Source organism: Anomaloglossus baeobatrachus, unplaced genomic scaffold (genome assembly GCF_048569485.1).
Source record: "Anomaloglossus baeobatrachus isolate aAnoBae1 unplaced genomic scaffold, aAnoBae1.hap1 Scaffold_3622, whole genome shotgun sequence".
Taxonomy (NCBI): domain Eukaryota; kingdom Metazoa; phylum Chordata; class Amphibia; order Anura; family Aromobatidae; genus Anomaloglossus; species Anomaloglossus baeobatrachus.
In genome coordinates, this window is record NW_027442976.1 from 5,203 (window position 1) to 66,861 (window position 61,659).

Sequence of the window (61,659 nt, forward strand, 5' to 3'; positions counted from 1 at the left end):
TATAGTAATATGGCCGCTCTTCTCCTCAGTGTGATATAGTAATATATATATAGTAATATGGCCGCTTTTCTCCTCAGTGTGATATAGTAATATATATATAGTAATATGGCCGCTCTTCTCCTCAGTGTGATATAGTAATATATATATAGTAATATGGCCGCTCTTCTCCTCAGTGTGATATAGTAATATATATATAGTAATATGGCCGCTCTTCTCCTCAGTGTGATATAGTAATATATATATAGTAATATGGCCGCTCTTCTCCTCAGTGTGATATAGTAATATATATATAGTAATATGGCCGCTCTTCTCCTCAGTGTGATATAGTAATATATATATAGTAATATGGCCGCTCTTCTCCTCAGTGTGATATAGTAATATATATATAGTAATATGGCCGCTCTTCTCCTCAGTGTGATATAGTAATATATATATAGTAATATGGCCGCTCTTCTCCTCAGTGTGATATAGTAATATATATATAGTAATATGGACGCTCTTCTCCTCAGTGTGATATAGTAATATATATATAGTAATATGGCCGCTCTTCTCCTCAGTGTGATATAGTAATATATATATAGTAATATGGCCGCTCTTCTCCTCAGTGTGATATAGTAATATATATAGTAATATGGCCGCTCTTCTCCTCAGTGTGATATAGTAATATATATATAGTAATATGGCCGCTCTTCTCCTCAGTGTGATATAGTAATATATATATAGTAATATGGCCGCTCTTCTCCTCAGTGTGATATAGTAATATATATATAGTAATATGGCCGCTCTTCTCCTCAGTGTGATATAGTAATATATATAGTAATATGGCCGCTCTTCTCCTCAGTGTGATATAGTAATATATATATAGTAATATGGCCGCTTTTCTCCTCAGTGTGATATAGTAATATATATATAGTAATATGGCCGCTCTTCTCCTCAGTGTGATATAGTAATATATATATAGTAATATGGCCGCTCTTCTCCTCAGTGTGATATAGTAATATATATAGTAATATGGCCGCTCTTCTCCTCAGTGTGATATAGTAATATATATATAGTAATATGGCCGCTCTTCTCCTCAGTGTGATATAGTAATATATATATAGTAATATGGCCACTCTTCTCCTCAGTGTGATATAGTAATATATATATAGTAATATGGCCGCTCTTCTCCTCAGTGTGATATAGTAATATATATATAGTAATATGGCCGCTCTTCTCCTCAGTGTGATATAGTAATATATATAGTAATATGGCCGCTTTTCTCCTCAGTGTGATATAGTAATATATATATAGTAATATGGCCGCTCTTCTCCTCAGTGTGATATAGTAATATATATATAGTAATATGGCCGCTCTTCTCCTCAGTGTGATATAGTAATATATATAGTAATATGGCCGCTCTTCTCCTCAGTGTGATATAGTAATATATATATAGTAATATGGCCACTCTTCTCCTCAGTGTGATATAGTAATATATATAGTAATATGGCCGCTCTTCTCCTCAGTGTGATATAGTAATATATATATAGTAATATGGCCGCTCTTCTCCTCAGTGTGATATAGTAATATATATATAGTAATATGGCCGCTCTTCTCCTCAGTGTGATATAGTAATATATATATATAGTAATATGGCCGCTCTTCTCCTCAGTGTGATATAGTAATATATATATAGTAATATGGCCGCTCTTCTCCTCAGTGTGATATAGTAATATATATATATAGTAATATGGCCACTCTTCTCCTCAGTGTGATATAGTAATATATATATAGTAATATGGCCGCTCTTCTCCTCAGTGTGATATAGTAATATATATATATAGTAATATGGCCGCTCTTCTCCTCAGTGTGGTATAGCAATATATATAGTAATATGGCCGCTCTTCTCCTCAGTGTGATATAGTAATATATATATAGTAATATGGCCGCTCTTCTCCTCAGTGTGATATAGTAATATATATATATAGTAATATGGCCACTCTTCTCCTCAGTGTGATATAGTAATATATATATAGTAATATGGCCGCTCTTCTCCTCAGTGTGATATAGTAATATATATATAGTAATATGGCCGCTCTTCTCCTCAGTGTGATATAGTAATATATATATATAGTAATATGGCCGCTTTTCTCCTCAGTGTGATATAGTAATATATATATAGTAATATGGCCGCTCTCCTCCTCAGTGTGATATAGTAATATATATAGTAATATGGCCACTCTTCTCCTCAGTGTGATATAGTAATATATATAGTAATATGGCCACTCTTCTCCTCAGTGTGATATAGTAATATATATATATAGTAATATGGCCGCTCTTCTCCTCAGTGTGATATAGTAATATATATATAGTAATATGGCCGCTCTTCTCCTCAGTGTGATATAGTAATATATATATATAGTAATATGGCCGCTTTTCTCCTCAGTGTGATATAGTAATATATATATAGTAATATGGCCGCTCTTCTCCTCAGTGTGATATAGTAATATATATATATAGTAATATGGCCGCTCTTCTCCTCAGCGTGATATAGTAATATATATATAGTAATATGGCCGCTCTTCTCCTCAGTGTGATATAGTAATATATATATATAGTAATATGGCCGCTCTTCTCCTCAGTGTGATATAGTAATATATATATAGTAATATGGCCGCTCTTCTCCTCAGTGTGATATAGTAATATATATATAGTATAATGGCCGCTCTTCTCCTCAGTGTGATATGGTAATATATATATAGTAATATGGCCGCTCTTCTCCTCAGTGTGATATAGTAATATATATATAGTAATATGGCCGCTCTTCTCCTCAGTGTGATATAGTAATATATATATAGTAATATGGCCGCTCTTCTCCTCAGTGTGATATAGTAATATATATAGTAACATGGCCGCTCTTCTCCTCAGTGTGATATAGTAATATATATATAGTAATATGGCCGCTCTTCTCCTCAGCGTGATATAGTAATATATATATAGTAATATGGCCGCTCTTCTCCTCAGTGTGATATAGTAATATATATATAGTAATATGGCCGCTCTTCTCCTCAGTGTGATATAGTAATATATATATAGTAATATGGCCGCTCTTCTCCTCAGTGTGATATAGTAATATATATATAGTAATATGGCTGCTCTTCTCCTCAGTGTGATATAGCGATTATATAGGCAGTGTCTCTGAGCAATGAACACTATGTCCGCCTGCGTATTTGTCACATACACCTCGCTGACTGTCATGGCTGCATCAGACGCTGTTCACATTGCAGTTTCTGACTCTCCGCTCGATGGCTTCTCTGGTGTTTCTGATCTCAGGCGCACTCGGGCATTGACCAGCTATTTGCTCCGTCATAGACCGGTTGATCTCTAGCACTTGTTAGGCTTCTGGGATCACATGTTGTAAGGAAGCTCTTCTCATACTTTGGTTGGAGGAGGCCTTCCACCCATGCCGACTATAGCTTCTGCTGGCTTGGTGTGCGAGTTGTGGCGTCTCAAGTTGCTGGAGAGAGTAGCCTGTGCTTGGAGATGTTGTGGAGTTACCAGTTGCCTTGTTGTTTCCTCCCTGCTCTTATTTTCAGCCTAATCTCATGTGGCCACGCTGCAGGGCGATTTTTTTCGCGTTTTTCTTGCAGATTTTAATATAGAAAGGAAAATGGATCCCAGCAAAGTCTCTGAGAATCCTGAAGTGCAGTGCACACGTTGTAGATTTTTTCCTTGCAAGTTTTGGTGGAGAAATAAAACTGCAGCAAATAAGTCGCATGTAAACTGTCTGCGTTTTCCCAGCATTTTCCCTAGCTCAATGCAGAAAAAAAAAAAGCTGCAAAACCGCACGTTTTTTTTGTGGTATTTTTTCCTGCCAAGACATGCAGTTTTTGTTGCAGACAATCTGCACCTTTATCTGCAACGTGGAAACATACCCTTATATCTCTGTGTGAGCGTGCCGTGAGGCAGAGTTTTCATTTCCCACGTCTGCCTATTTCTGTGGGTTAAATCACACGCCTGGTCAGGAAGGAGACTCAGCCATCCCCACCATTAAGGGTATCTCTGAGAATAGGGATAGCACAGGGCCCCCTAGTCACTATTCCCATAGTCCCTCGTGAATATTTTGCCGAGTTGTGGTCAGATTCAGCCTCCTCACCTCGGCCGTGTCTCTGAGCACTGGACACCTTGTATTTCAGTGTCTTGCTCAGTGGTGGTCGGGCTCAGCCTCCTCACCTCGGCCTGGTCTCTGAGCACTGGACACCTTGTATTTCAGTGTCTTGCTCAGTGGTGGTCAGATTCAGCCTCCTCACCTCGGCCTGGTCTCTGAGCAGTGGACACCTTGTATTTCGGTGTCTTGCTCAGTGGTGGTCGGGTTCAGCCTGCTCACCTCGGCCTGGTCTCTGAGCACTGGACACCTTGTATTTCGGTGTCTTGCTCAGTGGTGGTCGGCCTCAGCCTGCTCACCTCGGCCGTGTCTCTGAACACTGGACACCTTGTATTTCAGTGTCTTGCTCAGTGGTGGTCGGGCTCAGCCTGCTCACCTCGGCCTGGTCTCTGAGCACTGGACACCTTGTATTTCGGTGTCTTGCTCAGTGGTGGTCGGGCTCAGCCTGCTCACCTCGGCCTGGTCTCTGAACACTGGACACCTTGTATTTCAGTGTCTTGCTCAGTGGTGGTCAGGTTCAGCCTCTTCCCCTTGGCCGTGTCTCTGAGCACTGGACACCTTGTATTTCGGTGTCTTGCTCAGTGGTGGTCGGGCTCAGCCTGCTCACCTCGGCCGTGTCTCTGAACACTGGACACCTTGTATTTCAGTGTCTTGCTCAGTGGTGGTCGGGCTCAGCCTCCTCACCTCGGCCTGGTCTCTGAGCACTGGACACCTTGTATTTCGGAGTCTTGCTCAGTGGTGGTCGGGTTCAGCCTCTTCCCTTTGGCCGTGTCTCTGAGCACTGGACACCTTGTATTTCAGTGTCTTGCTCAGTGGTGGTCGGGCTCAGCCTCCTCACCTCGGCCTGGTCTCTGAGCACTGGACACCTTGTATTTCGGTGTCTTGCTCAGTGGTGGTCGGGCTCAGCCTCTTCCCTTTGGCCGTGTCTCTGAGCACTGGACACCTTGTATTTCGGTGTCTTGCTCAGTGGTGGTCGGGCTCAGCCTGCTCACCTCGGCCTGGTCTCTGAGCACTGGACACCTTGTATTTCAGTGTCTTGCTCAGTGGTGGTCGGGCTCAGCCTGCTCACCTCGGCCTGGTCTCTGAGCACTGGACACCTTGTATTTCAGTGTCTTGCTCAGTGGTGGTCGGGCTCAGCCTGCTCACCTCGGCCTGGTCTCTGAACACTGGACACCTTGTATTTCGGTGTCTTGCTCAGTGGTGGTCGGGCTCAGCCTGCTCACCTCGGCCTGGTCTCTGAGCACTGGACACCTTGTATTTCGGTGTCTTGCTCAGTGGTGGTCGGGCTCAGCCTGCTCACCTCGGCCTGGTCTCTGAACACTGGACACCTTGTATTTCAGTGTCTTGCTCAGTGGTGGTCGGGCTCAGCCTGCTCACCTCGGCCTGGTCTCTGAACACTGGACACCTTGTATTTCAGTGTCTTGCTCAGTGGTGGTCGGGCTCAGCCTCCTCACCTCGGCCTGGTCTCTGAGCACTGGACACCTTGTATTTCGGAGTCTTGCTCAGTGGTGGTCGGGTTCAGCCTCTTCCCTTTGGCCGTGTCTCTGAGCACTGGACACCTTGTATTTCAGTGTCTTGCTCAGTGGTGGTCGGGCTCAGCCTCCTCACCTCGGCCTGGTCTCTGAGCACTGGACACCTTGTATTTCGGTGTCTTGCTCAGTGGTGGTCGGCCTCAGCCTCTTCCCTTTGGTCGTGTCTCTGAGCACTGGACACCTTGTATTTCGGTGTCTTGCTCAGTGGTGGTCGGGCTCAGCCTGCTCACCTCGGCCTGGTCTCTGAGCACTGGACACCTTGTATTTCGGTGTCTTGCTCAGTGGTGGTCGGCCTCAGCCTCTTCCCTTTGGTCGTGTCTCTGAGCACTGGACACCTTGTATTTCGGTGTCTTGCTCAGTGGTGGTCGGGCTCAGCCTGCTCACCTCGGCCTGGTCTCTGAGCACTGGACACCTTGTATTCGGTGTCTTGCTCAGTGGTGGTCGGGCTCAGCCTGCTCACCTCGGCCTGGTCTCTGAACACTGGACACCTTGTATTTCAGTGTCTTGCTCAGTGGTGGTCGGGCTCAGCCTCCTCTGAGCTGCGTCTGTAGATGGTGAAGTCTTACTTCTCAGACTCGGGATCTCTCTTTTTGGCCAGTGACTGTGGAAAGCAGCGCCTAATAATTGTGCAGAGACTCCACTTCCCATTCTTTGGGTACGGTGGTACACGGCATTAGATATACATGATATTAGACACTAGGGGGCACGTACCTGCTTGACTTCAGCCTGTAGGTGGCGCAGTTGCAGACACTGCTCCAGACGCTTGTGGGTCTGGTCCGCGTTCAGGTCAAGCTCGTGCTGCTTTTCGTGGAGGAACTCCAGCAGCTCCTGCACCTGCGTGGCCAGGTCCGTGTCCTTTTCACAGATCAGCTCAATACCTGGAGGAGGGGGAAGGGCGGCACATGAAATCCTTCGCTGATCATGCGCATACGGAGCACACTCACCAATAAGTACATGATCACGTGGCCTCCTCAGCCACGTCCCAGCACCCTGAGGCCTCCTTTACAGTCGCCTGCCACCTCACCTATCTGACACGACCACAGGCTTCTTTTCCCAATATCTAAGCACCTCCAGCCAATCACTAAGAAGAAAAGCCTCCCTCCGCCAGGCCACGTGTCCTGTCTAGCCCCTGTGGCACCTACCACCCATCTGTCTGCGGACCTCCATGTCTTGGCATTGTGCGGTGCACCCTGGAGCCCTTACCGGACGCCTGCACCTCCATGATGTACTGGTGCAGGTCCTGCCCCTGCTGGATCACCTCGAAGGTCATGTTGTTCATGGCTAATTTCCGCTCCTTGTGCCGCTGCAGCCGCTGCTCCGCGAGGGTCAGGTCCTCCGTATTGAAGTCATTCATCTGACGGAGAAGATCCTCGTTCCAGGCGTCCAGTTCAGCCGTCACCTAAAGTAGCACATATAGAAAATATATATTATCTGCGCACAGACATGGCGGCCGTCACCTAAAGTAGCACACATATATTATATATATTCTATTATCTGCGCACAGACATGGCGGCCGTCACCTAAAGTAGCACATATATTATATATATTATATTATCTGCGCACAGACATGGTGGCCGTCACCTAAAGTAGCACATATATATTCTATTATCTGCGCACAGACATGGCGGCCATCACCTAAAGTAGCACATATATATTCTATTATCTGCGCACAGACATGGCGGCCATCACCTAAAGTAGCACATATATTATATATATATTATATTATCTGCGCACAGATATGGCGGCCGTCACCTAAAGTAGCACACATATATTATATATATATTATCTGCGCACAGACATGGCGACCGTCACCTAAAGTAGCACATATATTATATATATATATTATATTATCTGCGCACAGACATGGCGGCCGTCACCTAAAGTAGCACATATATTATATATATATTATATTATCTGCGCACAGACATGGCGGCCGTCACCTAAAGTAGCACATATATTATATATATATTATATTATCTGCGCACAGACATGGCGGCCGTCACCTAAAGTAGCACATATATTATATATATATTATATTATCTGCGCACAGACATGGCGGCCATCACCTAAAGTAGCACATATATTATATATATATTATATTATCTGCGCACAGACATGGCGGCCATCACCTAAAGTAGCACATATATTATATATATATTATATTATCTGCGCACAGACATGGCGGCCGTCACCTAAAGTAGCACATATATTATATATATATTATATTATCTGCGCACAGACATGGCGGCCATCACCTAAAGTAGCACATATATTATATATATATTATATTATCTGCGCACAGACATGGCGGCCATCACCTAAAGTAGCACATATATTATATATATATTATATTATCTGCGCACAGACATGGCGGCCGTCACCTAAAGTAGCACATATATTATATATATATTATATTATCTGCGCACAGACATGGCGGCCGTCACCTAAAGTAGCACATATATTATATATATATTATATTATCTGCGCACAGACATGGCGGCCGTCACCTAAAGTAGCACATATATTATATATATATTATATTATCTGCGCACAGACATGGCGGCCGTCACCTAAAGTAGCACATATATTATATATATTATATTATCTGCGCACAGACATGGCGGCCGTCACCTAAAGTAGCACATATATTATATATATATTATATTATCTGCGCACAGACATGGCGGCCGTCACCTAAAGTAGCACATATATTATATATATTATATTATCTGCGCACAGACATGGCGGCCGTCACCTAAAGTAGCACATATATTATATATATTATATTATCTGCGCACAGACATGGCGGCCGTCACCTAAAGTAGCACATATATTATATATATTATATTATCTGCGCACAGACATGGCGGCCGTCACCTAAAGTAGCACATATATTATATATATATTATCTGCGCACAGACATGGCGGCCGTCACCTAAAGTAGCACATATATAAAATATATATTATCTGCGCACAGACATGGCGGCCGTCACCTAAAGTAGCACATATATAAAATATATATTATCTGCGCACAGACATGGCGGCAGTCACCTAAAGTAGCACATATATTATATATATATTATATTATCTGCGCACAGACATGGCGGCCGTCACCTAAAGTAGCACATATATTATATATATATTATCTGCGCACAGACATGGCGGCCGTCACCTAAAGTAGCACATATATAAAATATATATTATCTGCGCACAGACATGGCAGCCGTCACCTAAAGTAGCACATATATTATATATATATTATATTATCTGCGCACAGACATGGCGGCCGTCACCTAAAGTAGCACATATATTATATATATATTATCTGCGCACAGACATGGCGGCCGTCACCCTAAAGTAGCACATATATAAAAATATATATTATCTGCGCACAGACATGGCAGCCGTCACCTAAAGTAGCACATATATAAAATATATATTATCTGCGCACAGACATGGCGGCCGTCACCTAAAGTAGCACATATATAAAATATATATTATCTGTGCACAGACATGGCGGCCGTCACCTAAAGTAGCACATATATTATATATATATTTTATCTGTGCACAGACATGGCGGCCGTCACCTAAAGTAGCACATATATAAATATATATTATCTGCGCACAGACATGGCAGCCGTCACCTAAAGTAGCACATATATTAAATATATATTATATTATCTGCGCACAGACATGGCGGCCGTCACCTAAAGTAGCACATATATTATATATATATTATATTATCTGCGCACAGACCATGGCGGCCGTCACTGCCTCACCTCGATCGTGTACTGCTCGAAGATGCGCAGCTGCAGGAAGATGTCCAGCTTTATCTTCCGCTCATGAAACAATTCTTCCATCTGAACCTGAGCCTCATCCAGCTGCTGCAGAACCGACTCAATGTGACTGATGGAGCTGTTGTGCGGAGTTTTTATTGCTGGAGACCGCAGAGTCCCCTGTTGAGCATAGAACAAACTCAGCCCTGCACTGCGCTTCCCGCCAAACAGGACGCCCCCCCGACTCCGGCCCGCCAGACAGGGCGCCCCCAGCCCCCGGCCCGCCAGACAGGACGACGCCCCCCGGCCCGCCAGACAGGACGACGCCCCCGGCCCGCCAGACAGGACGACGCCCCCGGCCCGCCAGACAGGACGACGCCCCCGGCCCGCCAGACAGGACGACGCCCCCAGCTACGGCCCGCCAGACAGGACGCGCCCGGCGCTGGCCTGCCAGAAAGGACGCACCTGGCTACCCACTGGACATCTCTTCTCACACCAGACCCCGGACTCTCCACTCTCTGGTGCTCACCTGAGTTGCTGGATGAGATCCTCTCCCTCCTTGATGACATTCAGGGTCCCGTCCAGCGTCGCCGTCTGCTGCTGCTGGAACTGCTTGATGAGCTCCTGCACAGCGTCTACAGAGTCCGCACAGACGTCCTCCAGCAGCTCCTTCTGCAGGTCTTCCATCCAGGTCCAGAGCTGAGAAGGGTAAAAAGAGACCACAGGGGGCATTAGAGACATCCGCGAGAGACTGCGGGCGGAGGAGAGACGAGACCCGAGAGACTGCGGGCGGAGGAGAGACGAGACCCGAGAGACTGCGGGCGGAGGAGAGACGAGACCCGAGAGACTGCGGGCGGAGGAGAGACGAGACCCGAGAGACTGCGGGCGGAGGAGAGACGAGACCCGAGAGACTGCGGGCGGAGGAGAGACGAGACCCGAGAGACTGCGGGCGGAGGAGAGACGAGACCCGAGAGACTGCGGGCGGAGGAGAGACGAGACCCGAGAGACTGCGGGCGGAGGAGAGACGAGACCCGAGAGACTGCGGGCGGAGGAGAGACGAGACCCGAGAGACTGCGGGCGGAGGAGAGACGAGACCCGAGAGACTGCGGGCGGAGGAGAGACGAGACCCGAGAGACTGCGGGCGGAGGAGAGACGAGACCCGAGAGACTGCGGGCGGAGGAGAGACGAGACCCGAGAGACTGCGGGCGGAGGAGAGACGAGACCCGAGAGACTGCGGGCGGAGGAGAGACGAGACCCGAGAGACTGCGGGCGGAGGAGAGACGAGACCCGAGAGACTGCGGGCGGAGGAGAGACGAGACCCGAGAGACTGCGGGCGGAGGAGAGACGAGACCCGAGAGACTGCGGGCGGAGGAGAGACGAGACCCGAGAGACTGCGGGCGGAGGAGAGACGAGACCCGAGAGACTGCGGGCGGAGGAGAGACGAGACCCGAGAGACTGCGGGCGGAGGAGAGACGAGACCCGAGAGACTGCGGGCGGAGGAGAGACGAGACCCGAGAGACTGCGGGCGGAGGAGAGACGAGACCCGAGAGACTGCGGGCGGAGGAGAGACGAGACCCGAGAGACTGCGGGCGGAGGAGAGACGAGACCCGAGAGACGGCGGGCGGAGGAGAGACGAGACCCGAGAGACGGCGGGCGGAGGAGAGACGAGACCCGAGAGACGGCGGGCGGAGGAGAGACGAGACCCGAGAGACGGCGGGCGGAGGAGAGACGAGACCCGAGAGACGGCGGGCGGAGGAGAGACGAGACCCGAGAGACGGCGGGCGGAGGAGAGACGAGACCCGAGAGACGGCGGGCGGAGGAGAGACGAGACCCGAGAGACGGCGGGCGGAGGAGAGACGAGACCCGAGAGACGGCGGGCGGAGGAGAGACGAGACCCGAGAGACTGCGGGCGGAGGAGAGACGAGACCCGAGAAACTGCATGCGGAGGAGAGAAGAGACCCGAGAGACTGCGGGCGGAGGAGAGACGAGACCCGAGAGACTGCGGGCGGAGGAGAGACGAGACCCGAGAGACGGCGGGCGGAGGAGAGACGAGACCCGAGAGACGGCGGGCGGAGGAGAGACGAGACCCGAGAGACGAGACCCGAGAGACGGCTGGCGGAGGAGAGAAGAGACCCGAGAGACTGCATGCGGAGGACAGACGAGACCCGAGAGACTGCGGGCGGAGGAGAGACGGGACCCGAGAGACTGCGGGCGGAGGAGAGACGGGACCCGAGAGACGGCGGGCGGAGGAGAGACGAGACCCGAGAGACGGCGGGCGGAGGAGAGACGAGACCCGAGAGACGGCAGGCGGAGGAGAGACGAGACCCGAGAGACTGCGGGCGGAGGAGAGACGAGACCCGAGAGACTGCGGGCGGAGGAGAGACGGGACCCGAGAGACTGCGGGCGGAGGAGAGACGGGACCCGAGAGACGGCGGGCGGAGGAGAGACGAGACCCGAGAGACGGCGGGCGGAGGAGAGACGAGACCCGAGAGACGGCGGGCGGAGGAGAGACGAGACCCGAGAGACTGCGGGCGGAGGAGAGACGAGACCCGAGAGACTGCGGGCGGAGGAGAGACGAGACCCGAGAGACTGCGGGCGGAGGGGAGACGAGACCCGAGAGACTGCGGGCGGAGGGGAGACGAGACCCGAGAGACTGCGGGCGGAGGAGAGACGAGACCCGAGAGACTGCGGGCGGAGGAGAGACGAGACCCGAGAGACTGCGGGCGGAGGAGAGACGAGACCCGAGAGACGGCGGGCGGAGGAGAGACGAGACCCGAGAGACGGCGGGCGGAGGAGAGACGAGACCCGAGAGACGGCGGGCGGAGGAGAGACGAGACCCGAGAGACGGCGGGCGGAGGAGAGACGAGACCCGAGAGACGGCGGGCGGAGGAGAGACGAGACCCGAGAGACGGCGGGCGGAGGAGAGACGAGACCCGAGAGACTGCGGGCGGAGGAGAGACGAGACCCGAGAGACTGCGGGCGGAGGAGAGACGAGACCCGAGAGACTGCGGGCGGAGGAGAGAAGAGACCCGAGAGACTGCGGGCGGAGGAGAGACGAGACCCGAGAGACTGCATGCGGAGGAGAGACGAGACCCGAGAGACTGCATGCGGAGGAGAGACGAGACCCGAGAGACTGCGGGCGGAGGAGGAGAGACGAGACCCGAGAGACTGCGGGCGGAGGAGGAGAGACGAGACCCGAGAGACTGCGGGCGGAGGAGGAGAGACGAGACCCGAGAGACTGCGGGCGGAGGAGGAGAGACGAGACCCGAGAGACTGCGGGCGGAGGAGGAGAGACGAGACCCGAGAGACTGCGGGCGGAGGAGAGACGAGACCCGAGAGACGGCGGGCGGAGGAGAGACGAGACCCGAGAGACGGAGGGCGGAGGAGGAGAGACGAGACCCGAGAGACGGCGGCCGGAGGAGAGAAGAGACCCGAGAGACGGCGGGCGGAGGAGAGACCCGAGAGACGGCGGGCGGAGGAGAGACCCGAGAGACGGCGGGCGGAGGAGAGACGAGACCCGAGAGACGGCGGGCGGAGGAGAGACCCGAGAGACGGCGGGCGGAGGAGAGACCCGAGAGACGGCGGGCGGAGGAGAGACGAGACCCGAGAGACTGCATGCGGATGAGAGACGAGACCCGAGAGACTGCATGCGGAGGAGAGACGAGACCCGAGAGACGGCGGGCGGAGGAGAGACGAGACCCGAGAGACGGCGGGCGGAGGAGAGAAGAGACCCGAGAGACGGCGGGCGGAGGAGAGAAGAGACCCGAGAGACGGCGGGCGGAGGAGAGACGAGACCCGAGAGACGAGACCCGAGAGACGGCGGGCGGAGGAGAGAAGAGACCCGAGAGACTGCATGCGGAGGACAGACGAGACCCGAGAGACTGCGGGCGGAGGAGAGACGGGACCCGAGAGACTGCGGGCGGAGGAGAGACGGGACCCGAGAGACGGCGGGCGGAGGAGAGACGGGACCCGAGAGACGGCGGGCGGAGGAGAGACGAGACCCGAGAGACGGCGGGCGGAGGAGAGACGAGACCCGAGAGACGGCGGGCGGAGGAGAGACGAGACCCGAGAGACGGCAGGCGGAGGAGAGACGAGACCCGAGAGACGGCGGGCGGAGGAGAGACGAGACCCGAGAGACGGCGGGCGGAGGAGAGACGAGACCCGAGAGACGGCGGGCGGAGGAGAGACGAGACCCGAGAGACGGCGGGCGGAGGAGAGACGAGACCCGAGAGACGGCGGGCGGAGGAGAGACGAGACCCGAGAGACGGCGGGCGGAGGAGAGACGAGACCCGAGAGACGGCGGGCGGAGGAGAGACGAGACCCGAGAGACGGCGGGCGGAGGAGAGACGAGACCCGAGAGACGGCGGGCGGAGGAGAGACGAGACCCGAGAGACGGCGGGCGGAGGAGAGACGAGACCCGAGAGACTGCGGGCGGAGGAGAGACGAGACCCGAGAGACGGCGGGGGGGTACCCGAAATACTGCCTAGAGGAGAAGGAGGAGACACGTGCAGTCGATGTCACCTTTCTTCCCGCTGATAAATTTCCCACAATTCCCCTGTACACAGATAGAACACTGTATGATGGGGCAGATGATACTCTGCCCGATCCCTCCTATTTGCAGGTAGGGCCATATAATCCTTTCTTCAGCGCTCTATTGGGAGACCCAGACGATTGGGGTATAGCTACTGCCCTCCGGAGGCCACACAAAGCACTACACCAAAAGTGCAAGGCCCCTCCCCCTCTGGCTATACCCCCCCGTGGTATCACGGGTACTCCAGTTTTAGCTTTGTGTGCGAAGGAGGTCAGACATTCCATGCATAGCTCCACAGATTTTAGTCAGCAGTAGCTGCTGACTATGTCGGATGGAAGAAAAGAGGGCCCATATAGGGCCCCCAGCATGCTCCCTTCTCACCCCTGGATGGTGTTGTAAGGTTGAGGTACCTATTGCTGGTACAGGGGCTGGAGCCTCACATGCTGTTTTCCTTCCACATCCCCTTGGGGGCTCTGTGGAAGTGGGATCCTGCCGGCCTCAAAGCTCTGACGCCGGGCTCCATCCACAGACCCATAGCACCTGGTGGATGCCGAGCAGGAGTACCATCAGGGACAGGGCCCTGTATCATACAGGTACTCTGTGTCCCCGGCAGGCACAGACACACTCCGGGCTGGCTGGGTGTTGTAGTGCGCCGGGGACCGTACACGGAGCTGGTGTTCCTACAGTTATCTGGGGGACTTTGTGTTCTGGGAACGCAGCGCCGACCCTCACTGGACCGGGCGGCGCTGCTGTGACTTGTGGTGCGCCGGGGATACGCCGACCGCGCTTTTACGGCGGCGGCGTTTATAACTCTAGTCCCCGGCTTTTGGGCCTAGGACGCCGGCAGCTCCGATCGTTCCCGCCCCCACCCTGTCAATCAGGGTAGGGGAGAGACGCTGTTTCACGGCAGCGACGAGGGCTGGAGCCTGATTTACATGCTCCAGCCCTCTCACTAGGCACAGAGGGAAGCAGGCTTCCCGCTCTTAGCCAGGAACGCCCAGGGCCCGCCCCCCTTCCTCTCTCAGGACGCCGGCAGCCATTACATGCATGTCTGGCTGGAGGAAGGACGCAAGGCTCTGGGAGACCTAGACTGAGGGGCTTTGGGAGACCACACACCCGCTCTTAAGCGGGCGGTAAGCGGCTTTTCAGCTGGCCCCTCTAGTGCCTTACTGTGTATTAGTGTACTGTGTCACTGGACATAGATATTTATTGATTTCTTGCACTGTGAGGTCGCTTCCTGGCTGAATACCCCAGAGCGCTCTGAGGAGGCAGCAACATGTCATCCACAAGACGCAAAGCTGCCAAGGCTAGGGCTGTGTGCACTGCGTGTGCTGCATGTGGGGCTGCTCTACCAGCAGGCTCCAAGGACCCCCATTGTGTGCAATGCTCAGATCCGGTGCTGCTTCGCCAGCCGGAGTCAGGAGAGATAGTGACCCAGGCTGAGACGCCTGTAAGTCCTGCCCCGGTGTCAGGGACAGACTTTGCAGTTTTTGCGGTTAATATGTCTGTGACTATGGCAAAAATCCTGGAAACTTTGCAATCCATGCCTGGGGCTCAGTCTATGGACACGGCGAGGTCTATGTCCTCTAATCCTCCGCAGTTGGATTTAATCCAGACTGCAAGGGGGTCCCCGGCTTCTCAGGATGAGTATAATGACTCAGATGATTGCCCCAGCCACCCCAAGCGGGCTCGCTGGGAAAGACCCTCAACGTCATCACACTGCTCAGGGTCTCAGCGCAATCAGTCTCCCTGTGATGTGTCTGAAGAGAGTGATCAGGAGTCTAATCCTGGAACCCCTCTCAACCTGGATACCCCGGATGGGGACGCCATGGTAAACGATCTTATCTCAGCCATCAATAGGCTGTTAGATATTTCTCCCCCAGCCCCTTCTGCAGAGGAGGCAGCTGCAGAGCAGGAGAAGTTTCGTTTCCTCTATCCCAAGCGTAAATTAAGTGCTCTGTTGGATCACTCTGACTTCAGAGAATCAATCCAGAAGCACGACGCTCATCCAGAAAAGCGTTTCTCTAAACGTTCTAAGGATACACGTTATCCTTTCCCCCCTGATGTGGTCAAGCGCTGGACCCAGTGTCCAAAGGTGGATCCCCCGATTTCCAAGCTTGCAGCTAGATCCATAGTTGCAGTGGAGGATGGCGCTTCACTTAAGGATGCCAATGACAGACAGATGGACCTTTGGTTAAAATCTGTCTATGAAGCTATCGGCGCGTCGTTTGCTCCAGCATTCGCAGCCGTATGGGCACTCCAAGCTATTTCAGCTGGTTTAGCAAAAGTGGATGCTATCATACATCCAGCGGTGCCGCAAGTGGCGTCCCTTACCTCGCAGATGTCTGCGTTTGCCTCTTACGCTATCAATGCGGTCCTAGAATCTACCAGCCGCACCTCAATGGCGTCTGCCAATTCGGTAGTTTTGCGCAGAGCCTTGTGGTTAAAGGACTGGAAAGCAGATGCTGGTTCCAAAAAATGTTTAACCAGCTTGCCTTTATCTAGAGATAGACTGTTTGGCGAGCCATTGGCTGACATCATTAAACAGTCCAAGGGTAAAGATTCCTCTTTACCCCAGCCCAGATCAAGCAAACCTCAGCAGAGAAAGTGGCAGCAGAAGTTTCAGTCCTTTCGAGGTTCGGGCAAAACACAATTCTCCTCGTCCAAAGGGACTCAGAGGACGCAAAGAAACTCAGATTCCTGGCGGGCTCACTCACGCCCCAAGAAAGCAAATGGAGGAACCGCTTCCAAAGCGGCTACCTCATGACTTCCAGTCCCCTCCCTCCGCATCTCCGGTCGGGGGCAGGCTCTCCCGCTTTTACGACACTTGGATGTCACAGGTCAAAGACCGGTGGGTGACAGACATTTTGTCTCGCGGGTACAGAATCGAGTTCAGTTCTCGTCCTCCAGCTCGGTTCTTCAGAACCTCCCCACATCCAGACCGTGTAGATGTCCTGCGGCAGGCGGTGGACTCCCTAAGAGCGGAAGGAGTAGTGGTTCCTGTACCGTCTCAGGAACAAGGGAGAGGGTTTTACTCCAATCTCTTTGTGGTGCCAAAAAAGGACGGCTCGTTCCGTCCTGTTCTGGACCTAAAACTGCTCAACAAACATGTGCACGCCAGACGGTTCCGGATGGAAACCCTCCGTTCTGTCATTGCCTCAATGTCTCAAGGAGACTTCCTTGCCTCAATAGACATCAAAGATGCTTATCTCCACGTGCCAATTGCTACAGAACATCAACGTTTTCTACGTTTTGTGATAGGAGACGACCATCTTCAGTTCGTAGCTCTGCCATTCGGTCTGGCGACAGCCCCCCGGGTCTTCACCAAGGTCATGGCGGCGGTGGTAGCAGTCTTGCACTCTCAGGGACACTCGGTGATCCCTTACCTAGACGATCTACTTGTCAAGGCACCCTCTCAAGAGGCATGCCAACTCAGTCTACAGGCTACGCTGGAGACTCTCCAGACTTTTGGATGGATCATCAACTTTCCAAAGTCAAATCTGTCACCGACACAGTCACTAACGTATCTTGGCATGGAGTTCCATACTCGAGCAGCGAGAGTGAAGCTTCCGCTAAACAAGCAGCGGTCCCTACAGACAGGGGTGCAATCTCTCCTTCAGGGCCAGTCGCACCCCTTACGGCGCCTCATGCACTTCCTAGGGAAGATGGTGGCAGCCATGGAAGCAGTTCCCTTTGCGCAGTTTCATCTGCGTCCACTTCAATGGGACATTCTCCGCCAATGGGACGGGAAGACGACTTCCCTAGACAGGAAAGTCTCTCTTTCCCAGACGGCCAAGGACTCTCTACAATGGTGGCTCCTTCCCACCTCATTGTCTCAGGGAAGATCCTTCCTGCCCCCATCCTGGGCAGTGGTCACGACAGATGCGAGTCTGTCGGGGTGGGGAGCAGTGTTTCTACACCACAGGGCTCAGGGGACGTGGACTCCGCAAGAGTCCACCCTTCAGATCAATGTTCTGGAAATCAGGGCAGTGTATCTTGCCCTACTAGCCTTTCAACAGTGGCTGGAAGGAAAGCAGATCCGAATCCAGTCGGACAACTCCACAGCGGTGGCATACATCAACCACCAAGGAGGGACGCGCAGCCGGCAAGCCTTTCAGGAAGTCCGGCGCATTCTGAATTGGGTGGAGGACATAGCATCCACCATCTCCGCGGTTCACATCCCAGGCGTAGAAAACTGGGAAGCAGACTTCCTCAGTCGCCAGGGTATGGACGCAGGGGAATGGTCCCTTCACCCGGACGTGTTTCAAGAAATCTGTCGCCGCTGGGGGGTGCCGGACGTCGACCTAATGGCGTCTCGGCACAACAACAAGGTCCCGGCATTCATGGCGCGGTCGCGCGATCAAAGAGCTCTGGCGGCAGACGCCTTGGTGCAAGATTGGTCGCAGTTCCGCCTCCCATATGTATTCCCGCCTCTGGCACTCTTGCCCAGAGTATTACGCAAGATCAGATCCGATTGCAGCCGCATCATACTCGTCGCCCCAGACTGGCCGAGGAGATCGTGGTATCCGGATCTGTGGCATCTCACGGTCGGCCGACCGTGGTCACTTCCAGACCGTCCAGACCTGCTGTCTCAAGGGCCGTTTTTCCATCAGAATTCTGCGGCCCTGAACCTGACTGTGTGGCCATTGAGTCCTGGATCCTATCGTCAACAGGCTTATCCCAGGGAGTGGTAGCCACAATGAGACAAGCTAGGAAGTCAACTTCTGCTAAGATCTACCACAGAACGTGGAAGATTTTCTTAACCTGGTGCTCTGCTCAGGGAGTGTCTCCCTGGCCATTTGCATTGCCCACTTTTCTGTCTTTCCTGCAATCAGGGTTGGAAAGAAGGGAATTTTGTTTACTTACCGTAAATTCCTTTTCTTCTAGCTCCAATTGGGAGACCCAGACAATTGGGTGTATAGCTATTGCCTCCGGAGGCCACACAAAGTATTACACTTAAAAGTGTAAGGCCCCTCCCCTTCTGGCTATACACCCCCAGTGGGATCACTGGCTCACCAGTTTTAGTGTCAAAGCAAGAAGGAGGAAAGCCAAGAACTGGTTTAAAGACCAATTCAATCCGAGGAAACATCGGAGAACTGAACCATACCACATGAACAACATGTGTACCCGAAAAAACAGAAAAACCCCGAGAAAACAGGGCGGGTGCTGGGTCTCCCAATTGGAGCTAGAAGAAAAGGAATTTACGGTAAGTAAACAAAATTCCCTTCTTCTTTTTCGCTCCTAATTGGGAGACCCAGACAATTGGGACGTCCAAAAGCAGTCCCTGGGTGGGTAAAAGAATATCTCGTGATAGGGCCGTCAAACAGCCCTTTCCTACAGGTGGGCAATCGCCGCCTGAAGGACTTATCTACCTAGGCTGGCGTCTGCCGAAGCGTAGGTATGCACCTGAAAATGCTTGGTAAAAGTATGCAGACTCAATCAGGTAGGTGCCTGACACACCTGCTGAGCCGTAGCCTGGTGCCGTAATGCCCAGGATGCACCCACGGCTCTGGTAGAATGGGCCTTCAGCCTTGAGAGAACCAGAAGCCCAGTAGAACTGTAGGTTTCAAGAATTGGTTCCTCGATCCCCCGAGCCAGGGTGGATTCAGAAGCTTGCGACTGTTTACGCCGACCAGCGACAAGGACAAAGAGTGCATCCGGGTGGCGCAGGAGCGCCATGCGGGAAGTAGAACCTGAGTGCTCTCACCAGAACCAACAGATGCAAATCCTTCTGAAATTGATGGACTGGACGAGGACACAAAGAAGGTGAGGTGATATCCTGATTGATATGAAAGTGGGATACCACCTTAGGGAGAAATTCCGGAATCGGACGCAGAACTACCCTGTCCTGGTGAAGGACCAGGAAGGGAGATTTGTATGAGAGCGTTGCTAGCTCGGAAACTCTCCTAAGAGACGAGACCGTTACTAGAAGGCCACTTCCCGAGAAAAGCGGGAAGGGAGACCTCTTTCAAAGGCTCGAAAGGCGGCATCTGGAGAGCAATTAGAACCTTGTTCAGATCCCAGGGCTCTAACGGCCGCTTGTACGGAGTGCTGAGACGACAAACTCCCCGTAGGAACGTGCGTACCTGAGGAAGTCGTTTCTGAAAAAATACAGATAGCGCTGAGACTTGTCCCTAAAGGGAACTGAGCGACAACCCTTTTTCCAACCTAGATTGCAGGAAGGAAGGAAACATAGACGATGCAACCGGCCAGGGAGAAACACCCTGCGCCGAGCACCGAGATAAGAATATCTTCCACGTCCTGTGGTCAATCTTGGCGGACGTTGGTATGCTAGCCTGTCTCATGGTGGCAACCACGTCCTGAGGTAATCCTGACGACCCTAGGTTCCAGGACTCAATGCCACACCATCAGGTTGAGGGCCGTAGAATTCAAATGGAAGAATGGCCCTTGAGACAGCCAGTCTGATTGGTCTGGTAGTGCCCCCGGTTAGCCTACCGTGAGGCACCACAGAACCGGGAACCACAACATCCTCGGCCAATCTGTAGCGACGAGGATGGCGCGGCCGCAGTCGGTCCTGATCTAGCGCAGCACTCTGGGCAACAATGCCAGAGGTGGCACATAAGGTAGCTGGAACTGCGACCAATGCTGAACTAAGGCGTCTGCCGCCAGAGTTCGATGATTGTGAAACCGTGCCATGAAGCTGGCACATTGTTGTTGTGCCGTGACGCCATTAGATCGACGTCCGGCCTCTGTCAGCGGCGCCAGATCTCCTGAAACCCGTCCGGGTGAAGAGACCATACCCTTTCGGCCACACCCCGGCGACTTAGGAAGTCAGCTTCCTAGTTTTCCACGCCTGGGATGTGAACTGTGGATATGGTGGATGCCGTGTCTTCCACCCACATCAGAACCTGCCGGACTTCCTGGAAGGCTTGCCGGTTGCGCGTTCTTCCTTGGTGGTTGATGTATGCCACCGCTGTGGAGTTGTCCGACTGAAGTCGGATTTGCTTGCTGTCCAGCTGCTGTTGGAAGGTTTGTAGGGCAAGATACACTGCTCTGTGTTCAAGAACATTGATCTGAAGGGTGGACTCTTGCTGAGTCCACGTACCCTGAGCGCTGTGGTGGAGAAAAACTGCTCCCCACCCTGATAGACTCGCGTCTGTCGTAACTATCGCCCAGGATGGGGATAGGAAGGACCTTCTTTTTGACCATGAGGTGGGAAGAAGCCACCACCGTAGAGATTCCTTGGCCGCCTGAGAAAGAAAGACGACTCTGTTGAGGGAGGTCGACTCCCCGTCCCATTGGCGGAGAATGTCACATTGTAGTGGACGCAGATGAAACTGCGCGAAAAGAACTGCCTCCATTGCTACCATCTTACGTAGGAAGTGCATGAGGCGTCTCAATGTGTGCGACTGGTTCTTAAAGAAGAGATTGCAGCCCGTAGTGAATGCTGTTTGTCTAGCGGAAGCTTCACTATCGCTGAGAGAGTATGAAACTCCATGCCTAGATATGTTAGCGATAGGGTCGGGGTCGGATCTGACTTCAAAAAGTTGATGATCCACCCAAAACTCTAGAGAGTCTCCAGCGCAACGTTCGGGCAGTGTCGGCATGTTTCCTAAGAGAGTGCCTTGACAAGTAGATCGTCTAAATATGGGATCACCGAGTGACCCTGAGAGTGCAGGACTGTGACTACTGCTGCCCTGACCTTGGCGAAGACCAGTGGGACTGTCGCTAGCCGGAAGGTAGAGCTACGAACAGAAGGTGTTCGTCTCCTATAACGAAGCGTAGAAACGCTAGTGCTCTGGATCAATCGGCACGTGTGGATAAGCATCCTTGATGCCTAATGATGCTAGGAAATCTCCTTGGGACATTGAGGCGATGACATGGCGGAGGGATTCCATCCGGAACCGCCTGGTGTCCACGAGCTTGCTGAGCAGTTTTAGATCCAGAACGGGACGGAACGGCCCGTTCTTATAGGCACCGCAAATAATTTGGGGTAAAAACCGTGACCTTGTTCCTGAAGAGGAACGGGGGTCATCACTCTTTCTGCCTATAGAGTGCACCCTGTTTGCAGAAGAGCAGCGGCTCGGCCGGGAGGTGGAGAAGTTCTGAAGAATCGAGTTGGAGGACGAGAAGTGAGCTCTATCCTGTACCCGTGAGACAGAATGTCTCACACCCAACGGTCATTGACCTATGGCAGCTAAATATCGCCAAGGCGGGTGAGCCTGCTACCGACCGAGGATGCGGAGAGAGGAGGCCGCAAGTCATGAGGAAGCCGCCTTGGAAGCGGGTTTTCAGACTGTCTCTTTTTTGGGCGTGACTGAGCCCGCCAAGAATCTGAGCTCCTCTGATCCTTTTGAGTCCACATTGGACGAGGAAAAATGGGACCTGCCCGAGCCTCGAAAAGACCGAAACCACGACTGCCTCCTGCTCTGTTGGGGTTTGTTGTGTCCGGGCTGAGGAAAGGATGAATCCTTACCCCTGGACTGTTTAATGGTTACATCCAAACGCTCACCAAACAGTCGGTCAGCAGAAAAAGGCAACTGGTTAAGCAACCTTTTTTTTTTTTTTTTTTTTTTTTTGGAAGCAGAATCTGCCTTCCATTCACTTAACGAGCAGACCAGGCTCTGCTTAAAAACACGGAGCAGCGGAGGCTACTGCCGTACGGTTCGCAGAGTCTAGGGCAACCTGAATCGCGTAAGAAACAAATGCAGACATTTGAGAGGTTAAGGATGCCACCTGCGGCACAGATGTACGTGTAACCGTGTCAATCTGTGTAAGACAAGCTGAAATAGCTTGGAGTGCCCCAAGGGTGAGAATGCTGGAGCCAACGGTGCGCCGACAGTCTCATAGATGGATTTAGACCAGAGATCCATCTGTCTGTCAGTGGCATCTTTAAGTGCAGCTCCATCTCCCACTGCAACTATGGATCTAGCTACAAGCCTGGAGATTGGAGGATGCCGCTTGGGACACTGGGTCCAGTCCTTGACCACGTCAGGGGGCAGGGATAACGTGTATCCTAAGCCGTTTGGAGAAGCGCATATCTGGATAAGTGTGGTGTTCCTGGACTGCCTCTCTGAAGGCAGAGTGGTCCAGAAAAATACGTGAAGCTGACTCCTCCACTGGAGGAGCTGGGTGAGAAATAACCAACATTCTATTGATGGACGCTATAAGATTATTCACTATGGCGTCACCATTCGGTGTATCCAGATTGAGAGCGGTCTCAGGATCAGAATCCTGAGCCGCTACTTCCGCCTCATTACACAGAGAGTCCTTCTGCTAGGACCCTGATGAAACCGAGGGCCGCTCATAGTGAGCCCGTTTAGGCTGTCTGGGACTGACGTCTGTGCAGAGCCGTGACTCTGGGATGCGTGTGACATTCCCGGAGCTGTTAGTTGTTCACACTGAGGGGGGCCATGGATCAATGATTCAACAGTGCCCATGTTGTGAGAGACATGTCCGGACTGCTAGGCTTCTAGTATCATAGCCATAGTCTCAGAAAATCTGTCAGTAAAAACTGCAGACACCGTCCTCATCCTCTGGCCATTAGCAGAGACTCCGGCTGAGTTGGATATAATGGGGGTCTATGTAACCTGCCGGCCGTATAGCCGTACATGCTGTACCGGCTGCATAGAAAAACATGTGGTTCTGCACCTTTGTTTTACACAGAGAATATGCTGATAACTCCTCCGCACAATCCAGGAGGGTATATACAACGTGCGACCAAACAGTGCAATGTATATAGTACAAGCATATCTATAAGTGCACTTCTGCACTAGTGGGGTTAGCACCACAGGTGCTGCTTAACGCCTGTTGCAGCGATTGTGTGACTATCAGAATGCCAGGGTCTTCCACACTTGTCTCTGTATCGTACAGAAACTGACACTAATGGCTGCCGGCGTCCTTGTAGAGAAGGAAGCCGTGGGCGTGCCTGAGAAAGTGCGGGAATCCGGTTTCACAGTGCACACAGTGAGAGGGGTGGAGTATGCAAAACATACTCCAGCTCTCAGCGCTGCTGTGCTATGCAGCGTCACGCCCCTACCCTGACTGTCAGGCCTGTGGGCGGTAACGAAGGGAGACTAGGCCCAGAAGCCGGGGACTCGAGTTAATAAGCGCGGCCGGCATATCAGTGCTGGCCGGCGCGGAAGTCCCCGGCGCACCACAAATCCCAGCGGCGCCTTAAATAAAAATGGCAGCGGCGGTTAGCGCAGTAGTCACCCAATACACTAACACACCCAGCAACGCTGTGGTGTGCGATGGCACTAGTGCGGACAGCGCCGCTGTCCCTGGCGCACTAACACACCCAGCAGTGCTGCCGTGTGTCTGCGCGGTCCCCACAGGGACACAGAGTACCTCCATGTAGCAGGGCCATGTCCCTGAAGATACTCCGCTCCATGTCCAGCAGATACCAGGGGCTGTGGATGGAGCACGGTCTCAGTGCCTGGAGACCGATAGAATCCCACTTCACCCAGAGCCCTGTAAAAAGGGATGGGGAAGGAAGCAGCATGTGGGCTCCAGCCTCCGTACCCGCAATGGGTACCTCAACCTTAACAAACACCTCCGACATGAAGTGGGGTGAGAAGGGAGCATGCTGGGAGCCCTAGTATGGGCCCTCTTTTCTTCCATCCGACATAGTCAGCAGCTGCTGCTGACTAAACAGTGGAGCTATGCGTGGATGTGTTGCCTCCTTCGCACAAAGCACAAAACTGGTGAGCCAGTGATCCCACTGGGGGTGTATAGCCAGAAGGGGAGGGGCCTTACACTTTTAAGTGTAATACTTTGTGTGGCCTCCGGAGGCAATAGCTATACACCCAATTGTCTGGGTCTCCCAATTAGGAGCGAAAAAGAAAGGGCTTGTCGCTCAGCTCCCTTAAAGGGCAAGTCTCGGCACTATCCGTGTTTTTTCAGAAGCGTCTAGCACGTCTTCCTAAGGTGCGCACGTTCTTGCAGGGGGTCTGTCATATTGTGCCCCCGTACAAGCGGCCGTTGGATCCATGGGATCTGAACAGGGTACTAGTTGCTCTCCAGAAGCCGCCTTTCGAGCCTCTCAAAGAAGTTTCTTTTTCTCGCCTGTCACAGAAAGTGGCGTTTCTTGTTGCGATCACATCGCTTCGGCGAGTGTCTGAGCTGGCAGCTCTGGCATTCAAGGCTCCCTTCTTGGTGTTCCGCCAGGACAAGGTAGTGCTGCGCCCCATTCCGGAGTTTCTCCCTAAGGTCGTATCCTCGTTTCATCTTAATCAGGATATATCCTTGCCTTCCTTTTATCCTCATCCGGTTCACCGGTATGAAAAAGACTTGCGTTTGCTAGATCTGGTGAGAGCACTCAGGATCTACATTTCCCGCACGGCGCCCATGCGCCGTTCCGATGCACTTTTTGTCCTTGTCGCCGGTCCGCGCAAGGGGTTGCAGGCTTCTAAAGCCACCTTGGCTCGATGGATCAAAGAACCAATTATAGAGGCCTACCGTTCTGCTGGGCTTCCGGTTCCTTCAGGGCTAAAAGCCCACTCAACCAGAGCCGTGGGTGCGTCCTGGGCATTACGGCACCAGGCTTCGGCTCAACAGGTGTGTCAGGCAGCTACCTGGTCGAGTCTGCACACTTTCACCAAGCATTATCAGGTGCATACCTATGCTTCGGCGGATGCCAGCTTAGGTAGAAGAGTCCTGCAGGCGGCAGTGACACCCCCGTAGGGGAGGGCTGTTTTGCAGCTCTAACATGAGGTATTTCTTTACCCACCCAGGGACAGCTTTTGGACGTCCCAATCGTCTGGGTCTCCCAATAGAGCGCTGAAGAAGAAGGGAATTTTGTTACTTACCGTAAATTCCTTTTCTTCTAGCTCTTATTGGGAGACCCAGCACCCGCCCTGTTGTCCTTCGGGATTGTTTTTGCTGTTTGCGGGTACACATGTTGTTCATGTTGAACGGTTTTTCAGTTCTCCGATGTTACTCGGAGTTAATTTGTTTAAACCAGTTGTTGGCTTCCTCCTTCTTGCTTTGGCACTAAAACTGGAGTACCCGTGATACCACGGGGGGGGTATAGCCAGAGGGGGAGGGGCCTTGCACTTTTGGTGTAGTGCTTTGTGTGGCCTCCGGAGGGCAGTAGCTATACACCCAATCGTCTGGGTCTCCCAATAAGAGCTAGAAGAAAAGGAATTTACGGTAAGTAACAAAATTCCCTTCTTCTCCCCAGCCTGTGGCATCAGGGAATGTCCAGAGACTCGGATAATCAGCAGCTGCGTTTCCTTGGATGATGGCTTCTCATGTCTGGACGTTTGATGGTTTGCCCTCCGGATCGCAGTATGGGGTGCAGGTGAGGTGGGAGCGGCCCTCACTAACCGCGAAAAAAGAGAACGTCTCCGCACTCCACGCGCTGAACGCTGACAATACGTACGATTATTGATGAACAGAAAAAAATAATAACACTGTTGTGAATGTGCGCCTCTTCAGCACGCTCCGCACAGCGCCACGTCAGCACGCTCCGCACAGCGCCACGTCAGCACGCTCCGCACAGCGCCTCGTCAGCACGCTCCGCACAGCGCCTCGTCAGCACGCTCCGCACAGCGCCACGTCAGCACGCTCCGCACAGCGCCACGTCAGCACGCTCCGCACAGCGCCACGTCAGCACGCTCCAAACAGCGCCACGTCAGCACGCTCCAAACAGCGCCACGTCAGCACGCTCCAAACAGCGCCACGTCAGCACGCTCCAAACAGCGCCACGTCAGCACGCTCCAAACAGCGCCACGTCAGCACGCTCCAAACAGCGCCACGTCAGCACGCTCCAAACAGCGCCACGTCAGCACGCTCCAAACAGCGCCACGTCAGCACGCTCCGCACAGCGCCACGTCAGCACGCTCCGCACAGCGCCACATGCATGGCTGTCTATCAATGCACGGATGTATCTTCAGCATTCAACTTACAGAGTGCGGAGAATTTATATTTATCTCCAGCCCCAAGTGACATCACATCCTCATTAAAGTCCAGAAAGCGAATGTCCTAATTACAGGACTTTAATTAGCTCCAACGACAATTAACTCCCTGAATCCAGCAGAAATAATAGAAAAACTGAACAAATGAGAACGTTGCAGAGCAGCATTAATATCTGACATGGATCCAGCCCTGAAGACCCAAAACTACCGCAAGGAGCTGTGCCCCAACATACAGACAGTACGGGTACTGAGAGCGGATTGGTGCATTCACCAGAGAAGCCTGTATTATACTCCAGAGCTGCACTCACTATTCTGCTGGTGCAGTCACTGTGTACATACATTACTGATCCTGAGTTACCTCCTGTATTATACTCCAGAGCTGCACTCATTATTCTGCTGCTGCAGTCACTGTGTACATACATTACTGATCCTGAGTTACCTCCTGTATTATACTCCAGAGCTGCACTCACTATTCTGCTGGTGCAGTCACTGTGTACATACATTACTGATCCTGAGTTACCTCCTGTATTATCCTCCAGAGCTGCACTCACTATTCTGCTGCTGCAGTCACTGTGTACATACATTACATTACTGATCCTGAGTTACCTCCTGTATTATACTCCAGAGCTGCACTCACTATTCTGCTGGTGCAGTCACTGTGTATATACATTACTGATCCTGAGTTACCTCCTGTATTATCCTCCAGAGCTGCACTAACTATTCTGCTGCTGCAGTCACTGTGTACATACATTACTGATCCTGAGTTACCTCCTGTATTATACTCCAGAGCTGCACTCACTATTCTGCTGGTGCAGTCACTGTGTACATACATTACATTACTGATCCTGAGTTACACCTCCTGTATTATCCTCCAGAGCTGCACTCCCTGTGAGATGTTCAGCGGTGGAGCGCGGCTCTTACCTCCTTAGTGTGGCTGTGGAAGGAGACAGACATATCCAGCAGCAGTTTCCGCTGCTCCACCCTGCGGACAAAGTCCTGGATGCGCACCTCCAGGTGGCGGGCGGCCTTGTAGATCTCCTCGGGGTCGCACTCGCCGGTCTGGGCGAGCTGCTCTGCAGCCTCCAGTAATTTGTCAGCGTTCGTGTACGTGTTCTGTCCAAAAAAAAAAAAAAAAATTGAGATAAAACCCAAAAAACAGAGAAACCTTCATTTTGGCTTTCCATAGTAATATGGCCACAGGGGGCGCTGCTCCACGATTATCCGAGAGCAGATCTCCGCCAACGCTGTCAGAGGATAATCCCACCTGCAGATAATCCTCCAAGGACAGATGCTGCGCGCCCGATCACCGCACATGTGGGCGATATGTGCCCGGATTACACTAACCGGATTACAAAGCAGATTCAACTTATAAAGGGGGAGTCAGGAGATCAGAGGGGGGAAGGGGAAGGGGGGGGAGTCAGGAGATCAGAGGGGGGAAGGGGAAGGGGGGGGGGGAGTCAGGAGATCAGAGGGGGGAAGGGGAAGGGGGGGGGGGGGAGTCAGGAGATCAGAGGGGGGAAGGGGAAGGGGGGGGAGTCAGGAGATCAGAGGGGGGAAGGGGAAGGGGGGGGAGTCAGGAGATCAGAGGGGGGAAGGGGAAGGGGGGGAGTCAGGAGATCAGAGGGGGGAAGGGGAAGGGGGGGGGAGTCAGGAGATCAGAGGGGGGAAGGGGAAGGGGGGGGGAGTCAGGAGATCAGAGGGGGGGAAGGGGAAGGGGGGGGAGTCAGGAGATCAGAGGGGGGAAGGGGAAGGGGGGGGGAGTCAGGAGATCAGAGGGGGGAGTCAGGAGATCAGAGGGGGGAAGGGGAAGGGGGGGGGGGGGGAGTCAGGAGATCAGAGGGGGGAAGGGGAAGGGGGGGGAGTCAGGAGATCAGAGGGGGGAAGGGGAAGGGGGGGGGGGGGGAGTCAGGAGATCAGAGGGGGGAAGGGGAAGGGGGGGGAGTCAGGAGATCAGAGGGGGGAAGGGGAAGGGGGGGGGAGTCAGGAGATCAGAGGGGGGAAGGGGAAGGGGGGGGGGAGTCAGGAGATCAGAGGGGGGAAGGGGAAGGGGGGGGGAGTCAGGAGATCAGAGGGGGGAAGGGGAAGGGGGGGGCGGAAGTCAGGAGATCAGGGGGGGGGGAGATAGGGGGGGGGGGATCAGAGGGAGGGGGGAGAGATCAGAGGGAAAGGGGGGAGAGATCAGAGGGAGGGGGGGGGAGAGAGATCAGAGGGAGGGGGGGGAGAGATCAGAGGGAGGGGGGGGAAAGATCAGAGGGAGGGGGGGGAGAGATCAGAGGGAGGGGGGGGAGAGATCAGAGGGAGGGGGGGGGGGAGAGATCAGAGGGAGGGGGGGGAGAGATCAGAGGGAGGGGGGGGGAGAGATCAGAGGGAGGGGGGGGAGAGATCAGAGGGAGGGGGGGGAGAGATCAGAGGGAGGGGGGGAGAGATCAGAGGGAGGGGGGGGGAGAGATCAGAGGGAGGGGGTGGGAGAGATCAGAGGGAGGGGGGGAGAGATCAGAGGGAGGGGGGGAGAGATCAGAGGGAGGGGGGGAGAGATCAGAGGGAGGGGGAGAGAGATCAGAGGGAGGGGGAGAGAGATCAGAGGGAGGGGGAGAGAGATCAGAGGGAGGGGGGGAGAGATCAGAGGGAGGGGGGGGGAGAGATCAGAGGGAGGGGGAGAGAGATCAGAGGGAGGGGGGAGAGATCAGAGGGAGGGGGGGGGAGAGATCAGAGGGAGGGGGGGAGAGATCAGAGGGAGGGGGGAGAGATCAGAGGGAGGGGGGGGAGAGATCAGAGGGAGGGGGGGGAGAGATCAGAGGGAGGGGGGGAGAGATCAGAGGGAGGGGGGGGAGAGGTCAGAGGGAGGGGGGGAGAGGTCAGAGGGAGGGGGGGAGAGATCAGAGGGAGGGGGGCGATCAGAGGGAGGGGGGGAGAGATCAGAGGGAGGGGGGCGATCAGAGGGAGGGGGGGAGAGATCAGAGGGAGGGGGGGAGAGATCAGAGGGAGGGGGGGAGAGATCAGAGGGAGGGGGGGAGAGATCAGAGGGAGGAGGGGGAGAGATCAGAGGGAGGGGGGGGAGAGATCAGAGGGAGGGGGGGAGAGATCAGAGGGAGGGGGGGGGAGATCAGAGGTAGGGCGGGGGTCAGGAGATCAGAGGGAGGAGGGGTCAGGAGATCAGAGGGAGGAGGGGTCAGGAGATCAGAGGGAGGAGGGGTCAGGAGATCAGAAGGAGGAGGGGTCAGGAGATCAGAAGGAGGAGGGGTCAGGAGATCAGAGGGAGGAGGGGTCAGGAGGTCAGAGGGAGGAGGGGTCAGGAGGTCAGAGGGAGGAGGGGTCAGGAGGTCAGAGGGAGGAGGGGTCAGGAGGTCAGAGGGGTCAGGGGGTCAGAGGGAGGAGGGGTCAGGAGGTCAGAGGGGTCAGGAGGTCAGAGGGAGGAGGGGTCAAGAGATCAGAGGGAGGAGGGGTCAGGAGGTCAGAGGGAGGAGGGGTCAGGAGGTCAGAGGGAGGAGGGGTCAGGAGGTCAGAGGGAGGAGGGGTCAGGAGGTCAGAGGGAGGAGGGGTCAGGAGATCAGAGGGAGGAGGGGTCAGGAGATCAGAGGGAGGAGGGGTCAGGAGATCAGAGGGAGGAGGGGTCAGGAGGTCAGAGGGAGGAGGGGTCAGGAGGTCAGAGGGAGGGGGCGGAGGTCAGGAACCCCCATTACAACCCTGCACAGAGATAATGTCGACATCTCCACTGTGAATGTGCGGTTCCGTGTGATTTCTGCAAACCCTCAAAAAACACAGGATTTTCTCTATTTCCAGCAAGATAAGAATAAAACTGATGTGAGAAGTCACCACTGAGCCGCCGCTGTGCTGTGTGCGCTGTGGTGTGCGCTGTGCTGTGTGCTCTGTGCGCTGTGCTGTGTGCGCTGTGCTGTGTGCGCTGTGCTGTGTGCTGTGTGCTCTGTGCTGTGTGCTCTGTGCTGTGTGCTCTGTGCTGTGTGCGCTGTGGTGTGCGCTGTGCTGTGTGCGCTGTGCTGTGTGCGCTGTGCTGTGTGCTCTGTGCTGTGTGCGCTGTGCTGTGTGCGCTGTGCTGTGTGCGCTGTGCTGTGTGCGCTGGCTGGTGACAATGCACACGTATGGACTGGAGCCCCCCGAAGTCAGCACAACGGGACCCTGTGAGTCTCCATCGTCAGATAGACGACAATGGAGGGCTACATAACGGAAGGCAGCGATACACAGCGACACGACAGAGCACAGACACTCCGGTGACGGGAGCCTGGACGCCGCACACGGACGCTCCGGTGACGGGAGCCTGGACGCCGCACACGGACGCTCCGGTGACGGGAGCCTGGACGCCGTACACGGACGCTCCGGTGACGGGAGCCTGGACGCCGCACAGGGACGCTCCGGTGACGGGAGCCTGGACGCCGCACACGGACGCTCGGGTGACGGGAGCCTGGACGCCGCACACGGACGCTCCGGTGACGGGAGCCTGGACGCCGCACACGGACGCTCCGGTGACGGGAGCCTGGACGCCGCACACTGACGCTCGGGTGACGGGAGCCTGGACGCCGCACACTAACGCTCGGGTGACGGGAGCCTGGACGCCGCACACAGACGCTCCGGTGACGGGAGCCTGGACGCCGCACACGGACGCTCCGGTGACGGGAGCCTGGACGCCGCACACGGACGCTCCGATGACGGGAGCCTGTACGCCGCACACGGACGCTCGGGTGACGGGAGCCTGGACGCCGCACACGGACGCTCGGGTGACACATCTGGGGATGCTTTGAGCATCACAGGGGACTATGCCACGTTCCTGCCCAGCCACATGTACAGCGAGCAGAGCAGCTACTAAACACCGAAAATGTCATTCAGACGGCTCATAAAGGGGGGTAATGGGTGCTGGGCACATGGCACTTAGTTGCTAGGAACAGTTGCTATAGTAACTGCATCCGCCCACAGGACTTGCTGCCTGCTGTAAACACTAGGTATACAGCGTGGCAGCGTTGCCGCATCTCGTCAGCGCAGGGTTAATAGGATCGGGAAAACACTGCGGCGTTCACACCTGGAAATCAGCCGCCGACCCCCGAACTGCACAAATCCCCCCAATATTCCTGTAGGAAACGTCCCAGTGTAATGTGGGCCAACCAGACATGACGGCTGCTTGCTGTCAGTGACTGGAAACAAACGATCCCATCTAATCTGTACAACTCTGAGGACTAAACATTTCAGCAGCAAAAAGGTCTCCAGAGGGTTTGCTACAATGTATCAGTGAAGTTCAGAAATACAACGCATGCATCGATCATTTCACAGAAAACCACTCCCAGCGCACACCGCGGACTCGGCAGCTCCATCACACCACACCGCGGACTCGGCAGCTCCATCACACCACACCGCGGACTCGGCAGCTCCATCACACCACACCGCAGACTCGGCATCTCCATCACACCACACCGCGGACTCGGCAGCTCCATCACACCACACCGCGGACTCGGCAGCTCCATCACACCACACCGCGGACTCGGCAGCTCAATCACACCACACCGCGGACTCGGCAGCTCCATCACACCACACCGCAGACTCGGCATCTCCATCACACCACACCGCGGACTCGGCAGCTCCATCACACCACACCGCGGACTCGGCAGCTCCATCACACCACACCGCGGACTCGGCAGCTCCATCACACCACACCGCGGACTCGGCAGCTCCATCACACCACACCGCGGACTCGGCAGCTCCATCACACCACACCGCGGACTCGGCAGCTCCATCACACCACACCGCGGACTCGGCAGCTCCATCACACCACACCGCGGACTCGGCAGCTTCATCACATCCACACCGCGGACTCGGCAGCTCCATCACACCCACACCGCGGACTCGGCAGCTCCATCACACCACACCGCGGACTCGGCAGCTCCATCACACCACACCGCGGACTCGGCATCTCCATCACACCACACCGCGGACTCGGCATCTCCATCACACCACACCGCGGACTCGGCATCTCCATCACACCACACCGCGGACTCGGCATCTCCATCACACCACACCGCGGACTCGGCAGCTCCATCACACCACACCGCGGACTCGGCACCTCCATCACACCCACACCGCGGACTCGGCAGCTCCATCACACCACACCGCGGACTCGGCATCTCCATCACACCACACCGCGGACTCGGCAGCTCCATCACACCCACACCGCGGACTCGGCATCTCCATCACACCCACACCGCGGACTCGGCATCTCCATCACACCACACCGCGGACTCGGCATCTCCATCACACCACACCGCGGACTCGGCAGCTCCATCACACCACACCGCGGACTCGGCAGCTCCATCACACCACACCGCGGACTCGGCAGCTCCATCACACCACACCGCGGACTCGGCAGCTCCATCACACCACACCGCGGACTCGGCAGCTCCATCACACCACACCGCGGACTCGGCAGCTCCATCACACCACACCGCGGACTCGGCAGCTCCATCACACCACACCGCGGACTCGGCAGCTCCATCACACCACACCGCGGACTCGGCAGCTCCATCACACCACACCGCAGACTCGGCATCTCCATCACACCACACCGCGGACTCGGCAGCTCCATCACACCACACCGCGGACTCGGCAGCTCCATCACACCACACCGCGGACTCGGCAGCTCCATCACACCACACCGCGGACTCGGCAGCTCCATCACACCACACCGCGGACTCGGCAGCTCCATCACACCACACCGCAGACTCGGCAGCTCCATCACACCACACCGCGGACTCGGCAGCTCCATCACACCACACCGCGGACTCGGCAGCTCCATCACACCACACCGCGGACTCGGCAGCTTCATCACATCCACACCGCGGACTCGGCAGCTCCATCACACCCACACCGCGGACTCGGCAGCTCCATCACACCACACCGCGGACTCGGCAGCTCCATCACACCACACCGCGGACTCGGCATCTCCATCACACCACACCGCGGACTCGGCATCTCCATCACACCACACCGCGGACTCGGCAGCTCCATCACACCACACCGCGGACTCGGCAGCTCCATCACACCACACCGCGGACTCGGCAGCTCCATCACACCACACCGCGGACTCGGCAGCTCCATCACACCACACCGCGGACTCGGCAGCTCCATCACACCACACCGCGGACTCGGCATCTCCATCACACCACACCGCGGACTCGGCATCTCCATCACACCACACCGCGGACTCGGCAGCTCCATCACACCACACCGCGGACTCGGCAGCTCCATCACACCACACCGCGGACTCGGCATCTCCATCACACCACACCGCGGACTCGGCATCTCCATCACACCACACCGCGGACTCGGCAGCTCCATCACACCACACCGCGGACTCGGCAGCTCCATCACACCCACACCGCGGACTCGGCATCTCCATCACACCACACCGTGGACTCGGCAGCTCCATCACACCACACCGCGGACTCGGCAGCTCCATCACACCCACACCGCGGACTCGGCAGCTCCATCACATCCACACCGCGGACTCGGCAGCTCCATCACATCCACACCGCGGACTCGGTATCTTCATCACATCCACACCGCGGACTCGGCAGCTCCATCACACCACACCGCGGACTCGGCAGCTCCATCACACCACACCGCGGACTCGGCAGCTCCATCACACCACACCGCGGACTCGGCAGCTCCATCACACCACACCGCGGACTCGGCAGCTCCATCACACCACACCGCGGACTCGGCAGCTCCATCACACCACACCGCGGACTCGGCAGCTCCATCACACCACACCGCGGACTCGGCATCTTCATCACATCCACACCGCGGACTCGGCAGCTCCATCACACCCACACCGCGGACTCGGCAGCTCCATCACACCCACACCGCGGACTCGGCAGCTCCATCACACCACACCGCGGACTCGGCAGCTCCATCACACCACACCGCGGACTCGGCAGCTCCATCACACCACACCGCGGACTCGGCAGCTCCATCACACCACACCGCGGACTCGGCAGCTCCATCACACCACACCGCGGACTCGGCAGCTCCATCACACCCACACCGCGAACTCGGCAGCTCCATCACATCCACACCGCGGACTCGGCAGCTTCATCACACCCACACCGCGGACTCGGCAGCTTCATCACACCCACACCGCGGACTCGGCAGCTTCATCGTGACACAATGTGACGGGGGAGCCGCACATCACACACAGGACACAACGTGACGGGGGAGCCGCACATCACACACAGGACACAACGTGACGGAGGAGCCGCACCTCACACACAGGACACAACGTGACGGGGGAGCCGCACATCACACACAGGACACAACGTGACGGGGGAGCCGCACATCACACACAGGACACAACGTGACGGAGGAGCCGCACATCACACACAGGACACAACGTGACGGAGGAGCCGCACATCACACACAGGAGACAACGTGACGGGGGAGCCGCACATCACACACAGGACACAACGTGACGGGGGACCCGCACATCACACACAGGAGACAACGTGACGGAGGAGCCGCACATCACACACAGGAGACAACGTGACGGAGGAGCCGCACATCACACACAGGAGACAACGTGACGGGGGAACCGCACATCACACACAGGAGACAACGTGACGGAGGAGCTGCACATTTGCGGGTAATGGAGCAGAACAGTTCAGAGCACTGATTACAGATGGGGCAGGTCTCGGGGCTCTCCCATTAATAACTGACTGTAATTAGTCTCTACTTGTCACAATGTCGGCAGCATCTCCCCCATCATTAGAGACTACAGATCCCAGAATTCATGGTGGTGGAGTGAGGGAGGGGGAGAACGTTCCTATCCCTCCAACAGTAGGATTAGGGGAATATAGTACCTGTGCGACCTCCTCGAAGTCATCGTGCCTCTTCTGCAGCGCCCGCGCCCGGTGGAGGGATTTGCCCACTCCAGTGTGTTTACTGAGGAATGCTTCTCCGTGATTTTCAATCCAGTCCAGGACCTGCAGGGGGAGAGAGAGAAGACGGTCAGGGCCGGCCGCTACCGGGGCTGTGGTGACACAATGTGATGTGGACCGTGGCATTCCCCCCACATCACGCTGCAAACTCCGCCATCACCAACAAAGGCTGACACAGTGTTAGCGCGGCGGAGGGAGGAAGACGTCACAGCACTGCCAATGGGGACTTCAATCCTGTCACAAGCTCTTCTCTGCAACATGACAAAGCTCTATAGCCGTGTCTAGCCCCGGCGCCACAGAGCCCGCCCCGGCGCCACAAGAGCCCACCCCCGCGCCACAAGAGCCCGCCCCCGCGCCACAAGAGGTATGTGTGCACGCTAAGTATTTTGGGCAGACATTTTCTGCACCAAATCTGCATCTTCTGGCAGAAAAATGCACCAAAAACGAGACGCTTTTTTGGTACTTTTTTTTACCATGCATTTTTCATAATGAAGTCAATGGGTGGAAGGGCTGAAAAACACAACAAGCATTGACAAGCTGCAGATATTTTCTGCAACCAAATCTGCAAGGAGAAAATAAGCCACGTGCGCACAGCACTTCACAACGCTCGCTGGCATAAGGATGGAGATGCAGTTTTATGATAAAACTGCACCAAAGAAAAGCATCAAAAACGCATTTAAAAAAAAAACGCGCTGTGTGCACATGGCCTTACGGGAATGTGCACATTTAATATTCATTGCAGAAATTACTGCATAAAATAAAGCAGCAAAAACGCACATTTTTGGTGCGCTTTTACCGTGTTTTTGGTGCAGATGTTTCCCATTCAATAAAACAGGTGACTTCTGCAGCAAAAAAGCTGCAAGAATTGACATGAAGCAGAGGTAAATGTGCACTGCGCCTCCAGGGAGAAGATACTGAACATGTGCCGGAGACCTCAGGATCCTCGGGGAAGTTGCATCAGGATTCCCTGCAGGTTTTGTGACAAATCTGCACTCAAAAACGCATTGAAAACTAGAGAAAAACTGCACGTGTGCACACAGCCTAAGGCTATGTGCGCACAGTGCGTTTTACGCGGCGTTTTGCGCGTTTTTGGCCTCAAAACTGCAGGACTTTGCTTCCCCAGCAAAGTCTATGAGTTTTCATTTTTGCTGTCCGCACACATCTGTTTTTTTTACCTGCGTTTTTGAGATAAAAAAAAAAAAATGGACATGTCCGTTCTTTCCTGCGTTTTTCTGCGTTTTCCCCCCATGCAATGCATTGGAAAAACGCAGCAAAACACAGATCAAAAACGCAGCAAAACGCGGCAAAAACGCATGCGTTTTTTGATGCGTTTTTTCGACGCAGGTGCGTTTTTGTGCGTTTTTAGCGGCCAAAAACACACAAAAACGCAGCGTCAAAAAGACGCAGCGTGCGAACCTAGCCTAAGTGTCGGCTGATCGTGTAACAGGGCTGGAGCCGTTGCTTTGTTCTGTGGCTGCGTCATGGACAATGCTCGGACTGCTGCGGCCTCAGCACTATTGCTGCTGTTACTCGGGGGCAGTCTCATCTGTTGGGGGCAGGTAGCGGGCTGGGGGTCAGCGCACACAATGGAGCGGACCACCAGGAGCTGCATGGACAAGCTCGGATTCAGCTTATTGCACGCGTCCTACTGAGGCACTGCGGAGCCAAAGAGACAGTCACCAAGGCCATAATTAGCATAACAGGGAGGAGTCAGGGATAATTAACGAGGCCTTAGAAGGACTGCACTACAAAGGTGGGGGGGAGGGGGGTTACCGATCACTGCGAGCAGCGAAACACCCCAGTGCACGGAACCTCAATAACACCCCATCATCCCGAGCACAACCCTCACCGTGCACCTCAGCCTGCACAGCACTGCACAATCTATTACTCCCTGTTATCAGCCATTACTGGGGGAGCAGACTATAGGACGGGTGAGTACAGTCTATTACTCCCTGTTATCAGCCATTACTGGAGGAGCAGACTGTAGGACAGGTGAGTACAATCTATTACTCCCTGTTATCAGCCATTACTGGGGAGCAGACTGTAGGACGGGTGAGTACAGTCTATTACTCCCTGTTATCAGCCATTACTGGGAGAGGAGAAAGTAGGACAGGTGAGTACAATCTATTGCTTTCTGTTATCAGCCATTACTGGGGAGCAGACTGTAGGACGGGTGAGTACAGTCTATTACTCCCTGTTATCAGCCATTACTGGGAGAGGAGAAAGTAGGACAGGTGAGTACAATCTATTGCTTTCTGTTATCAACCATTACTGGGGACAGGTGAGTACAATCTATTGCTTTCTGTTATCGGCCATTACTGGGGACAGGTGAGTACAATCTATTGCTTTCTGTTATCGGCCATTACTGGGGACAGGTGAGTACAATTAATGCTTTCTGTTATCGGCCATTACTGGGGACAGGTGAGTACAATCTATTGCTTTCTGTTATCGGCCATTACTGGGGACAGGTGAGTACAATCTATTGCTTTCTGTTATCGGCCATTACTGGGGACAGGTGAGTACAATCTATTGCTTTCTGTTATCGGCCATTACTGGGGACAGGTGAGTACAATCTATTGCTTTCTGTTATCGGCCATTACTGGGGACAGGTGAGTACAATCTATTGCTTTCTGTTATCGGCCATTACTGGGGACAGGTAAGTACAATCTATTGCTTTCTGTTATCGGCCATTACTGGGGACAGGTGAGTACAATCTATTGCTTTCTGTTATCGGCCATTACTGGGGACAGGTGAGTACAATCTATTGCTTTCTGTTATCGGCCATTACTGGGGACAGGTGAGTACAATCTATTGCTTTCTGTTATTGGCCATTACTGGGGACAGGTGAGTACAATCTATTGCTTTCTGTTATCGGCCATTACTGGGGACAGGTGAGTACAATCTATTGCTTTCTGTTATCGGCCATTACTGGGGACAGGTGAGTACAATCTATTGCTTTCTGTTATCGGCCATTACTGGGGACAGGTGAGTACAATCTATTGCTTTCTGTTATCGGCCATTACTGGGGACAGGTGAGTACAATCTATTGCTTTCTGTTATCGGCCATTACTGGGGACAGGTGAGTACAATCTATTGCTTTCTGTTATCGGCCATTACTGGGGACAGGTGAGTACAATCTATTGCTTTCTGTTATCGGCCATTACTGGGGACAGGTGAGTACAATCTATTGCTTTCTGTTATCGGCCATTACTGGGGACAGGTGAGTACAATCTATTGCTTTCTGTTATCGGCCATTACTGGGGACAGGTGAGTACAATCTATTGCTTTCTGTTATCGGCCATTACTGGGGACAGGTGAGTACAATCTATTGCTTTCTGTTATCGGCCATTACTGGGGACAGGTGAGTACAATCTATTGCTTTCTGTTATCGGCCATTACTGGGGACAGGTGAGTACAATCTATTGCTTTCTGTTATCGGCCATTACTGGGGACAGGTGAGTACAATCTATTGCTTTCTGTTATTGGCCATTACTGGGGACAGGTGAGTACAATCTATTGCTTTCTGTTATCGGCCATTACTGGGGACAGGTGAGTACAATCTATTGCTTTCTGTTATCAGCACAGTTGAACAGTGTATTGTGCGGCCTCCATCATTCTGGTGCAGGCAGAACCCCTGTATTTGGGGAATCGGGGGGATAGATGTGTCCTGGATGAATGACAAATGCAGACATTTTTTTTTACCTAATACAAAAAGGAATTAAAATCCTTGTCACCTCCAACAGCGCAGCGCCGTGTGGAGGCCAATGAAGTAAGAACGCACACGGCGGCCAATGCTTATGTCCCGTCAGATCAGAGACGTTGTAGCCTCAGGAAGACGCGGGCGAGCGTGGCGGTGTGACCTGCAGCCGATCATTGATCGCCTCGTCATCACTCGGGAAGCTCGGCAGCTCGAATACACTTTGGGCCCATTCATTAGAACATTTGCAATATTTTGTGTCAAATTTTTTATGTTTTTTGCCCGTTTTTCAATTGCACCTAATTTTTCTTTTAATTTGCGCCTTTTTGAAAGTGACTTGTGTGTTTGTGTTGTTTTCTGCTCCCCGTTGGGGCCTGTGCATCCTGTGCATCCTGTGCCTCCTGTGCATTCTGTGCATCCTGTGCATCCTGTGCCTCCTGTGCATCCTGTGCCTCCTGTGCATTCTGTGCCTCCTGTGCCTCCTGTGCATCCTGTGCCTCCTGTGCATTCTGTGCACCCTGTGCCTCCTGTGCATCCTGTGCATTCTGTGCATCCTGTGCATTCTGTGCATCCTGTGCCTCCTGTGCATCCTGTGCATCCTGTGCATCCTGTGCCTCCTGTGCCTCCTGTGCATCGTGTGCATTCTGTGCATCGTGTGCCTCCTGTGCCTCCTGTGCCTCCTGTGCATTCTGTGCATCCTGTGCCTCCTGTGCATCGTGTGCCTCCTGTGCATTCTGTGCATCCTGTGCATCCTGTGCCTCCTGTGCATCCTGTGCATCCTGTGCCTCCTGTGCATTCTGTGCCTCCTGTGCCTCCTGTGCATCCTGTGCCTCCTGTGCATTCTGTGCACCCTGTGCCTCCTGTGCATCCTGTGCATTCTGTGCATCCTGTGCATTCTGTGCATCCTGTGCCTCCTGTGCATCCTGTGCATCCTGTGCATCCTGTGCCTCCTGTGCCTCCTGTGCATCGTGTGCATTCTGTGCATCGTGTGCCTCCTGTGCCTCCTGTGCCTCCTGTGCATCCTGTGCCTCCTGTGCATCGTGTGCCTCCTGTGCATTCTGTGCATCCTGTGCATCCTGTGCCTCCTGTGCCTCCTGTGCATCCTGTGCATTCTGTGCACCCTGTGCCTCCTGTGCCTCCTGTGCATCCTGTGCATTCTGTGCATCCTGTGCCTCCTGTGCCTCCTGTGCCTCCTGTGCATTTTGTGCATCCTGTGCACCCTGTGCCTCCTGTGCATTCTGTGCATCCTGTGCATTCTGTGCCTCCTGTGCATTCTGTGCCTCCTGTGCACCCTGTGCCTCCTGTGCATTCTGTGCCTCCTGTGCCTCCTGTGCACCCTGTGCATCTTGTGCATCCTGTGCATCCCGTGCATTCTGTGCCTCCTGTGCCTCCTGTGCATTCTGTGCCTCCTGTGCCTCCTGTGCATCGTGTGCATTCTGTGCATCGTGTGCCTCCTGTGCACCCTGTGCACCCTGTACCTCCTGTGCACCCTGTGCCTCCTGTGCACCCTGTGCCTCCTGTGCACCCTGTGCCTCCTGTGCACCCTGTGCCTCCTGTGCACCCTGTGCCTCCTGTGTATTCTGTGCCTCCTGTGCACCCTGTGCCCCCTGTGCCTCCTGTGCATTCTGTGCCTCCTGTGCACCCTGTGCCTCCTGTGCACCCTGTGCCTCCTGTGCACCCTGTGCATTCTGTGCCTCCTGTGCACCCTGTGCCCCCTGTGCCTCCTGTGCACCCTGTGTATTCTGTGCCTCCTGTGCATCCTGTGCCTCGTGTGCACCCTGTGCCTCGTGTGCACCCTGTGCCCCCTGTGTATTCTGTGCCCCCTGTGCTTCCTGTGCACCCTGTGCATCCTGTGCCTCCTGTGCCCCCTGTGCACCCTGTGCCCCCTGTGCACCCTGTGTATTCTGTGCCCCCTGTGCACCCTGTGCCCCCTGTGCACCCTGTGCCTCCTGTGCTTCCTGTGCCTCCTGTGTATTCTGTGAACCCTGTGCCCCCTGTGCCTCCTGTGCATCCTGTGCATTCTGTGCCTCCTGTGCATTCTGTGCCTCCTGTGCCTCCTGTGCATTCTGTGCCTCCTGTGCATTCTGTGCCTCCTGTGCACCCTGTGCCTCCTGTGTATTCTGTGCCCCCTGTGCACCCTGTGCCTCCTGTGCCTCCTGTGCATCCTGTGCATTCTGTGCCCCCTGTGCTTCCTGTGCACCCTGTGCCTCCTGTGCATTCTGTGCCTCCTGTGCCTCCTGTGCACCCTGTGCCTCCTGTGCCTCCTGTGCATCCTGTGCCTCCTGTGCCTCCTGTGCACCCTGTGCCTCCTGTGCATTCTGTGCCTCCTGTGCATTCTGTGCCTCCTGTGCCTCCTGTGCATTCTGTGCCTCCTGCGCCTCCTGTGCATTCTGTGCCTCCTGTGCATTCTGTGCCTCCTGTGCCTCCTGCGCCTCCTGTGCCTCCTGTGCATTCTGTGCCTCCTGCGCCTCCTGTGCCTCCTGTGCATCCTGTGTACCCTGTGCATTCTGTGCCTCCTGTGCACCGTGCCTCCTGTGCATTCTGTGCCTCCTGCGCCTCCTGTGCATCCTGTGCCTCCTGTGCCTCCTGTGCATTCTGTGCCTCCTGTGCCTTCTGTGCCTCCTGTGCCTCCTGTGCCTCCTGTGCATTCTGTGCCTCCTGTGCATTCTGTGCCTCCTGTGCCTCCTGTGCATTCTGTGCCTCCTGTGCATTCTGTGCCTCCTGTGCATCCTGTGCATTCTGTGCCTCCTGTGCCTCCTGTGCCTCCTGTGCCTCCTGTGCATTCTGTGCATTCTGTGCCTCCTGTGCATTCTGTGCATCCTGTGCATTCTGTGCATCCTGTGCCTCCTGTGCATTCTGTGCCTCCTGTGCATTCTGTGCCTCCTGTGCCTCCTGTGCCTCCTGTGCATCCTGTGCCTCCTGTGCATTCTGTGCCTCCTGTGCATTCTGTGCCTCCTGTGCATTCTGTGCATCCTGTGCATTCTGTGCATCCTGTGCATTCTGTGCATCCTGTGCCTCCTGTGCATTCTGTGCCTCCTGTGCCTCCTGTGCATTCTGTGCCTCCTGTGCATTCTGTGCCTCCTGTGCATCCTGTGCCTCCTGTGCATTCTGTGCCTCCTGTGCATCCTGTGCCTCCTGTGCCTCCTGTGCCTCCTGTGCATTCTGTGCATTCTGTGCATCCTGTGCATTCTGTGCCTCCTGTGCATCCTGTGCATTCTGTGCATTCTGTGCATTCTGTGCATCCTGTGCATCCTGTGCATTCTGTGCATCCTGTGCATTCTGTGCATCCTGTGCATTCTGTGCCTCCTGTGCATCCTGTGCCTCCTGTGCATTCTGTGCCTCCTGTGCATTCTGTGCATCCTGTGCATCCTGTGCATTCTGTGCCTCCTGTGCATCCTGTGCATTCTGTGCATCCTGTGCCTCCTGTGCATCCTGTGCCTCCTGTGCATCCTGTGCATTCTGTGCATCCTGTGCATTCTGTGCATCCTGTGCCTTCTGTGCATCCTGTGCATCCTGTGCATCCTGTGCATCCTGTGCCTCCTGTGCATTCTGTGCCTCCTGTGCATCCTGTGCATTCTGTGCCTCCTGTGCCTCCTGTGCCTCCTGTGCATTCTGTGCATTCTGTGCATTCTGTGCATCCTGTGCATCCTGTGCATTCTGTGCATCCTGTGCATTCTGTGCATCCTGTGCATTCTGTGCATCCTGTGCATCCTGTGCATCCTGTGCATCCTGTGCATTCTGTGCATCCTGTGCATTCTGTGCCTCCTGTGCATTCTGTGCCTCCTGTGCATTCTGTGCCTCCTGTGCATCCTGTGCATTCTGTGCCTCCTGTGCATCCTGTGCATTCTGTGCCTCCTGTGCATTCTGTGCCTCCTGTGCATTCTGTGCCTCCTGTGCATCCTGTGCATTCTGTGCCTCCTGTGCATTCTGTGCCTCCTGTGCATTCTGTGCCTCCTGTGCATTCTGTGCCTCCTGTGCATTCTGTGCATCCTGTGCATCCTGTGCATTCTGTGCCTCCTGTGCATTCTGTGCCTCCTGTGCATTCTGTGCCTCCTGTGCATTCTGTGCATCCTGTGCATCCTGTGCATTCTGTGCCTCCTGTGCATTCTGTGCCTCCTGTGCATTCTGTGCCCCCTGTGCATCCTGTGCATTCTGTGCATCCTGTGCATTCTGTGCATCCTGTGCCTCCTGTGTATCCTGTGCCTCCTGTGCCTCCTGTGCCTCCTGTGCATTCTGTGCATTGTTCTGTTATCACCATTTCTCATCTTCAGAGAATAAATACACAATTCTTTGCTGGAATCCGGAGCCGTCGTCAGTGATTATAGAATAAAGAACAATCTACATTTTACATAAAGAAGAAAAAAAAAACAAGAAAAACTGAAAATTTTGCAGTGGTCTCTTAAATTTTGCCAGAGCTGTGTATATATATATACGATGTCTCTACGAACACACACGAATATAATGCTTTTCTGTCCCCTACTCTATATGTTCTCCCCCACCATGTACACCCAATCTACCGCCATGTACACCCAATCTACCGCCATGTATACCCAATCTACCGCCATGTACACCCAATCTACTGCCATGTACACCCAATCTACCGCCATGTACACCCAATCTACCGCCATGTACACCCAATCTACCGCCATGTATACCCAATCTACCGCCATGTATACCCAATCTACTGCCATGTATACCCAATCTACCGCAATGAACACCCAATCTACCGCAATGAACACCCAATCTACCGCCATGTATACCCAATCTCCCGCCATGTACACCCAATCTCCCGCCATGTACACCCAATCTCCCGCCATGTACACCCAATCTACCGCCATGTATACCCAATCTACCGCCATGTACACCCAATCTACTGCCATGTACACCCAATCTACCGCCATGTACACCCAATCTACCGCCATGTATACCCAATCTACCGCCATGTACACCCAATCTCCCGCCATGTATACCCAATCTACCGCCATGTATACCCAATCTACCGCAATGAACACCCAATCTACTGCCATGGACACCCAATCTACTGCCATGTATACCTAATTCACCGCCATGTATGCCCAATCCACCGCCATGTATACCCAATCCACCGCTATGTACACCCAATCTACTGCCATGTACACCCAATCCACCGCTATGTACACCCAATCTACTGCCATGTACACCCAATCTACTGCCATGTACACCCAATCCACCGCTATGTACACCCAATCCACCGCCATGTATACCCAATCCACCGCTATGTACACCCAATCTACTGCCATGTACACCCAATCCACCGCTATGTACACCCAATCTACTGCCATGTACACCCAATCTACTGCCATGTATACCCAATCCACCGCCATGTATACCTAATCCACCGCCATGTATACCCAATCTACCGCCATGTATACCCAATCTACTGCCATGTATGCCCAATCCACCGCCATGTATACCTAATCCACCGCCATGTACACCCAATCTACCGCCATGTATACCCAATCTACCGCCATGTATACCCAATCCACCGCCATGTATGCCCAATCCACCGCCATGTATACCCAATCCACCGCCATGTATACCCAATCCACCGCCATGTATACCCAATCCACCGCCATGTATACCCAATCCACCGCCATGTATACCCAATCCACCGCCATGTATACCCAATCCACCGCCATGTATACCCAATCTACTGCTATGTATATGAGGTTTCGTACAAGTAAACCTATAGCATCTGAACAAACTATAGACCGTTCCGTCAGGAAAGTTTCTTGCTGTAGGAGACGCGTCTACATTTCATGACTTATTCTGCAGCGACTCCGGACTGTGATCATTAAGGAATTCTTGAATGTGTTTGTTATTTAGAAAAAAAAAATTCAATAAAAACTATTAAAACATAAAAAAATTGATGAAAAAAACAAAAAAAAAATGATGAATCTCGGGCCGTTGTGTTTCATCCATCATTATTTCAATATCTCTGCTATGGTCAATGAATGGAGACTGATTTACTACAGGCTGCAAACATGTCCTAGAATAACACGTCTCACAGCTGAGGGTTCGTCACAAGTGCGCCCGGTGTAGACAATCTTCTGTGAGGACAGGAGCCTGGAGTCCGCCCAGTGGATGTGACTGCAGTGGATGCTGCGCCCCCCAGTGGATGTGACTGCAGTGGATGCTGCGCCCCCCAGTGGATGTGACTGCAGTGGATGCTGCGCCCCCCGGTGGATGTGACTGCAGTGGATGCTGCGCCCCCCGGTGGATGTGACTGCAGTGGATGCTGCGCCCCCCGGTGGATGTGACTGCAGTGGATGCTGCGCCCCCCGGTGGGTGTGACTGCAGTGGATGCTGCGCCCCCCGGTGGGTGTGACTGCAGTGGATGCTGCGCCCCCCGGTGGATGTGACTGCAGTGGATGCTGCGCCCCCCGGTGGATGTGACTGCAGTGGATGTGACTACAGTGGATGCTGCGCCCCCCGGTGGATGTGACTGCAGTGGATGCTGCGCCCCCCGGTGGATGTGACTGCAGTGGATGCTGCGCCCCCCGGTGGATGTGACTGCAGTGGATGCTGCGCCCCCCGGTGGATGTGACTGCAGTGGATGCTGCGCCCCCCGGTGGATGTGACTGCAGTGGATGCTGCGCCCCCCGGTGGATGTGACTGCAGTGGATGCTCCGCCCCCCGGTGGATGTGACTGCAGTGGATGCTGCGCCCCCCGGTGGATGTGACTGCAATGGATGCTGCGCCCCCCAGTGGATGTGACTGCAGTTGATGCTGCACCCCCTGGGGTGTGTGACTGCAGTTGATGCTGCACCCCCCGGGGTGTGTGACTGCAGTTGATGCTGCACCCCCTGGGGTGTGTGACTGCAGTGGATGCTGCACCCCCCGGGGTGTGTGACTGCAGTGGATGCTGCGCCCCCCGGTGGATGTGACTGCAGTAGATGCTGCGCCCCCCGGTGGATGTGACTGCAGTGGATGCTGCGCCCCCCGGTAGATGTGACTGCAGTGGATGATGCGCCCCCCGGTGGATGTGACTGCAGTGGATGCTGCACCCCTCGGTGGATGTGACTGCAGTGGATGCTGCGCCCCCCGGTAGATGTGACTGCAGTGGATGATGCGCCTGTGAGGTAAATCCTGGGATATGAAGAGGAATTATGACTAGAAGTCATAATTGCTCTCATCACTCCCTGGCAGTGCCCCCCCTCCCTTCTTGTGCTCAAATGTCCAGCATCTGTGAAGGTGTCACATCCCACTTACACCTCCAACAGCCATCTCCTCTGATATGGAGATGAGATGATGTGCGGACAATGGACACAGGATGGCTCCCTGCCGTCACCCTGTAACAAGAGTTGTATCTCATTAGCAAGGCTTGGAAGTAGCCAGACAGAACGACTCCAGTAAAAAATGGTTCATATCTCGCAAGCCATATCTCCGATAAATATGGCAACCATAAAAATGGTGTTTGCGCAGGCGGACGATGCTGGCACACCTTTTTTATGGAAGGGGGAGCTTGGGAAATACCCCAGGCGTGATATCAGCCATATGGGAACTCGTAGACAGGTCATGAGTCCCCTCGTTCTGTAGCTAAATTCATAACTGTCACAATGAGAGCATTGGCGTCCGCCTACGACGCTCCCAGGCAAAGTTATGGCCCATATTCCATGTTGTGAATTTGTCCATAACTCCAGCCAGGGGTGGAGCAGTGCTCCCTGTGAGGTCACTAAGGTAGGAGGGGACCTGGATTTGTCCAGGTTGATAACCCTGCTTCGGCCATTTTCCAAGGTTCTTCTCGCTGGGGGCACGTGTAGGAAACATCTGTGGGAGTTCCTGGAAACCTGGTCTACAGCGCCCCCCTGTGGCCAGACGCAACAAGGTAACTGATTGAACTGTGTATGCCTGTTTGTAACCCATGCTTTATCTGTAACTGTACTCTGACATATGTATATTCTGTAGATTCCCTATTGTATATATTGTAGTTTCTAGTGTGCTTTAGGCTGATTAAATTATATAATTAATCTTGGGCTGTTCTGTTATCTCGATCTCGAATCCCACGTCTGTGTGTTCGGCTAATAGTTACCGTGAAGCGGTTGGTGGCAGCGAGTTGTGCCAAGGATTATTGTGGGGAGGCCAGTGAGATTCGGGGAGATTTTATATATTCCGCCCGCGGAGGTCGGGGGAATATATACCTTACTCTCACCGGGGACCCTTCAATAATCGGCATAAGTAGTATAGCAGCCTCCTTTCTTATTGTCGGGCAATTCCATAATTGGCCTGACTATAAGAGGGGCGCTAGAGAGCGCGTCACGTGCTCTGTCTGTCGGTCGGGAGGTATGAAGTAGGGGTGACCCCCACTTGTTACCCCCCGATTGTGACGTACTGGTAGCCAGCGCGAGGGATTTCTGAGTGACCCCCCCGGTGGTTTGTGACATATTGGTGGCATAGCGGTGGGATCGAGATAATAGTGTGTGTGAGTGTGAGACCCATACTCCCAGACACTAAAGACTGCCTGCAGCAGCTGTGGCTGCTGGGGTCTTCAGACTAGCTCAACACTAGAGTGTCAGAGTGCAGATACTGTAAGGTGTGTGGAGGCATCAGGTGTCAGTTCTGTGTCAGTGACCAAAAGTCTGCAAGAATGGCTGATGGCACCAGGAGCAGAGCTATGCAACTGGCCAATGCTAAGGCAGGAGCCGAAGAGAGGGAGGACGGTGCTGTGGACAGCAATGAGGAGGTTGCCCACGAGTCCTCCAGGAGCTCGACGCCAGAAAACAGCTCTGCAGAGGACATTGCACAACCGGGCACTGCTGGACAAGATGAGGAGCAGCTCGCCCAAGGGTCCTCAACGAGCCAGATGCCAGCCCTCCGCTCTGCAATGGACAGTGAATCACCAGGCTCCGCAGCGGGCCGCAGATCACCACGTGCCATTCCACCGAGCCTGGGAGGCTCGGATAGCCTTCTTCAAATGGCTATGGCCCTACGCCAGGCTGGAGACCGGGAGGGCTACAAGGAACTCATGGCCGAGCGTGAGCGGCAAGCAGCGCGTGAAGAGCGCCAGGCAGAGCGTAACTACCAGCTGCAGCTAGCTCAGCTCCGGCCCTCATCAGCCACCCGTGACCTTCCAGACACCAAACTTCCAAAGGTCCGTGTTGAGGACTTCCCAGTGCTGGAGAAGGATGGAGACCTGGACTCTTTCTTGACTGCTTTTGAACGGACTTGCTTGCAGCATCATCTGAACAAGGACCAGTGGGCCAAATACCTGACCCCCCGTTTAAGGGGTAAGGCCCTGGATATCCTTGGGGACTTGCCTGCTGAGGCGGATCAGGGCTACGACACCATCAAGCGGGCCCTGATCCAACAGTACAACCTCACCCCGGAGTCCTACCGCAAGAAGTTCCGGACGCTGCAGAAGGGACCAAAGGACTCCTGGGCTGACCACCGGCGGGCACTTGCCCGAGCTGCCGACCACTGGACCCAAGGCCTGCAGCTTTCCACCGGACCGGAGATCCTGGACTTGTTCATCACGGAGCAACTCTTGTGGAACTGCCCTGAGGATCTCCGCCAGTTCATCCGAGACCAGAAGCCAAAGGGATCCACGGCTACAGCTGCCCTGGCAGATGACTACACCAACAATCGGGCTCCTGAAGCCAGGAGAGCAGCCACCAGCAGCACCTGGAGAGGGGGTAAGATGAACTCTGCGACTGCCCCACCTGCCCCTAGACTGCAGGGGGTGTCCCCCTCAACTCCCCTCTCCAGGCCCGTGGCAGAGCCAAGACGGTGCCACCAGTGCAACCTACCTGGACACTTCAAGGCCATGTGCCCTCAGCGTCCCAAGGCCCCGGCTCCGTCCCCGTCCCAAGGGCCGCCCAAGGTGTATTGTGTGGGTGGGGGTGGTGGTAGGTCCCTGGACAGCTTCCAACCTGTCACCGTCGGCCAGTCTGTGACCATAGGACTGCGAGACAGCGCCTCGGAGGTGACTCTGGTGCGGCCTGAGATGGTGTCCCCCCAAGACTTGATCCCTGGAAAAACCCTCGCTGTCTCCGGGATTGGAGGCATTGACCCGGCGCTGCCTGTTGCTGACATTTATGTGGACTGGGGCGCAGGGCGAGGGGTGAGGGAGGTGGGGGTAACTGATCGGATCCCTGCAAACGTGCTACTTGGGACAGATTTGGGGCAAATAACCTCCCAGTTTGGCCCCGCCCCAAAGGCTGAACCTTCAGCCCGTACTGACATGACTCCTGACAATGTTAATGTGTTATCTATGAATGATGTAAGGGAGGAGGGAGTGAACTCTGATATTTCTGCTTGCACAGACACCATAGACACACACTCAGCTGCAGCTGTGACAGGGGAGGGGGTCAGAGAAGGGTGTGACAATGCCTCTACAAGTAATCAGCCTGTGAGCTGGGATCTGTTGCCCTCTGCAGGGATAAGCAGAGAGCAGGGTGCTGCAGGGGGAGGACCAGTGTGTGGGGTGGGGGCTACCACAGCAAATGTGGGGTCCCCAGAGATTTCACACCGGGGTTCTGTTGCTGCAGGAGGGGAACAGGCAGGTGAGATTGGGGCCGGTCCAGGAGCGGAAGTGCTCCCAGGTAAGATCTCGGTGCATGGTTCCCCCACAACCGGGGTGTCAGGAAGCCAGGTAGGTCTGCCTGAACCGGCGACTTGGTCAGGAACGGAGGAGGAGCAGGCACGACCCACGGTCGCAGCGGCTGTGGCCGCTGTCACCCGCAGTGGGAGTGCTGGAAGCCAAGGGGCCTCCCGGAGGTCCGATAGCTCTTCCCCTTCTGACCAAGTGGCAGCCGAGTCAGGTGGAGGCCAGGACACAGGTCCCGGGGTACTGACTGAAGATGTGACAGTCTCGTCGATTCTGGCCACATCTAGTCAGGAGTTTCAGGCAGCGTTAGAAGCTGACGACAGCCTGAAAGCTCTAAAGGAGCAGGCGGCACAGCCTCCCTCGGACTCGGACCCGGAGCGAGTGGTCTGGGACCAAGGACGGCTGTACCGGGCCACGGTCCAGCAGGGTTCACCGGAGGCGTGGCCCAGGGACCGACAGTTGGTGGTACCCTATCCGTTCCGGACGGAGTTGTTGCGGATCGCACATGAGATTCCGATGGCCGGACACCTAGGGATCGCTAAGACCAAGGCCAGGTTAAACCAGCATTTCTACTGGCCAAAAATGGGGGCCGATGTGGCTGCCTACTGCCGTTCGTGTGAAACCTGTCAGAGAGTGGGGAAGGCGGGGCCACGCCCCAAAGCCCCACTGGTATCTCTGCCAATCATCGATGAGCCTTTCAGGAGGGTGGCTGTGGATCTGGTCGGCCCGCTGGCCATCCCCAGCAGCTCCGGGAAACGCTTCATACTGACGGTAGTGGACTATGCCACCCGGTACCCAGAAGCAGTGGCCTTGTCGTCCATTCGGGCTGACAAGGTGGCCACCGCATTGCTGGAGATTTTCTCCCGAGTGGGTTTTCCCCAGGAAATGCTCACTGACCGGGGGACCCAATTCATGTCCCAGCTGATGGAGGCCCTCTGTAAGCAAGTCCAGGTGCGACATCTGGTGGCCAGCCCGTACCATCCACAGACTAATGGCCTGTGCGAGCGGTTCAATGGCACCTTAAAGCAGATGCTTAAGATGTTGGTCGACTCCCATGGGCGTGACTGGGAGCGGTATCTCCCACACCTGTTATTTGCTTACCGGGAGGTTCCACAGGCCTCAACAGGATTCTCACCGTTTGAGCTCCTGTACGGGCGACGTGTGCGGGGCCCCCTGGCTCTGGTGAAAGAGGCTTGGGAAGGGGATTTGGCCACCCCTGGAGTGTCGGTTACCGAGTATGTCATGCGCTTCCGGGACAAAATGCAGGCCTTGACGCAACTGGTACACGACAATATGGCTCAAGCCCAGGCCGATCAGAAGCGTTGGTACGACCAGAACGCTTGTGAGAGGACCTACCAAGTGGGTCAAAAGGTGTGGGTACTGGTCCCCGTACCACAGGACAAGCTTCAGGCAGCCTGGGAAGGCCCATACCTCGTGTACCAGCAGCTCAACCCTGTGACGTACCTGGTCACCCTGGACCCTGCCCGTGGAAGGCGGAAGCCCTTCCATGTGAACATGATGAAGGCACATCATGAGCGGGAGGCATGTGCGCTCCCCGTGTGCAACCTGCCCGAGGAGGGAGAAGCGGAAACCCTCTTGGATATGCTAGCCCAGGTTAGGGCAGGCGGATCCATTGAGGATGTGGAGGTTGGCCACCAGCTCTTGGAGGACCAACGGTCCCAGCTGTGGGCCACCCTACACCCCTTCCGGGGGTTGTTTACCAACCAGCCCGGAAGGACTGACTTGGCTGTCCATCACGTGGACACTGGGGATCATCCCCCGATCCGGCGTTCAGCATATCGGGTCTCCCTGGAGGTGCAGCAACACATGCGCCAGGAGATTGACGAGATGCTGGAGCTGGGGGTGATCCAGGCATCCAACAGCGCTTGGGCCTCGCCTGTAGTCCTCGTCCCTAAGAAGGACCGAACCACTCGGTTCTGCGTGGACTACAGGGGGCTCAATGCGGTCACGGTCGCCGATGCGTACCCAATGCCACGCATCGATGACCTGCTCGATCAGTTGGCCGGGGCTCAGTACCTGACCATCATGGATCTGAGCCGGGGATATTGGCAGATCCCCCTGACTCGCAAGGCCAGGGAACGCTCTGCCTTTATTACCCCATTTGGACTGTACGAGTCCACGGTGATGCCATTCGGGATGAGGAATGCCCCTGCCACTTTCCAGCGGATGGTCAACACCCTGCTCAAGGGACTTGAAGGGTACGCGGCCGCGTACCTAGATGACATTGCCGTCTTCAGTCCCACCTGGGAGGACCACCTAGAGCATCTAGCACAGGTGCTCAGGCGGATCCACCGGGCAGGTTTGACCATCAAGCCGGGAAAGTGTCAGCTGGCCATGAGCGAGGTCCAGTACCTCGGTCACCGGGTAGGTGGGGGAACGCTGAAGCCCGAGCCTGAGAAAGTGGAGGCCATCGCATCCTGGCCCACCCCCAGGACCAAGAAGCAGGTTATGTCCTTCTTGGGGACCGCTGGGTACTATAGGAGGTTTGTTCCATGCTATAGTAGCCTGGCAAAGCCCTTGACGGACCTCACCAAGAAGAAGCTGCCCTCTGCAGTCGATTGGACAGTGGACTGCGAGACAGCCTTCCGGGCCCTAAAGGACGCCCTGTCCAGCCCGCCCGTGCTACAGGCAGCCGACTTCACGCAGCCGTTTGTAGTACAGACCGACGCCAGTGACTTCGGCCTCGGTGCGGTGCTCAGCCAGGTGGACTCTGCGAGCCAAGAGCACCCAGTCTTGTACCTGAGCAGGAAGCTGTTACCAAGGGAAGTGGCCTATTCTACAATGGAGAAGGAGTGCCTGGCCATAGTGTGGGCCCTGCAGCGTCTGCAACCCTATCTATACGGGCGCCACTTCATCGTGGAGACGGACCACAATCCCCTCAGCTGGTTGCACACCGTCTCTGGGACGAATGGGCGATTGTTGCGATGGAGCCTTGCGCTCCAGCACTACGACTTCACCATTCGCCACAAAAGGGGCCGTGACCACGGTAACGCAGACGGGCTGTCCCGACAAGGAGAGGTCGCGGACGGGCGCACGGGGGAACACCGGAGTGTGCTGCCCCCTAGCGCCCTCAAAAGGGGGGAGGTGTGAGGTAAATCCTGGGATATGAAGAGGAATTATGACTAGAAGTCATAATTGCTCTCATCACTCCCTGGCAGTGCCCCCCCTCCCTTCTTGTGCTCAAATGTCCAGCATCTGTGAAGGTGTCACATCCCACTTACACCTCCAACAGCCATCTCCTCTGATATGGAGATGAGATGATGTGCGGACAATGGACACAGGATGGCTCCCTGCCGTCACCCTGTAACAAGAGTTGTATCTCATTAGCAAGGCTTGGAAGTAGCCAGACAGAACGACTCCAGTAAAAAATGGTTCATATCTCGCAAGCCATATCTCCGATAAATATGGCAACCATAAAAATGGTGTTTGCGCAGGCGGACGATGCTGGCACACCTTTTTTATGGAAGGGGGAGCTTGGGAAATACCCCAGGCGTGATATCAGCCATATGGGAACTCGTAGACAGGTCATGAGTCCCCTCGTTCTGTAGCTAAATTCATAACTGTCACAATGAGAGCATTGGCGTCCGCCTACGACGCTCCCAGGCAAAGTTATGGCCCATATTCCATGTTGTGAATTTGTCCATAACTCCAGCCAGGGGTGGAGCAGTGCTCCCTGTGAGGTCACTAAGGTAGGAGGGGACCTGGATTTGCCCAGGTTGATAACCCTGCTTCGGCCATTTTCCAAGGTTCTTCTCGCTGGGGGCACGTGTAGGAAACATCTGTGGGAGTTCCTGGAAACCTGGTCTACAGCGCCCCCCTGTGGCCAGACGCAACAAGGTAACTGCTGGAACTGTGTATGCCTGTTTGTAACCCATGCTTTATCTGTAACTGTACTCTGACATATGTATATTCTGTAGATTCCCTATTGTATATATTGTAGTTCTAGTGTGCTTTAGGCTGATTAAAGTATATAATTAATCTTGAGCTGTTCTGTTATCTCGATCTTGAATCCCACGTCTGTGTGTTCGGCTAATAGTTACCGTGAAGCGGTTGGTGGCAGCGAGTTGTGCCAAGGATTATTGTGGGGAGGCCAGTGAGATTCGGGAAGATATTATATATTCCGCCCGCGGAGGTCGGGGGAATATATACCTTACTCTCACCGGGGACCCTTCAATAATCGGCATAAGTAGTATAGCGGCCTCCTTTCTTATTGTCGGGCAATTCCATAATTGGCCTGACTATAAGAGGGGCGCTAGAGAGCGCGTCACGTGCTCTGTCTGTCGGTCGGGAGGTATGAAGTAGGGGTGACCCCCACTTGTTACCCCCCGATTGTGACGTACTGGTAGCCAGCGCGAGGGATTTCTGAGTGACCCCCCCGGTGGTTTGTGACAGCGCCCCCCGGTGGATGTGACTGCAGTTGATGCTGCGCCCCCCGGTGGACGTCCTCCTATGCTGGGCTTTACCTGTTGGACGTCCTGCTGGAAGACGCAGAGCTGGAGCCGCTGGTGCAGACGCACTTTGCGGTGCTGCCAGATACTTTCCAAGCGCCGCTGATGATGGAGAACCTCGTGGACGACGTCCAGGACCTGGTGCACGGCCTTGGAGTAGTTGGCGGTGGCGGTGAGAGATTCAGAGTTCCCCGGGCTGAGGGGACGCTGCAAAACATCCAGCAAAGCCTTCCCGTCCTGACTGACCTACAGGAGGAAGGCGAAAATCAGAGGGTCCTGCAGAGACCCCCGGAGAGGGGGGAAACAAGAGGGTAAAGGAGCAGCCCGCCCTGCGACACCCGAGCCTCACCTCTGTATACGCCTGCGTCACCTCCTCGTACAGCGTCTGATGATGATGGATCGCCATCTCTAGCCCCTGCATCTCAGATGGGAGACCCCCGTCATTGCACAGCTTACACCAAGTGTCCACCCCGGACAGGAACTGCGGCAGCAAGCGACAGATCATTAATCCAGAGCAGCCCTGCAGGTACAAAGAGTGTGCGGCAAACACGCCGGCCGCCTAACAGGGGAAACAGGCCGGCCGCCCAATGCAGCAAACACGCCGCCCCCCCCAACAGGGCAAACACACCGGCCGCCTAACAGGGGAAACACGCCGGCCCCACCCCCCAACGCGGCAACCACGCCGCCCCCCCAACAGGGCAAACACGCCAGCCGCCTAACAGGGGAAACACGCCGGCCCCCCAATGCAGCAAACACGCCGCCCCCCCAACAGGGCAAACACACCGGCCGCCTAACAGGGCAAACACGCCGGCAGCCCAATGCAGCAAACACGCCGCCCCCCCAACAGGGCAAACACGCCAGCCACCTAACAGGGGAAACACGCCGGCCCCCCAATGCAGCAAACACGCCGCCCCCCCAACAGGGCAAACACACCGGCCGCCTAACAGGGCAAACACGCCGGCCGCCCAATGCAGTAAAAAACGCCGCCCCCCCAACAGGGCAAACACGCCAGCCGCCTAACAGGGGAAACACGCCGGCCGCCCAATGCAGCAAACACGCCGCCCCCCCAACAGGGCAAACACGCCAGCCGCCTAACAGGGGAAACACGCCGGCCGCCCAATGCAGTAAAAAACGCCGCCCCCCCAACAGGGCAAACACGCCAGCCGCCTAACAGGGCAAACACGCCGGCCGCCCAATGCAGCAAACACGCCGCCCCCCCAACAGGGCAAACACGCCAGCCGCCTAACAGGGGAAACACGCCGGCCGCCCAATGCAGTAAAAAAACGCCGCCCCCCCCAACAGGACAAACACGCCAGCCGCCTAACAGGGGAAACACGCCGGCCGCCTAACAGGGCAAACACGCCAGCCGCCTAACAGGGGAAACACGCCGGCCGCCCAATGCAGTAAAAAAACGCCGCCCCCCCCAACAGGACAAACACGCCAGCCGCCTAACAGGGGAAACACGCCGGCCGCCTAACAGGGGAAACACGCCGGCCGCCTAACAGGGGAAACATGCCGGCCGCCCAATGCAGTAAAAAACGCCGCCCTCCCAACAGGGCAAACACGCCAGCCGCCTAACAGGGGAAACACGCCGGCCGCCTAACAGGGCAAACACGCCAGCCGCCTAACAGGGGAAACACGCCGGCCGCCTAACAGGGGAAACACGCCGGCCGCCTAACAGGGGAAACACGCCGGCCGCCTAACAGGGGAAACACGCCGGCCGCCTAACAGGGGAAACACGCCGGCCGCCTAACAGGGGAAACACGCCGGCCGCCCAATGCAGCAAACACGCCGGCCCCACCCCCCCAACGCGACAAACCCACCGCCCCCCCCCACCCCCACGCGTCAAACTCACCGCCCTCCCCCCCCAACGCAGCAAACACAAGCCTCCCCCATCATCACGTCACCTGTTCTGCCTTCTGATGGAACACGGCGGACATGGCGAGGATCGTGCTCCTCTCGTCCAGCGCGGCAGCAAAGCTCTTCCACTCCTGGTCCAGCTGCGTGGAGATCTGCTTGATCTGCTGCGATGCGTAATGTCCGGCTTCTATCAGCCGCGAGGCCACCGACATGATGCGGTTGATGTTGACATACGCATTCTGCAACAACAAGGAGAAAAGAACGGACATCACCCAGGTAAAATTCATTGCAGGCTGATAACAGAGAGCAAAAAAACTCCATGGTACTGCAAGCAGAGTAAATCTACACACATCTATATTGTTAAGTCTTTTACTCCAGTCACTTTCAGAGCTGCATTCACTGATCAGCAAACAGCTGAACGCGCTTCCAAACATGAACAGCTCCTGTATTGTCTGCAAACGTGTATAGACGGCAAGCAAAACTAGCAGGAAATGGAACCCCAGGGTGTAACAACAGCAGAATAGTGACCGCAGCTCTGGAGGTGACTGGAGGAAAAGACACAATGTAACAACAGCAGAATAGTGACCGCAGCTCTGGAGGTGACTGGAGGAAAAGACACAATGTAACAACAGCAGAATAGTGACCGCAGCTCTGGAGGTGACTGGAGGAAAAGACACAATGTAACAACAGCAGAATAGTGACCGCAGCTCTGGAGGTGACTGGAGGATAAGACACAATGTAACAACAGCAGAATAGTGACCGCAGCTCTGGAGGTGACTGGAGGAAAAGACACAATGTAACAGCAGAATAGTGACCGCAGCTCTGGAGGTGACTGGAGGAAAAGACACAATGTAACAATAGCAGAATAGTGACCGCAGCTCTGGAGGTGACTGGAGGATAAGACACAATGTAACAGCAGCAGAATAGTGACCGCAGCTCTGGAGGTGACTGGAGAATACAGCAACAGAATAATGACTGAATTCAGTGATTGTGCACAAGTGTCTGTAAAATGCAGATCCACCAGAGGGAGCGCTGCTCCGGGTTCTGATCCCGGCCCAAACCCTCGCCTGTCAGTGTGAATCAGGCCGGAGTCACCACCACGTGCAGCCGCCACACACAGCCGCCACTCACAACCACCACGTGCAGCCGCCACACACAGCTGCCACGCCCAACCACCACGTGCACACGCCACACACAGCCGCCACGCCCAACCACCACGTGCAGCCGCCACACACAGCCGCCACGCCCAACCACCACGTGCAGCCGCCACACACAACCACCACGTGCAGCCGCCACACACAGCCGCCACACACAACCACCAAGTGCAGCCGCCACGCACAACCACCACGTGCAGCCACCACGCACAACCGCCACACACAACCACCACTGGCAGCCGCCACGCACAACCGCCACGTGCAGCCGCCACACACAACCACCACGTGTAGCCGCCACACACAGCCGCCACACAACCACCAAGTGCAGCCGCCACGCACAACCACCACGTGCAGCCACCACGCACAACCGCCACACACAACCACCACGGGCAGCCGCCACGCACAACCGCCACGTGCAGCCGCCACACACAGCCGCCACGCACAACCACCACGTACAGCCGCCACACACAGCCGCCACTCACAACCACGTGTAGCCGCCACGCACAACCGCCACGCCCAACCACCACGTGCAGCCGCCACGCACAACCACCACGTGCAGCCGCTAGACACAGCCGCCACGCACAACCGCCACGCCCAACCACCACGTGCAGCCGCCACGCACAACCGCCACACCCAACCACCGCACCCAACCACCACGCACAACCGCCTCGCCCAACCACCACGTGCAGCCGCCACGCACAACCGCCACACCCAACCACCACGTGCAGCCGCCACGCACAACCGCTACGCCCAACCACCACGTGCAGCCGCCACGCACAACCGCCACACCCAACCACCGCACCCAACCACCACGTGCAGCCGCCACGCACAACCGCCTCGCCCAACCACCACGTGCAGCCGCCACGCACAACTGCCTCGCCCAACCACCACGTGCAGCCGCCACGCACAACCGCCACACCCAACCACCACGTGCAGCCGCCACGCACAACCGCCACACCCAACCACCACGTGCAGCCGCCACGCACAACCGCCTCGCCCAACCACCACGTGCAGCCGCCACGCACAACCACCACGTGCAGCCGCCACACACAACCGCCACGTGCAGCCGCCACACACAACCGCCACGTGCAGCCGCCACACACAACCGCCACGCCCAACCACCTCGTGCAGCCGCCACGCCCAACCGCTACGTGCAGGCACCAAGCAAAACCGCCTTGCCCAACCACCTCGTACAGCCACCACGTGCAGGAGACATTACAGAAACGGCTGCCTCCCGGGGGGGCTCTCCGGCACCAGAACAGTAACGATCAGGACCCCAACCCAGGCTGTGACCTCCCCAATCCCTCACTGTCCACACTGCGGCCCCCCGCTCTCTTACTATACTTATAGGTAAGCATTAGTCTCTTGCTCTCTTAGGGCCTATGCACAGCCTGCGGATGTGTGTCCCTGTATTTAGTTCCCTCGCAGATGTGAGCAGGTTATTTACTGTACACGGCATCGAGGGTCTGCGCTCATCTCATTTACATCAAGAGGAGAAAAAAATTCAGGTCCCAGCTCCCCACAAATATGTATCATATCAAGTCACCACCGAGCACTCACAGCGGAGGCTACTGCTCCAACACCAACGTGCACATTACACCCCCCCCGCTCACATTACACCCCCCCCGCTCACATTTACACCCCCCCCGCTCACATTACACCCCCCGCTCACATTACACCCCCCCTGCTCACATTACACCCCTCCCGCTCACATTACACCCCTCCCGCTCACATTACACCCCTCCCGCTCACATTACACCCCCCCCTGCTCACATTACACCCCCCCTGCTCACATTACACCCCTCCTGCTCACATTACACCCCTCCCGCTCACATTACACCCCTCCTGCTCACATTACACCCCTCCCGCTCAAATTACACCCCTCCTGCTCACATTACACCCCCCCTGCTCACATTACACCCCCCGCTCACATTACACCCCCCCCGCTCACATTACACCCCCCGCTCACATTACACCCCCCCCCGCTCACATTACACCCCCCCCGCTCACATTACCCCCCCCGCTCACATTACAACCCCCCCGCTCACATTACACCCCCCGCTCACATTACACCCCCACCTGCTCACATTACACCCCTCCCCGCTCACATTACACCCCCCCCTGCTCACATTACACCCCCCCGCTCACATTACAACCCCCCCCGCTCACATACACCCCCCCCCGCTCACATTACACCCCCCGCTCACATTACACCCCCCCCCGCTCACATTACACCCCCGCTCACATTACACCCCCCTGCTCACATTACACCCCTCCGCTCACATTACACCCCTCCCGCTCACATTACACCCCCCCCTGCTCACATTACACCCCCCGCTCACATTACACCCCCCCCGCTCACATTACACCCCCCCCGCTCACATTACACCCCCCGCTCACATTACACCCCCCCGCTCACATTACACCCCCCCGCTCACATTACACCCCCCTGCTCACATTACACCCCTCCGCTGACATTACACCCCTCCCGCTCACATTACACCCCCCCTGCTCACATTACACCCCCCCTGCTCACATTACACCCCTCCTGCCTCACATTACAACCCCTCCCGCTCACATTACACCCCCCCTGCTCACATTACACCCCCCCTGCTCACATTACACCCCCCGCTCACATTACGCCCCCCCCGCTCACATTACGCCCCCCCTGCTCACATTACACCCCCCGCTCACATTACGCCCCCCCTGCTCACATTACACCCCCCCGCTCACATTACACCCCCCTGCTCACATTACACCCCCCCGCTCACATTACACCCCCCGCCCGCTCACATTACGCCCCCCCCTGCTCACATTACACCCCCCCGCTCACATTACACCCCCCCTGCTCACATTACACCCCTCCCCGCTCACATTACACCCCTCCCGCTCACATTACACCCCTCCCGCTCACATTACACCCCCCCTGCTCACATTAAACCCCCAGCTCACATTACACCCTCCTGCTCACATTACACCCTCCTGCTCACATTACACCCCCCTGCTCACATTACACCCCCCCCGCCTCACATTACACCCCCCTGCTCACATTACACCCCCCTGCTCACATTACACCCCCCCGCTCACATTACACCCTCCTGCTCACATTACACCCTCCTGCTCACATTACACCCCCTGCTCACATTACACCCCCCCCGCTCACATTACACCCCCCTGCTCACTTACTGCTCACATTACAACCCCCGCTCACATTACACCCCGCTCACATTACACCCCCCTGCTTACATTACACCCTCCTATTCACATTACACCCTCCGGCTCACATTACACCCCCCGGCTCACATTACACCCCCCCTGCTCACATTACACCCCCCCCCCTGCTCACATTACACCCCCCTGCTCACATTACACCCTCCTGCTCACATTACACCCCCCCCCCTGCTCACATTACACCCCCCTGCTCACATTACACCCCCCTGCTCACATTACACTCTCACCCCTGCTCACTTACTGATCACATTCACAACCCCTCCTACTCACATTACACCCTCCTACTCACATTACACCCTCCTACTCACATTACACCCTCCTACTCACTTTACACCCCCTGCTCACATTACACCCCCTACTCACATTACACCCCCCCCCCCGCTCACATTACACCCCCCCGCTCACATTACACCCCCCCGCTCACATTACACCCTCCTGCTCACATTACAACCCCCCCGCTCACATTACAACCCCCCCGCTCACATTACACCCCCCCTGCTCACATTACACCCCCCCTGCTCACATTACACCCCCCCTGCTCACATTACACCCCCCCTGCTCACATTACACCCCCCCTGCTCACATTACACCCCCCCTGCTCACATTACACCCTCCTGCTCACATTTACACCCTCCTGCTCACATTACACCCCCCCTGCTCACATTACACTCTCCTGCGCACATTACACCCCCCCTGCTCACATTACACTCTCCTGCTCACATTACACCCCCCCTGCTCACATTACACCCCCCCTGCTCACATTACACTCTCCTGCTCACATTACACCCTCCTGCTCACTTACTGATCACATTACACCCCCCTGCTCACATTACACCCTCCTACTCACATTACACCCTCCTACTCAC

The 61,659-nt window shown here is 55.2% G+C and overlaps 1 protein-coding gene across 1 annotated transcript; it reads right to left on the reverse strand.

Annotated features, from left to right (window-relative positions):
• Positions 1 to 9,479: 9,479 nt before the first annotated feature.
• LOC142273422 (kalirin-like) lies at positions 9,480 to 56,649 on the reverse strand. The gene is made up of 7 exons (XM_075332532.1): positions 56,456 to 56,649; positions 54,898 to 55,029; positions 54,564 to 54,794; positions 35,720 to 35,842; positions 27,786 to 27,977; positions 9,981 to 10,151; positions 9,480 to 9,630 (listed from the first exon to the last, which is right to left on the reverse strand). The coding sequence occupies exons 1-7, from the start codon at positions 56,618 to 56,620 to the stop codon at positions 9,574 to 9,576; spliced, it is 1,071 nt and encodes a 356-aa protein (XP_075188647.1). The 5' UTR covers positions 56,621 to 56,649; the 3' UTR covers positions 9,480 to 9,573.
• Between the last annotated feature and the right edge of the window lie 5,010 nt (positions 56,650 to 61,659).

Coding starts and splice junctions, on each gene's coding strand:
- LOC142273422 (XM_075332532.1), bottom strand. CDS start 56,620: ATGTCGGTGGCCTCGCGGCTGATAGAAGCCGGACATTACGCATCGCAG. Junction 54,795..54,897: donor TGACGCAGGCGTATACAGAG/GTGAGGCTCGGG, acceptor TTCCTCCTGTAG/GTCAGTCAGGACGGGAAGGC. Junction 35,843..54,563: donor TCCAGCAGGACGTCCAACAG/GTAAAGCCCAGC, acceptor CTCCCCCTGCAG/GTCCTGGACTGGATTGAAAA.